The 72,089-nt window shown below is 46.6% G+C and overlaps 1 pseudogene; it reads left to right on the forward strand.

Annotated features, from left to right (window-relative positions):
• Positions 1–21,276: 21,276 nt before the first annotated feature.
• LOC147726650 (ras-related protein Rab-39B pseudogene) lies at positions 21,277–22,439 on the forward strand (annotated as a pseudogene).
• The last annotated feature ends 49,650 nt before the right edge of the window (positions 22,440–72,089 follow it).

Raw genomic sequence — 72,089 nt, forward strand, 5'->3', positions numbered from 1 at the left:
ATTAATGCAACAATTAATTGTATTAAATGTAATAAAGTAATTGTATACATCACTTTTAATGATTAATAATGCAAAATAAATAACATTTTACTTTAATTTAAACTTGCGAAAATAATTTTAGTGTAATTTAATTCATTTGTAATAATGCAATTTTTTTATTCAAAATGTAGTAAATAGCGCTGTAGCATTTTGTTTTTAGTACTACAGTTAAAATAAACATAACGAAATAATTGACATTAATAGTTAACAAAAATGATATTTTAACAAATTTTTACCAAGATGAATAAACGTTTTTAAAATTTCTCTTTGAGTGCAGATCTCCGTTTGGTAAAGCACAGGTAAAAGCATTTTTCTATTTTACCAAAGGATGAGTTCTGCAGTTCGGGTCGTGATTTCTACGCGGTTTCGATGTAAAAAGTAATGTGACATTAAATTTGAAAAAATATAATGTTAATACTTTTGGTCAATTCTACATATCACTTTTAATAAATAATAAAACATGAAAAATTGTTATTTTTTACTTAAGTAGGATTTATTTTTACCTAAACTTTAGAAAAATAATTAAACTTTTCCCTATAGTTTAGCATACGATGATCTCGATCACGACTGTGGAGTTTCCCTATGGTAAAGTATTGAAAAAGGAAAAATGTGTATTTTACTCACTATAAAAATCCTATGTAAATATTTGCTCACAATGAGAATTCCTATACCCACCTTAAGCTTATGAGAACTGACACAGATGTTACCCTTTTGAATAGCAGTGCACATTTTTCCTACCGAACCAAACAAAATGTTATACTAAATTTCTAAAATTCTATGCATTACGCATGGTTGTAAAGGTATAGTCTCTGAAAAAACTCCATTCTCTCCCTCACTATGCCATGTTGTGAATCCAACTGTGTATTTGGCTCTTCTATCTGCTGTCAATGACATAGCTTAAATTTCAAGTTTGTTGTGACACTCCGCAGGGTAATCTGAGGCATATCTCTCAGCGACATCAATGTATTTACCATCCTGCTAATAATTGTCCTGTTCCTATGAATTCTGTCCTACAGAACTGTTTGTGGTCTTTTTTCCCACAAAATCCCCTATCCTTCCCTCACTCTATGCTCAGCTAAACAAACATGTCTGCAGAGTTTTCCAAACAGCATGGTGAGAGTGTTGCAGTCTGGTCTGTAGTGGAAGGCAAGTCTGTGAATGGGCCGCTTGGTAACGAAAGAATGTGATGTCCTTAACTTGAACTTAATCTATGAAATACTGGAAATAAAATTTGAGATACAGACCGTTATGTATGTTTGGGACACAAAGTTAATTAACCAGGTGTAAAATATAGGCCTCAATAAGGAGATTACATTCTTAGAGAATGAAGCCCAAATAGGACCTTACATTTTGTCTCAGAGCTCCATTGAAATAGCCTGAAGTAACCAAAGCTGGAATATTGTCTGTTGGGATAGACAGGTTAATTGCAGGTCGAAATGATAGAGGGGTAATCAATTTCATATTAAGAGTAATTTTATCCTTGAAATATCCTTGACAAACTGCAACAGATTGTGAAACACAATGTGGGAAACACTAGGTAGATTTCTATTTTGAGCTGCTTGTGATAGTCCCATTAGAATTTCAAATAGTTCTTGAAATGACTTGTTTGCAGGTAAGATTATGTTGGAATAGAAAGATTTGTTTGCTGCTCCAATAAAAGTATGATATTTCCTCAGTTGTCTAATTTATAGAATCTAATCCTGGTCCAGGTAATTTTTCCTCCAAAGTGCTTCAAGTGATGTTAACTTATTTTTCTCTGCTGCTACTGCCTGGTTGCACCACCTACCATTCAGCAGTTTATTCTTAAGTATCGGATTCACTAGCTGCTACTATGTCCGTGCAGATTTGAAAATAGTATTCAGTTCAAGGCTCCAAATACTCTTCTACTGGAACGATTTGAGATGCAAAACCTCTTAGCCACTTCAACCAACATTGCACTAAAATATCCACTATGACACCTAGATGTGTATTCCTTTGCCATGCAAGTGCGCTCTTGTGCTTGGAAGAGCAAGCGTGGCTTGGAGAATGTGGTGATATACTGGAATGTGGATGTGTGTGTATCCTGGGGCTAGCCTGGCAGTTCCTTGTTTTTCTCTGTTCGTTGAGGTTGAATCACTGGGATCGCTTTTTGGTGAATTTCATTTTTTGATGTAGCCTTCGTGTGGCGTTTGTAGCGAGAGGCCTTGTATTAATGTTATGTGAGGACCCCTCAAGGTTTGTGGAGGCCATTGTTTTTGGCTGTCCAAGGCAAGATTAGTTTTGAGGCGTTGCTGCTCTTAAAGATGTTTGCTTTTCTCAGCATCATTTTCTGGGTGCCAATTGGCACTGTAATGTTTAGAATCATTGCCCTCTGTCAATGCTTAAATTTTTGGTTGGGAAGCTAGGGGACTTTCAGGTGCTGTGTAACTAGGTTCACGCTCTATAAGTTTCATGCATATATAGATGCATACAAGCATACATACATAAATGCACACAAACATACATAAGTCCATGGTTGGTGTAACTGGTGGGTGCAAAGTAAATGGTGTCTGGATTTGCAACTTGATTAGTCAGCATCTGTCTTACTTCTCAACCAATCATTTTAGGAGCTTTCTGGGGTCTACAGGTATGGCAAAACTCACTGTGCAGCAAAGTGGAAATCATGTTGAGATTGGAGTTGCAGGCAGCTTCCTTTGATTTTGCTCACCACTTTCCTCCGGGTAATCTTTTATCCAGTTAACACGCAGTCTCTACATGGCAATGGAGAGGTCTTCGGCAACCTCGTATTTGTCTCTGAAGGCATTTACGGTGAGCTCAACATTTTTAGGGGACATATTACAGAGGCATTTAGTGGCCCTTTCTGTTAACCTTCAGTTCTTTGAAAGTAGTTGCATGGATGCCATCTTGTAAGGAGAGTACTTGTCTGGGTCTTAGCAGATACAAGAGTATTGTTACCTCTCTGTATTTAGGGGCGGCTCTAGGCTCATGGAGGCCCTGGGCAGGGAGCATAGGTAGGGGGCCCCGGAAGAGAGGGTCCGAGCGGGGTGGAGCCGGAGCCCAGTGAAGAGGGGGCGGGGGGGTCAGGGTGTTTGGAAGTGGAACAGAGCTGGAGGCCGCCAAATCCCTGCCAGGGGCTGCCACGCAAATATGTATCCATCCTCAGAGGATTCTTATAGTAAGGATATATATTGGCGTGGTGGCCCCTGGGGTTTGGTGGCCCTGTGCAGGTGCACAGCTTGCACATGCCTAAGGCCGCCCCTGCTGTTTTGTCATTGTACCAAGGTGAGTGGCGGTACGATTATTTACAAAATGTCCACCTCGATATATGCCTGGCTGTCGGTCCAATAGCGCCCTGACTCCGGGTGAGTGAGTGCGGGTTTATTTAGATTACACGATGTGGTAAATTAAATTACCTATACTTAATTTCTATGCGGTAAAGTTCAATAAGAATAACTCAGTCAAAAATGAGAGGCAGAGTCCGTGGCATTTGAGGTTATATGGGTTTTATTCCTTAAAAAGGAATTGGTTCGAACCAGGTATCATGTTCCATCACCACAAGGGTTCAGGAAGGGAATGGACATGGACATGGACATGTACAATGTTTTATTAACAGCATATCATATATATAGTCAAATGCCTATAGTGGTGATGAATGCAGAAGGCGTAACAGCTGAGAGAAATGAGATAAGAACACATGTGCGTAACAGAAGGCGTGCACGAGGGCGTACACGGAGGTGTGTACTAGACACGTCACAGAAAAACGTAACAGGTGGGTGGATCCATAGAAGAATCCTGCAGAGTCAGCAGAAATATGTGGCAGAGATGCGCGCGCAGCAGCATGACGTGTAATTGACGTTGAACTGGAGGGTGAAGGGGACTTGACATTTGCGCTATACGTGGAGACAGAAGTCTGGCGTGTCAGAACAACCTAAACCCAAATCATATCTAATATCTTGTGTTTGAGGAACTGTATTATCTAGAAGGAAAGGTCTCTCGGGCAGAGGCTATTCTATACTGACTGCTAGTGCGTGCATATGCGACTACGTGTCTACGTGTAAAGAAAGGGGCCATGGGCCTACCATGGTAACGGGAGCTATGAATTACTTGCATGGAGACAGAAAGGCCGGGCCCTTTGCTCTGCAGCTGGGAAGGATGTTTACCTAAACTACTAGACAGGAATGTATTTTCGAGGAGCGGAGCAGATAACTTGAAGGCTGAATGCAGTCTTGGCAGGCAAGCAGGCCGAGCCGGGCACCGCTCGCCGCACAGGGAGTAAGACAAGGGTCAGGGATACAGATGCAGGTCCAGGCTGCAGCTTCCAGAGGCAGAAGGCAGAAAGGGCTCGATGGCAGGAATCAGGGCCTAACTCGCCAGAGCCAGAAAAACGTGAAAGTGCACCATGTAAAGACGGTGGCAAGGCATACTTAGGAACTGAATATTCGACCCATTCATGGTGGATCTGAAAGAGGACATGTTAACGTTGGACGCAAATGTATTTGCGTCTTCATAGCTGGAAGTGGAGGGAACATACATGCACTTGCAGCACGTACATGGAGCCGTTGGGGTCTACGTTAGGGGACACAATTGACCATAAAAATTCATATTACCTCATTCCCTCCTTGTCCCCTACGGACCCTTCATGATATATCAATCCTCATTAATCTATCAATCTGTTCATGTAACATCATTTGCTCTTCTTTCTTTTTCTGACGTGATTTTGAACGTGGACTTGAATGAGGAATACATGATGTGGCGCACAAGCCGCAAATCGCTGGCCCACATTGCAGACATAGACAACAACTGAATACTATGAGAAGGGCTATTCCTAGGAAGGATAGGACTTTCCATCCCCAGGCTGATAACACGCTCCAGAACCAACCGGAACAAGTCCAGGTGCCTGGATTCTGGTGTATCTGACTTGCAATCTTGTGAAGACGGGTTATGGCTCTATATACTGATGGCGCGTTTTCTGGAAACACAGCAGCTCGATCCGATGACTCTACAGGCTCCGCCCCTATCGGCCAGGATGACGTCAAGGACAAGACGATTTTGAAGAACAACAATCCGCATAGCAGACTGCTCCTCTGTTAAGTTGCCTAGGGCGGAAGTAGTTTCATTCACTACTGCTTCAAGGGTTCTGGTTAATTTACGTATCAGTTTACTATTGAAGACAGCACCTAAGTAGGGAAAGAAACCTTTATTGAAATCTGTATACTGCTCCCATGCCGTTTCAGTATAGTCGACAATCGGGAGATCTCTCTGGGGTCTATTGTGTACTAGATGGGAGTCCCTATGATAATCAGGAGGGGCTAGGAAGACAGGTGGCAGAAGGAAGGCAATGTAACAAGTACCATCCCAATCTAGAGGTAAGCGTATATATGCTGTATGACCACAAACGAAATAGGAATGACGGGAAGCCTTGAATGTAGACTTGCCTTTATCACTAAAGTCAATCACAGTAGTACATGTGCTATGACCTAGGTGTACTGAACCATTCTTTCTGACACATAATTCACCTTTGACTGGTAATACTGACATAGCGGGCAAGACTGGTTCGGTTTCGGACTCAACATTCAGAATCATGAGGTTAAGTGTAAAGTTACCTAATCCATATACTTCGTTTTCTAGATCAGTCCCTGTCCTTTGGGGAAGACCCTCCTTGTCAGGGAAACATACTTTATGCAAAACTGTGTTCAAGTTTCCCCATACCCAGTTGCCCTGGTAAACTACGGAATCAGAATCTAGAGAGTTCATTATACTGAACCATGCACCACAGGAACCATTGTGTGTGAACGGGTACGGAAAGAGGGGCAGAACTCCCTTGTATTTCTGATAGGGAGGGAGTCGGCCACATATCCAACAATTAGTAGCATTGCTGGTCTGATGGGAATGGTGTAACATACTAATGAATGTATTGTTGCGCAGCGCAAGTCGGTAGGACAACTCATGCGGGGGCAGTTCACTGAAAGTGTGCTCGACAGTGTCATTTGAAGAAGAATGTGCACGTTTGAAAATAGGAAAATAAGCATGTAACAGTATACTTGCAGCAATAATCATGAGACTCAGAAAAAACATAATCAATAGTGTCACAATACAGTGACTGCGAAGTGATTTACAATATTCACGTTTCTTGAGCTGTTTCTGTCTATCTCTCTCTCTATTGGGGTCTAGGGGATACATGTCAGAAACTTGTCTAACCGATTCACCTAGGGGAGGACTTAAACAATTAAACTGTCTGACTTGCTAGACCTCAACTTTAATTTATACTCCTGAGAAGAAGTTTTCTCTGCCAGGGGGAGTTTTGAGTCAGTCTGTGGAGGAGGGCAGGGCTGGGAGTCTAAGTCTGGAGGCAGTCCATAATGTTTTTTAACATGACTCGAGTGAAGCCAGCCCTTGCGGCCCTCCACCTTGATCGCGGTCCTTGTTGTCAATAACACGAGCTTCGGCGCTTGCCAACGGGGCTCCAGCAGACTCCTCCTGTCGAAGTTCCGGACGTAAACCAGGTCGCCGGGAACAATCTTGTGGGGCTTCACCTCGGTGTTGTCGGGAAAGGCTGCAGCAACCTGTGAACGACATGATTGTAGTGCAGACATCAAGGAAGCAAGGTAATCTGTCAGCATGTTACAGTCAACATCAGTAATTTTTCTCGGCAAAGGCGTCCCCCACATATTCGGTGGCCTGCCAAAGACCACCTCGTACAGGGATAGCCCTGTTCGGGAGTGTGCTACCATTCTCATGTAAAAGAGTGCAACTGGTAAAGCTACTATCCAGTCGACGCCTTTCTCTCTACAGATCTTGGCAAGACGAATTTTCAGAGTTTGATTATGACGTTCCACAAGACCTGCTGCCTCGGGATGTCGGACACAGTGGAATTTCCATTGATAGCCTAGCAGGAGTGATACCTGCTTCATAAGCTCGGACGAGAATGGCTGACCGTTATCTGAGTATACGATACGGGGCAAACCATACCTGGGGAAAAATTCACGTACCAGCTGCTTGGCAGTGGTCGGAGCAGTGTAATCTGGGACTGGATATGCTTCTGTCCAACGGGAGAGTGCACATACAACTACGAGGACATATTTGAATCCTCGACAACGTTCCATCTGGATATAATCCATCTGGAGGACTTCAAAAGGGTGATCGGGAGGATGAAATCCACCTTGCTCTACGGGAATGCCTTTACCTGGGTTGAACTGACAACAGATCATGCAAGTACGCACTTTCTGTTTGGCTGCTGCTCGTAAATGCTTATTGAACCAAAGGTTTTGAATACTATCTAACATGGCTTTTTCTCCTAAATGTGCTGGACTATGTACTGTGTTAATGATAACTTGAACCATAGAGTCAGGGAGAAACCATATGGCTTTCCCCTTCGTCATCCATCCTTGTTCTGTCTGGATCCCTCCTAGTTCAATCCATTTCTTGATTTCATCTGGTGTAGCATGTGTCTGTATGTCAATTACATCTAGGGCGGGATCATTAACTGTCATGCAATGTGTTGGTGTCTGGACTATTGTCTTTGTCAAGTCAGTTGTGTAAGTCTGAGTCTGAGCTGTATGCTTGGCTGTTCGGTCTGCCAGGTCGTTACCCTGGGAAATGATATCTGTAACTTTCGTATGTGCCTTGCACTTCATGATGGATATCGCTGTAGGCAAATGTATTGCGTCTAACAGAGCTTGAATGAGGGGACCGTGTTGGATCTTGGCACCGTGAGAAGTAAAAAAACCTCTCTCTCGCCAGAGTACTCCGAAATCGTGTACAACTCCGAATGCATAACGTGAATCTGTATATATGTTAACTTTCTTGTTCTTTGCTCGAATACAGGCTTGAGTCAGAGCGATGAGCTCTGCTGCTTGAGCTGACAGGGTGTCAATACAATTTGTTTCTATGACTTCAGTTTCTGTCGTGACTGCATATGCGGCCACTAACTCTCCTATACTTGTTCTCATACATGAAACATCCACATAAAGTGTCAGGTCTGGATCTGGTAATGCGGTATCCGTCAAGTCTTGTCTGGGTTTCGTCGTGATGGTAATGACTTCAATACAATCATGTGCCAATGGATCTGTCTCGTTTAATGGCAGAAGTGTAGCAGGATTCAATGTATTACAACGTCTGATTTCTATGTGTGGCTGAAACAATGTCAATTCATAACCTGTTAGTCGTGCTATAGTCAAGTGTTGAGTCTGTGTTTGGTTTAAAAGAACTTCCACGGAGTGTGGAACTTGTACTGTCAATTGATGTCCTAACACTATGGAATCGCTTTGTCTGATTTCTAGAGCTGTCGCTGCTACTGATTTCAAGCACGCAGGCAGCGCCTGGGCTACTGGATCTAATGTACTAGAAAAATAAGCACACGGTTTGTGTGAACCTGCTTGATCCTGAGTGAGTACTGACAATGCAGTACCTTCGCGTTCTGTGACAAAAAGTGTAAAAGGCTTGCTGTAACATGGTGTCGCTAAAACTGGTGCTTGACATAGGGCTTTCTTTAAGTCATCAAAAGCTTGTGTATGTTCCTGAGTCCAAGGGAGGACAGTCGATGTCGCTGCCTCCTGGGTTGTCAACTGTATGAGTGGTTTGGCTAGAAATGCATACTGAGGAATCCATTGTCTACAGTAAGAAGTGAGGCCTATAAAGGCTCGTACCTCCTTTTGTGTCTTGGGTTGTGACATGTTTACAATTAACTGGATACGATCAGGTGTTAGCTGTCTCCCCCCTTTGGACAGCAAGTGCCCAAGGTAAACCACTTGCTGAACACAGAATTGCAGCTTCGAAGGAGACACCTTGTGTCCCTTGTCGGCCAAGAAATGCAAAACCGTCAGTGATGCTTGCTCACATTCAGGTTCACTTCGGGCGGTGATCAACAGATCATCGACATACTGAAGTAGGGCAGTGTTATCAGGCATGTGAATACTGTCAAGTTGTCTTTTCAGTGCTTGGCTATAGATGCTGGGGCTTTCTGTGAATCCTTGAGGTGCGCGTGCAAATTTGAAGCTTCGGCCATTTAAACAGAATCCGAAGAGATATTGGCTTTCCGGATCAATGGGGACACTAAAGAAGGCGTTCTTCAGATCAATTACTGTAAAGAACGTTGCCTCTGAATCAATAGCTGTCAATAATGAAGAGATGTCTGGAACCACAGGGTACTGTGGGACAATGCATTTGTTCAATTCTTGTAAATCAATAACTAATCGATAAACAGGAGGTGCATTTGGATCAGTACGTTTAAGAATCGGAATGATAGGGGAATTACATAAATTCGAGTCGGTTTCTACAACCACTCCTTGTTCAATGAGCTCGTCAATGATTTTCAGTAAAGCCACTACAGCATCTGGGGGTAACTTGTATTGTTGGATTCGTGGTAGTACCACTCCTGGCTTGAGTGTGACTCGATATGGTGTAATGTGCATACAACCTACATCAGTGGGGCCTTGTGCCCATAAATGTGCAGGAACATTCTGTAATCTGGGATCAATATCTCTCAACACATAGTGACCCTTAAAGTCACGCAAAAACAGTCTTACTCCTTCCGGAGAACAGCAAATCACAGCTCCTAGAGCTTTCAGTGTCTTGATACCTAACAAGTTTTCTGGACATGATTTTGTGAGTAATAGATCAGTAGTGCGAGACAATGGACCAACTAAAAGCGGTACTGGTTTCGATACTTCATTTACAATAGGCTTGCCTGAAAACCCAAGGGAAACATTCTGGGAGCCTGAGAGGGGTGCCCCTGGAACCTCGTCGTGGCTTATTGTTGTTCTGCTTGCCCCTGTGTCAATCAAAAATTTTCTATCTTTACCTAATACTTGACTATGTACGTAAGGACCCTCTTGATCTACAGGAACCTCAATAAGAGGCAAGCCAACTTCCCTCTCTAGGCTGTTTCATGTGTATCGCTGATAATCGGGATAATCAGTTTGGGCATACTGGTACATCTGCTGCGTTGCATGTTGTGTTGCGGCAATCGGTTGGGGCTGTGGTACCGCTACGGTCTGTACTGTCTGTTGTGGAGCATGCATAGGCTGGATACTCTGTGGTACTTGTTGTTGGACCTGGTCCTGTCTAGGTTGACGCGGTCTTTCTTTAGTTTTACCTGTAGCTATATTGTGTTTCAAAACTGCACAATCGTTTATATAGTGACCTGGCTGTTTACAATAGTTACATGTCCCTTTAACAGGAGCTGCTGAATTATTAGACTGTGGCATACCCTTTTTCTGACCGTCAGCTGGAACTGACTGAGCAACTAGCATTTTCATTTTCGTGTCTTTCATACGTCTTTGTTCGTGATCATGTTCTTCTCTAATTCTGTTCTGGTGGTATTGTAACATTTGTAACATTTGTGAAGGCGTGTTTGCTTGCCAGGTGCTCTCGACTTTCAGTACACGATTCTTAACTTGGGGCAGGGAATTTTCGACTAACTTGGATACAAAAAGGTGTGGATATGACTCGCTACTTGCTTTCAGTCCACTGTTAATAATAAAACATTTCTCAAATCGGGAATAAAAATCACTAGTGTCTTCATCGGGTTTCTGTTTGCAGGCTGAGATTGCATCCCAGTCCTCCTTTTTCGTTGCTAATAAACGTGGCAAGACTTGTACTAACAATCCTGGTAATGCTTTAGTTTTATCCCCAAGCCCTAGGCCTGGGGTTCGAGTATTTTCTTCGTTCTCTAATGCAGCCCAATCAATCTTTGCGTCTCCCACCTCCCATTCTTTTTCTTTGAGTTTCTCGTAAATACCGGCAGGCAGTAATACTTTCAATATTTTCATAATGTCGGGATAAGTATAATCACCCATGAGTAACATGTCTTTTATTTCACGGTGGAAACCTGCAGGGTCTTTATCGTGACTGGGCACTAGTTTCTTCATTTCCAATAATTCCATTTTAGTTATGGGCGTGTACACAAACACACGTCTAAAGGTATTATCAGTATTCCTGACTGGATGCACTTCTCGCAAGGGATTTTGTCTATCTATGTAAAACATTTTTCTTTCTGGGGGTGGAGCTGAAACAAACTGTGGATTCAGGAAGGCACTATATCTGTGTCGATGTTCTAGAATTACCTTAATTAAGTCGGTACCCAGGCCCCTCCATTTATTCATGAGTAACTCTATTAGTACATCAGGTAAAGGACCTGGATCAGAATGTTGGCTCTTATACAATATAAGGAGATGTTGTATCATGTACATACTAGCTAGTCGCTGTTCATCTGGGGAAAGATTCAAAAAGGTCTGCGCTAATGCGTCATCACTATATTTATCAGAATTGTCAGCCCATTGGACTGCTGACCTGGCTAATTCTTGTTCATCCATGGAATCGAGTACATGGTACCCCATTCGTTCTTGAAGTATTTTATCGGTAGCCTGAAATAAATGTTCAGGAGTCTTCGGGTTTGACATAGCAGAGTGAAAAAGTCTCTTGCTTTCTGGGCGTATCGGCTTATTAAAGGATCTACCCTTTCCTACATATGCTATCGTACCTGTGTCTACTTCTACTTCTAGCTCCTCCTCCTCTGAGGAGTCATTCTTGTTATTATCTGCTTCACTTTCAGCTTTCTCTTTTGCATGAAATAGTACTATTTCTTTTCGGATCTTTCTGTACATGGCTTCTATACATTTCTGTTTATCATGTTTTCCGTCTGCAATATTCTGACCCCATGTAGTTAGTACCTCCATCTCATCTTTATCTACACCAGGCCTGTCTCGTTCTCTTATAAAACAGTTTATGAGGAATTTTAAAATCATACTTTGGATGTCTACTTTCTGGTGTGCCATGGCCTCGTGAATGCATTCCTGACCCTCCCCTGTCTGAACAAAATGATATATCCTGTCTAGACAATCTTGCATTCCTGGAAATAAAACCAAAAAGTTTGCAGCACGTCTTATACGTATTGAGGCTAATATCATGGAATCGTCTTTGCCTGGTACTGGGTCATATCTACAGTCTGTAAGGTACTCTTTAAGTTTTTCCATTGGGACAGCTCTCGGGGTACGTTGCTTTGCTAGTTCTCTAATAGTTAATCGCTGTACTGGTGGCGGGGTGTGGTAACCTCCTGAGGCGCCTCCTGAGGCTGAGGCTTGAGCATGATCTGTTTGTAGGGTCGTGTCAGACCCGAAAAGATTATGCGGATTAATAGGGTTAATGGGGGGTGCAGGAAGTGGTGGAGGAGTGGTCTGTCGATGGGGAAGGTTATTAGGGGGTGGTATAGGTGCAGGTGGAACATTGGTGTATGCGGGTGCTACATCGTCTAAATAAGAAGAAAGGAAAATCTCTGCTGCGGTCTTGTGACGTACTTTAGTCGGAACCAATGGAGGGGGCTGATCTTTCGGTACTTCCGGGGTCGCCTTGGGCAGGCCCTCGGCCAGGACTGGATACAATCCTGTCATAATAGCGTTACTACGTCTATCGTGTTGTTCCATTCTAACTCGTTCTCCTTCTTCTAGTAGTTCTTTTTCCTTGGCTTTTTCGGAATCCTCTCTACTTCTCTCTGCTTTTCTGAGTGCTTTCTCTGTCCGTCTGTGTGATTCTTTACGCCATAATTCAATGGCATCCTTCTGTGACTGTCTGGCTTTCTTTTTCCATAATGCTTCTTCTACTCTCATGATGCACTCGGCATCCCATGTCCCTGTAACGGGCCATCTCTGATTCTCTGCTAGATCTTTGGTGTAGTCCACCCACAAGTCGAGATATAATACAGCATCTAAGCCGTGCTTGTGGTACATAAAATACCCTGGAGTGTCCCTGGGTGGGATGGGAACAGCTTCCTCGAGTATCCCTTTTCTAGTTCCTATCTGTTTCAATTTCGAAAACAGCGGCATTTCTCAGCCGTGATACTTGATACGTGATACTTACTCGGACTTGGACACAACTAATACAATAAACACAGTAAATGAAAATCAAACAATCACTCATACCACGACATTTAAAACACATTGAAACATTTCGGAAAACATTTTCGGAAAACGAACAATAACTTGATAGCGGAATACTGGATATACTGCTAAACAGTACAGATACACTGCTAAACAGTGCAGACCGGGTCTGTGTACCCAAACTCGTCTTGACCGGACACAAATTAATGCACCCGTCTAGATGCATCCCCAGCAACGGTACTCACCGGGAAGCACGGAACGGAAGGCCTCGGAAACTCGACACTGGACTGGACCGGACTGGACTCGACTCGACCTCGATTCTGGACTTAGGTACTTCGGAACTTAGGAACTGGTGGGCCTCTGAACACCTCGGACCTTGCTCTCTCGGCTGGGCTCTGGTCGGGATCCTCCGCACTCCTCACCGCCTCGTCTGGGTGTCGATCGCAGCCTCAGTCACTTCCGTTGGCCTGAGGGAGATACAGGAAATCCTGCGGGTACGCGTAGTTGTCCTTCACGGCTGTGGCAGGGGACCAGGCCTGCAACGCACCGCCGGCGCGTAAGGTGGGGGAGGGGTCCCTGTTCGGGCGCCAATTATGTGGTAAATTAAATTAGCTATACTTAATTTCTATGCGGTAAAGTTCAATAAGAATAACTCAGTCAAAAATGAGAGGCAGAGTCCGTGGCATTTGAGGTTATATGGGTTTTATTCCTTAAAAAGGAATTGGTTCGAACCAGGTATCATGTTCCATCACCACAAGGGTTCAGGAAGGGAATGGACATGGACATGGACATGTACAATGTTTTATTAACAGCATATCATATATATAGTCAAATGCCTATAGTGGTGATGAATGCAGAAGGCGTAACAGCTGAGAGAAATGAGATAAGAACACATGTGCGTAACAGAAGGCATGCACGAGGGCGTACACGGAGGTGTGTACTAGACACGTCACAGAAAAACGTAACAGGTGGGTGGATCCATAGAAGAATCCTGCAGAGTCAGCAGAAATATGTGGCAGAGATGCGCGCGCAGCAGCATGACGTGTAATTGACGTGGAACTGGAGGGTGAAGGGGACTTGACATTTGCGCTATACGTGGAGACAGAAGTCTGGCGTGTCAGAACAACCTAAACCCAAATCATATCTAATATCTTGTGTTTGAGGAACTGTATTATCTAGAAGGAAAGGTCTCTCGGGCAGAGGCTATTCTATACTGACTGCTAGTGCGTGCATATGCGACTACGTGTCTACGTGTAAAGAAAGGGGCCATGGGCCTACCATGGTAACGGGAGCTATGAATTACTTGCATGGAGACAGAAAGGCCGGGCCCTTTGCTCTGCAGCTGGGAAGGATGTTTACCTAAACTACTAGACAGGAATGTATTTTCGAGGAGCGGAGCAGATAACTTGAAGGCTGAATGCAGTCTTGGCAGGCAAGCAGGCCGAGCCGGGCACCGCTCGCCGCACAGGGAGTAAGACAAGGGTCAGGGATACAGATGCAGGTCCAGGCTGCAGCTTCCAGAGGCAGAAGGCAGAAAGGGCTCGATGGCAGGAATCAGGGCCTAACTCGCCAGAGCCAGAAAAACGTGAAAGTGCACCATGTAAAGACGGTGGCAAGGCATACTTAGGAACTGAATATTCGACCCATTCATGGTGGACCTGAAAGAGGACATGTTAACGTTGGACGCAAATGTATTTGCGTCTTCATAGCTGGAAGTGGAGGGAACATACATGTACTTGCAGCACGTACATGGAGCCGTTGGGGTCTACGTTAGGGGACACAATTGACCATAAAAATTCATATTACCTCAACTGGGCGATGCTCCTAATGTTCCTGTATGTAATCATGGTAGCGAAGCTATTTACATACGATAAACTGGGCACAAAATAGAAAATTAAAGTCATCAAACAACCAAACGTTATTATTGTTTGTATTAGCATTTGCGACCGTTAGGATATAAGAACAACAATATTCACTCGAGTGTACTCCTGCGTTTGCAAGGGCAAAATGTTGTAAGCTTCTCCCTCCAAATGTGTAAATTGTCATGCAGTTAAGGCTTACTCCAGGATGTGGTAAAGGGACTGGAACGTAAACACAGTACGACACAGTAATCACGTGCAAAAACCTTCCTACCTAGCCACATATCATCTTCTAAATTGGATATTTTAGAGGAGAGGGTTAAGAAATGAGGATTCAATCTTAATAAAACTGCTTTGCCTCTGATAGTTCAACTGCTTCCCAGCGAACATCTGATGATGGGTCGGTGTTTTTCAAGTGTATCCCTTGAGCACTCACATTTTGCGGTTGCATACATAAGTAGAATCATCTTTTTAGGTGTTTGAGCACTGTGGAGTATGTGTTCCTTCTGATCCCATTATAAAATGTGGACTATAGATCCCAGCCTCCAAGGCAAACTCTGGAATGGACACTCTACTCAGGCCTGGCCCTGAGACCCTTGATAGCTGTGCCCCAGACATGCAAAGTTGCCTGCGAGATGACACACAGTAAGAGAGGCACATATATAGAGACGTCTAGACACAAAACGATGAATAAAAGGATTTATAACCATACTGAGAATGATTTGCCTCTGACATCTTGACTTCTCTATGGCCTATGGACTAACCTAAGAATTGTGTCTAGACGTCTCCATATATGTGCCTCTCTTACTGTGTGTGTATTTGTTGTATTAAGGACCACCAACGGTGGCTGGTCTTGAGAGGTGGGCACGTATTACGAGACCGGTTAGGAAACATTAACTGAGTTTCCATTATTTTGTGTAGAACACAGGTATAGGTGCGGCATTGCATATCCTGCCACCGTAAACCAGTGTGTCAGAATGGCCTGCGAGATGATAAAGAACCGTCAATCACCCTAATCCCCCACAGATAATACCGCCCAAAAGTCAAATAGCTCAGGATTGTGAAAGGGCAGTTCAGTTCAAGACAGCCGGGACAGGTATGCAGTTGAAGCCCAGCATAAGACTGAGGACAATCCAGAGCAGACGAGGGGCAGAGCCTTGGCCTGCTGCAGACAGGCTTTATGACAACCACGCACTGTGGTTTGGTGGTGGTGCGGCGCAGCAGTACCTCAAGCAGTCATGTACTGGACTGATGTTGGTCCCAGGAGGCCGGTCTGAATAATTGAACAGAAAGTGCATTGTATTGACATTTATGGAGTTCCTTTTATCCCTGATGATGGGCTGGTGTGCTTTGTGGACAGGTAGAATGGCACTCCATGGCAGACATACATTAGAAACATGTGCAATGCATTTCAAGTTACAATTTGGAATGCCGTCTAACACTCAGTGGTCTCATGGTCAGTTGGTGACTGTGGCACAGAAATCAGGGCTTCATCCTGCGGAATGGATTTTTCTCACACACCTTGAAGTCAGGAGGAAGACGTTGAGTCTCTCAAGATGCGGCAATGGCATGCAAACATCTCCACGGGGCAGTGAATATTAGCACGTCCAGCCCCAAACCAGCCCTCGGCACCCATGAAAATTGTGAGTAGCCTGCAGAGACAAAATGGGCCTTAAAAATAAATACCAGGCAACAAGAATATTGTTATCAGTCAATCAATCAATTAGGGTTTTGTTAAGTGCACCACTCACCCGTTAGGGTCTCAAGGCACAAGGGGGAGGGGAGGAGCAGTTCCGTTGGGGTCATTTGAATAGCCAAGTATTGAGGTCCTTCCTGAACTGCAGCAGTTTGGGGCTTGGCAGAGGTGGAGGGGGCGGTCGTTCCAGGTCTTGCCTGCAAGGTTGAAGGACCTTCCACTTGTTCTGTTCCTATAGAAGCGTGGGATGGTAGCCAGAGCGTTGTTGGTGAACAGAGGTTTCTATTGGGGGCAAGGAAGGAGAGACGGTTGTTAAAGTATTGTGGTTCGATGTTGTGAAGGGCCTTGTACGCGTGCATGAGTAGCTTGAAAGTTACCCCTCTTTCGACATGGAGCCAGTGCAGCTAACATCGGTGTTGTGTGATGTGGTTGTGCCTGAGTATGTCAAGGATTAGTCTGGCTGCGGCCTTCTGAATGGTCTGGAGCTTGCAGAAGAGTTTTTCGCTGATTCTGGCACAGAGTGCGTTGCTGTAGTCTAGTCTGCTGGTGTGTGACCATTTTTCTGGATTCGGAGGGAATCCATATGAATGTTTTATTGTGTATGAAAGCGATGTTGAAACAGGTCGAGGAGACGGCATTGATCTGGTGGTTCATCGTGAGCCATGAGTCCAGTATGACGCCGAGGTTACGTGCATGGTCTGTCGGGGTGTGTGGGTTTCTGAGGGGCAGCACCAGGTCCCGTCCCAAGCTGAGGGGGTAGAGCGAGGATGAGAACTTCTGTTTTCTCTGTGTTGAGTTTCAGGCAGCTGCTTTTCATCCAGGTTGCGACAGCTGTCATCCCTTCTTGGAAGTTGTGCCTGGTGATAGGTGAAGGAGAGGATGAGCTGGATGTCATCGGCATAGGAGATGATGTTGTATCCATGGTTTCTGATGATGGTAGAAAGGGGGGCCATGTAGATGTAGAAAAGTGTGGGGCTGAGGGAGGATCCTTAGGGTACTCCGACTCTGGTCTGTGTCGGTTCTGAGAGGTAGGACAGGGGTCTGACCCTCTGTGTTCTGCCTGTAAACAGTAAGAGCGAAACAAAGACCGGCCTATCAATGGCCAGCGCTCTTAGCTACCAGAGCTGAACTTGACATGGGGCAAACTTACCACCTCTATCCGGGCGTGCTCTTGTGTCTCTACTGGGTTTCATGGAGAATAGTGGGTTCCCTGACAAACTGGTTTCCAATGTCAAGTCCTGGCTCTATGTAACATAACATAGCATAACATATAACATAACATAACATAACATAACATTACATTGCATAAAAAATGTGGCCTCTGGGTTTGAGGTGACCTCCATTACCTCAACAGTAGGTGGCGTCTTGCTCTCTGACATGTCTAATATTGTGGTGCCCCAGAACAGGCCAAATATGTTCAGAATTCCGAGTTCCAGGCTTGTGACTCCTCCATCGTTGACACCTGAAATCAGGTACTCATTCAATAACATAAACATCAGAAGCAGAACCTCGTGTCTGGTCTTCATAGTGGGTAATCATCAGCATGGCCATCAAAGCCTACAGGGCAAGGAGAAATATGCAGATAGTGAGCGGCTGATCACACTGTTAAGCCTCTTTGCAGGCACTGGGCTGCATGTGCCACCCAATGAGCCCTGCACTGCAGCAAACAGGCACCAAACCTAAATGGCACACGCATACCTCTACACAGTTAAACACATATACAGGGTTGTGCAGGGTACCTGTGTGTTCAAGCAATTCAGCACAATAGTACTGGGTGACACATTTCTTGGGGTGAAGTGGATCACTCACTGTCCATAAGACTGCTGAGTGAAGAGTGATACACAATGTGCATGCATAGCCAGGTGGGGAGAAAAGAATACGCTCTCCTTAGCTGCTTCGAACCCTCGATTAGCTGCACCGAAACAAGCAAGTGACAGGAGGCATCACGGGGCAGAGAGCTCACAAATACAGGGATAACCTCTCCTTTGTACAACAGCGTGACAGACAGGCAGACACTCCCCATCCATGGCTGTCTGCAGGTCACGGGAATGCTGGCCAGTCTGCCTCGGTCTTCCATCCTTCTAAGGTGGGTAAATCAATTACTATTAAAGTGGATAATAGTGTCATAAAACTTGTTATGCACCGCGCTTCGGAGAAGCAGCAGTGCAGCATTAAGGGATACATAGAAAAAGCTGTGAATATTGATACATTCAGCCAATTAAAAACTTTGAAAGAAGTGTTCAAAACGAAGAGGTCATAAAGTTGGGAACGCATTCCGAAAAGATTTTATAATATGGTGCACATCAAATAAATTGTGTAGTACATTTATGCATGCCTCTTTTCAACAATTTTCTGCATCCGAAATAGAACAATGTTTCTACTGGGCAAAGTACTTTTGGGGGAAACACGCCCCTTGCTTTAATCAGACAAATAAGCATTCTTTAGCCATAAAATATAAACCAGTGTGTTTTTTTAAAGCTTCACTGTTTGTTGGTAGGCACCTATAATAATTATCTCTCACATCTACTTTTTCACTAACAAGCTAGAGAACAAATGCTGTAAAAACACCACCTTTTTTTTTTTTTTACAAATTAGTTTAAGGAAAGCCGTATGCAGCAGTTTCATGAGCCCGGTCTTGAATGAGCTCAAGAGGGTCTCATTAATGGCTTATTGTTTTTGGGTGAAGTTGGCAACTGGAAGAGGAGTTTGCTCTCATGCTAAAGTGTCCTCTGGTGTGAACTGAACGCACTGCCAGTTGGGATGTGTAAACACAGTGACGGGAAGGATGCATACACGCTGCCTGTTCCAACCGAAGGAATACATCGCAGCAGCAGAGTGAACCTACAGTGTTCTAACCCAAACAGCGTCTGAATCCATAATTGCTTTTCTGCGCCCTTGTCTGGAGAAGCACATTGGGTTGCGAGTTCTCTTACCCCCCCCTCCTCCCCCCACCAACAGCATTAATGTTTATGTTTATGTTTTTGAGATTTTTATTGCGCACAACTACCCGAAGGTGTCTCGGCACATATCAGACTGCCTAGGGCGGAGAGCTACCAAATAGATCATTGATTAAATAACCAGGAATTCAGGAGTTTACGGAAAATGATAAGAGTGGGACTGGTTTTGATAAAAAAAGGAAGAGAGTTCCACAGTCTGGGGGTTGCCACTAAGAAGCGTCTGTCTCCCCAACTGGTGGTTCTGGTACGTGGGACGGGGAGGAGGTGAGTATTTGCCGAACGAAGGGATCTTTGAGGCGCGTAGATCCGAAAGGCCTCTTTGAGAAACCTAGGTCCTGAGTCGTGAATGGCTTTATAGGCAATGCATAGTGCCTTGAACTTTATCCGGCTCCTGACTCTGAGCCAATGTAGGTGACGTATGGCCAGAGAGGTCGGGCGGCGGCTGGGAATGTCTAACAAAATTCTGGCCGCTGGATTTTGCACCGTTTGTAGTTTGGTTAGGGTCTGTTCTTGCGTGCCTAGGAAGAGGGCATTACCGTAATCCAATTTAGAGAATACGAGGATGGTGTTTCTTTCAGGCACATAAGTGTTATCAACACCTTCCCTGCTTAGACATGTATGGCCTGTGACTTCCACCTACATTGGACATACGTCCCCTTTAAAGGTCAGGCCTGACGGTGCAGTTGTCTCTAAGACATAATGCCACCAACTCTAGTATATACAGAGAGTGGTGGACCCGACGCAGCACGGAGGAGTATTACTTTCTCACTTCTACTAATGACTACTAGGCGTGTCAATCCACCTTTCAGGTATTGTTTCTGTTTTAAGACATGAGGGAGTAATTTACACCTATTCTCAATTATCATTCTGTGGCATTCAATTCTAAGTCGTTTCGTGTCTATATATGTATATTTAAGTTAATTACAATTATTTGAAACAAAAAAGGTTCACCACAAGATAAATGTGCACATCTCATCATGTACATATATGTATATATTGCTACTTCTGTGGGGATTTATATGGAGGGGTTTACTCTAGGTTAAGTGTTAAGTGTTTATATCAATGCATAAGTTAAATTCAGTTTTGTTCTAAAATAAAATACTTACTTCAACCTTGACCAACCTTCCTCTTTCTGACTCACCTCAAAACTTTCTGACTTCTATGAACTCCCAAACATCCTTTTCAAACGTACCCCTCCTTTTTAGGTTTCGCTGGGGGGCGGAGCCGTTAGGCTCCTCCTCCAGAGAAATCTATTGAGTACAGTAAGGCACTCTGGAACACGCCCCCCGTCCCATTGGCTAGCTCCATAAATGGAGCCTAGCCATTGGACGAGGGGCCTGTCCATCAATGCCGGACCAGACACGGGGGCGTTCCCGAGATTCTTTGGCTTTTGCCGACGTCACGCGACGCCGGGAACGCCCCCGAGTCTGTTCCGGCATTGCCGGCACCTCCCTTGCTGCTCGGGTCTCCTTATTTGTTCCTAGCTGCCCCTCTCCCGCCTCCCTCGTCCTCTCCCGCCTCCCTCCCGCCGTTCGTGTACTCTCCCGCCTCCCTCGTCCTCTCCCGCCCCCCTCCCGCCGTTCGTGTACTCTCCCGCCCCCCTCGTTCTCTCCCGCGCTTGTTCCTGGTGCCCGTCTTCTGCTCCGGCCGGCCGTCGTCAGCTCTCTCCTCCCCCTTTCCCGCCCCCTCCCGCTTCTCTCTGATGCCCGCCTTCTGCCCCGGCCGGCCGTCGTCAGCTCTCTCCTCCCCCTTTCCCGCCCCCTCCCGCTTCTTTCCTGGAGGCTGAGCCTGGACACAGCTCCATGGAGGCGGGCGGGACACAGCGGCTCCGTCTGGACCTCTCCCGGGCCGCTCCAGCCCCCCCCAGGCTACAAACACCGCTTGGCTCTGCAGGCATGGACCGCCACCACTGCACCTCCCCTGCCCCCGTCCGTGCCGACTGGCACTACCAGTTCCGAGTCATCCTGCTGGGGGACGCCACGGCGGGGAAGACGTCGCTGGTGCAGCGCTACACCGAGAAGTCCTTCCTGGAGCAGGCGGTGTGCACCCTGGGCGTGGAGTTCCACGTGAAGATGCTGACGCTGGCGCCCGGCGTGCGGGTCAAGCTGCAGATGTGGGGCACTGCGGGGCAGGAGCGCTTCAGGTGCATTACACGGTCTTTCTATCGTAATGCTGTTGGTGCTCTCCTGGTCTTTGATCGGAGTAATCGGTCCACCTTCCTTTCCTTGGACGACTGGTATATGGAGGCCATGAATGTGCTTTCCGAACGGGCTGTCTTTGTGCTGGTGGGACAGAAAAGCGACCGGGATTCTGGCTATCTTGTGCCTAGTGAGGAGGCTGCAGCCTGGGCTGCTCATCTGGGCATGACCTACATCGAAACATCAGCCAAGAGCAACTTAAACGTAGACCACCTATTCCACACCCTTGCAACCAAAATCTATGATGCGGTCACCCATGGGGCTGTAGACCGAGGTATGGTTGTCCCTTCTGAAGGCTGGGATGGAGTGAAGGTGGTTTTTAGGGTTCATAACTTCACTCCCAAGAAAGAAAAGACTGCAAGCCAGTGCCAGTGCTGAGTGGGACAATAATGGGACACTTCTATTGAAGGCTATTAGGAAAGAAGTGCAGTTCATCACATGTTGCTAGCACCGGACGCTTGGTGAAGAAGTGTAGTGCCAAGAGGGAAAGTTGAAGAGTTGGCAATGAACATTGATAGCAATAACTGTAATCAAGGTGGCGAGGACCACCTCCAGCTGTATAAATAAGAGGGGTAAGCCTGTGCAGTCGGGATGATGTTTACACTACAGCATTTTTTATAAACTGTTCTTAATATTTATTTTATAATTTTATGTATCCACAATCCATGTACTTTAGTATAAGTGGGAGGGAGAACCTTCCACCGAAGTGCCGCCTGCTGGGCCATCTCAATTAAAGGGGTTTCCTCTTTGTGCTGCTAGGATGAGAACCAGGAAGGATGGTGGGAGTGAGGCCCCAGTGGGGTGTTTAGCTGAAGACACTGCTAGTGTGATGGTCTGAGTGAATGTCCCAGTAGTGTCATATCTAGTGCTCTTGGGAACAGGACACTGGTGGGTGCTAATGATGCCTCCCCACTGGCATAGAATGGGGTTCTTGGCAGAGTGCTCAGTGCTGGGGTGACTTGCTCAAGAGGTTGTCTGTCTGGGACTCGACTGGGTTGCAATAGCAAGATATTTGGTGCAGGCCCTGAGGGATGGCTTGTGCTGTGATTTGGCAGGTGAGCTTTCATTTAAAGCCTGCACTGCCTATCGTGGGTGTGTGAATAAAAATGTTGCATTGTTTTGAGAAAAAGTAAGAGGGTACAACATATGTATGTGTGTGTGTGGGTTGATGCGCATGCACCAAAGGCCAATTGTCTGTGTAGCATTGGTTTAAAGTAAAGCTTCAAACTAGTGCAACCCAAGGGTTTGTTCAAATTATTTGTAACTCTGTTCCATTAGACTTTACATTTGTGAACTCCAAGCCTTCTTTAGCCTTCCCTGGGACTTGTACCCGACTTTACAGATCTCGGAGGACGCTCAAATCCATTTACTGTGATTTTTCTTTTGTTGTGTGAACTAACTTTCAGCCCTTGGAGAAATCCTATTTGCCAAAACTTTTATATTTAATTACTGTTTTTATGTGTTTTTATGTTGCTCTTTCTCCTCTGTCCTAAAATGTGAAACAGATGTACCACAGGAGTTTGTATATTTTAATGATCTAATTTTGTATGGTGTGGCGGATCCACTATCTTTCCGATCTTCCCGGATTCTTAATCGCTCTCTTTTGTATACTTGGCCTTATTGGTATATCGGCTTTGCCTCCCCGCGGGACGTTCCAAACTCGGTCTCTCCACCCGAGGATACATGCCACAGATCACAAGGTGAGAGAGAGAGGCTGGTGCGCGGGAGTCCTTGGCCGGCAAGGGTCTGCTCGCTCTAATTCCGGGTGCGGCACTTACCCCTCCCGAGCCTCCCTCCTTCTTGCCCTGCTGACATGTCACTTCTCGGTTAGACCCCATTAGAGGCGCAGTCCGCTGTCGCTCCGCGGGGCCGGGAGTCAGTCCTGCTGGGATATGATCCGGCAGACCCGAGGTTGCGGCAGACATCACCTGCCTGCTGATGGAGGCTACACACGGTGTCTGTCAGCTATGAGGAGGCAGAGCACGCCTCCGTCTGCCCCTCCGCCACACCTGGAGCTGCGCGAGCAAGTGCTCACCTCGGTACTTAAATATAGACTGCTTGTGCCTCTGTGTGCCCCTGCTTGTGCCTCTGTGTGCCCCTGTTGTCTGCTTGTGCCTCTGTGTGCCCCTGTTGTCTGCTTGTGCCTCTGTGTGCCCCTGTTGCCTGCTTGTGCCTCTGTGTGCCCCTGTTGCCTGCTTGTGCCCCTGCTTGTGCCTCTGTGTGCCCCTGTTGCCTGCTTGTGCCCCTGTTGCCTGCTTGTGCCTCTGTGTGCCCCTGTTGCCTGCTTGTGCGTGTGTTGGGGGGGCTCTGTTGGTGTGTGTGGGTCTGTGTGTGTCTGTATGTGTCTGTATGTGTGTCTTTGTGTGGCATTTGCCAGAGATTAAACTATTGGCATTGTAAATGACAATGCCATTTATTTATCTGTTGTGAAGACCAACACATAAATACAAATTTTGTCATTTACAGTGCCAATAGCTCAAACTTTTCAAAAGGCGAAACCATTGCATTGTAAATGCTTGTTTAAGTCTGGCATTTGCCAAGACCTTTTGATTATACTAAAATATGTGCAATATTCTTACAGAAAGGGGCTTTCAGCCACCTCTCTTCATCTATAAGTCTGTTGTTGTGTCTCTTCCACCCACTACAGCATATAGTATGGGGCAGTGGGTTAGCCTACTTAAGCCATTGGCTACCTTGACTTTGAGTGACTCCATTTTGCTCTCTCAAAGAGAGCACAGCCATACACAGGCTAGAGCTTTTGTTTTTACTTTATAATTACTTTAGTGTTGCCTCTATGATGAACATTCCATCTATATCAGATACAATCTTCTGCCAATGCTGTTGTAATTTCCTTTTAGAGTTTTTTACTTTTCTGATTGCTACACTGTCACAGCATACCTGAACAGATTGTGTCCATTTGAAACTATTCTGTATTAAGTTATCCTTAAAAAATATTTTACACATTCTTTCTTTCTTTCTTTCTTTCTTTCTTTCTTTCTTTCTTTCTTTCTTTCTTTCTTTCCTTCTCCTTCTCTCTTTCTCTTTCCTTCATTCTTGCAGTCTTTCTTTCATGTTTCTTCCTCATTTCTTTCTTTGCTTATTTATTTTCCTTTGTTTATTAGTTTTTTCTTTCCTAGTTTCTTTCTGTTTCTATTTTTGTTCTTTCCATTTTCTTTCTTTCTTTCTTTCTTTCTTTCTTTCTTTCTTTCTTTCTTTCTTTCTTTCTTTCTTTCTTTCTTTCTTTCTTTCTTTCTCTATTTCTCCATATTTCATTCTCACCTTTCATTCCTTCGTTCCCTTTCTTTTTCCTTCTCTCTTTCTTTCTCCTCCTTTCTTTCTCTCTCTCTCCTTCCTCCTCTTTCCTTCTCTTTCTTTCTTTCCTTTACTTTCATGGCTCTGCATGTTTGTTCCCCTTTCGATGCATTGGTTCCTTGCAGATATTTTGCTTGTATGATCACAGTTATTATTTTCTTACTAGTTGAAAGACTAGTTAAACTTCTGTGATGCCTGAAATAATTATCTGTAATTTTAGATATCCGAAAAAAAATTACTCCTTTCTGTGTAAATTTGAACAGTAAACAATTAAGCCAACTCAACAAAATCTGAGAGATGACAACTGACAAATACCCTTTGAAACAACACTGTATTTAACGCTTGGCGATATCATGATGGCAAAAATATATTGGCCTTAGTAAACCAGAAGCATAAACGGAATGTGGAAGAATATGTGAAAAACTAGCTTACTATTAACAGTTGTTACCAGTCAGCATCGGACATAGAAATGAGGAACAGCTATCTGAAGAGATCCAAGCACATACCCTAAATCCCCTTATCAAAGTCTACAAATGCAAAGAGAGATGTACATAAGTCCTGCTCTCCCACTACCAACTAGCTCCTCTAAAAATGCAGAGGAGCTGCCAAATTGGAGCCTGTAGATCTCAACATCTAAACTATAATTTAGCATTGGGTGTTTGTGAGCCTCCCCCAAGTAGATGGAAAAAAGTGAAATAAGTGAAAACAAATTCTCGCTGTCCCGAAGTGGCAAAACCAAAACCTTTAAAACATGAAAGGTTTCCAGTCATCATCTCGTTGGCAAGCCACCAGATCTAAATATATGTTTATTACATGGGAGACCGCAGTCCCTGTAAAAACGCCACTCTATTATTTTCTTAGTGACAAACCTGGTCGCCAGTTGTAAGAAAATATGTAGCCCTTTAGCTGTAATAAATTAATACAATTGATTTCTGATGTCAAAATACCTGCTGCTATTGGCCATGGAGCCACAGGCTTGCAAAGCCCAGACGGGGAACTTTTATCAAGGCCTGGAGGGTTTTTGAATGAACATGGCATGTAGCGCTATATGGAGACAACTTATTGATGTTTCTTAGGAACATGGGGGAAGATCTTGCTGGAGCCAGTGAGTTGCTACTAGGGCTGGACTGGCCATAACGGGCACCGGGGAATCCCTGGTGGCCGGTTATGGGCCCCTAGGGGCCGTTTTTGTTACAGGGCCGTTTTTGCAGGATAGCAAAATAGGCCAAAACCGTCCCGGCAAAGAGCTCGGCGGCACCTCCAAACTCCCCCCTCCCCCGAGTGGGGAGGGGTAGCCAGCCGAGCACTTTGCCATGGCCGGTTTTGGTTCCCAGTCCGGCCCTGGTTGCTACTGGCTCTGGCGAGAGTAGTGGGCCTAAAGGTAAACTGGGGGAAATCATGCCTATTCCCGGAGGCGCAGGAACAAGAGAGACTATAGGAGGTGGAAGATGTAACACCGGAAAGCAGATGCCTTCCATACCTAGGGGTGCAAATATACAATCACCAGGCAGGCCTGTTAGAAGGCAATGTAGGCGCAGCCCTTAGAGGGGTGAAAGGCTAGTTTCAATTTCTGGGGGACCCTGCCCCTTTCGGTGACTGTCAGGATATCACTCCTGAAAATGGTGACGCTCCCGCGACTCATACTTTTTTTGGGGTACTACCGGTTTGGGCCCCGGCAGAGACATTTTGACAAATCCGGAAAATGGTAACGGAGTACCTGTGGGGCGCGGGGAGACGCAGAGTAGCCCTGTCAACATTGATGAGGCCAAAGGAAGAGGGGGGATTGGCTGCACCAGACTTTGAGTATTATTACATAGCAGCTCAGCAGCAATGGCTTACGAAATGGATGGCAAGTCAGGTACGGGGGACTGTACAACAGGGGGACGGATGCCCAAATCTGAAACTCCTTTCAAGGATAGTGCTGAGACTACCCACTAAAGACAGAGACATCTCTGCAGAGTTAAAAGTGGCTCGCAAATGTTGGGCCACAAGTTTGCAGAGGTCCAAAACCAAGCGTCCATATTGTGATGCTTGACACGAATGTTGCCTCAGAAGTACCAGGAAGGTGATGCTCTTTCCACTGTCTCCCCTAACCGGTTCACCACCTGCCAGAATAATATCACTGAGCAAGGATAGTGATGCCCGTCAAGGGAAAACAGGGAGACAAAATAAGGAAAGTGGGGGAAAAAATATACAGGTTTCTTCATACACAGGAGGAGTAACTGTTAATCCTGGGGAGCCACCAAATCTCTGAATACTGGAGTCCTATGTGAATACAAAGAACAATGGTTAGTGTAGTAATTGATGAGTGTAGTAGGAAAGGTAAGGATTGTGAGAAAGTTGCATACAGGGTTGAGATGAGAGAGCTGGCAACATGTACATAGGGTTGGAATGTCTGGTAGTCAGGAATAGGAGTTTCTGTATATCCTGTAATATATGGTACAGTGAGTGTCCTTACTATCTGTGCTACACAGGTAAATGAGGAGAATACAACTGTCAGCCTACCTGTGTATAGGCTTAAAGAAAACTTCAAAGACTGGAACTAGAATCAACACTCCTCTAGTTCCAGGTAAATTATAAGTAAACGCCGGGACTAGTATCAATGCTCCACTAGTCCCGGTAAGTATCAGGGGAAGAACACCTTCTTCCAAAATCACCATAAGACCCACACACACCGCGTGGGAAAAACAATATCACTCCAACTTCACTGCAATAACGAACTATAGCCAATCTCATAGAAGATCGGGGAAGTGCTGCCGAAGCTTAATAGCCAACGTGAAATACTCGTGAGAAACACTGCACAAACGCGCCTCACTCTATAGGGAAAGGTGCGTACCACATCTATATAACTTCGCTAGATAGTACCTGCCAGGAGACGACCCGACGACCGCCGCAGTCCCGACGGAACCCGCTTCTCGCCACCACCATGACCCGGAAACAAACCGCAAATGACCTCCGAACCGGAACGGAACGCGAAGCGTTCAACGTAGGGAAGGGGGTGGTTAAATGCCGGGAATGATGCATCTGCGCATGCTCGGCTCTCCGCGCATGCTCCTTGATTTCGCCAACCAACTGGAGGTGAGGATTGCCAACCACGTCCTTGCACGCAAGCACGACACATATGCACTGGATATTCCACTAGTTGTTTGCCTGGCATTACCACACAGTGCGGACTGTGGGAGGCTGGAGGCGTGGATGACAACTGGGGTAACTACAGTGGGGATGTTATATGAGGACAGAATCTTGCTGCCCTTTGAGTCTTTCAGTGAGCGATACAAAGTACAGAGGGGGGACTTTCTATTACATACTGCCTTAGTAGCAGCAATATGGAAACATTGAGGGATTGGACTATCAGAACTGCCTCTGTCAGAAGGGTGCCAATATGTGGTTTCTGCAGCAGGAACATTTAAAGCACAAACCTGTCTATACAGGTGGCTCAGTCGAGGGCGCGCACGGCCCTGGATGATCTATAGCTGAGGTAGGAGGAAGATTTGGGCGAACCCATAGAAGAGAAAGTATGGGGGGAATTGCTAAAACGTACCAGTAAGGCCACTAGAAACACTAGATTCCAGTTAGTGAACTTCTAGGGGCTTCATAGATCATACCTTACCCATGACGCGTCAACAAATATTATAATACAAGGGCAGCGTTATGCGCCTGATGCGGAGGGGGGGCAGAGTTTCTCCACATGTTTTGGATCTGCCCGGCAATAGGAAGCTTCTGGAGGGAAGTGACATCAATTTTGTCAGAGGTTACAGAAAAGGAAGTGGCCACAGAACCAGGATACTGCCTCCTACACAAATTCCCCCATACCCCTAAGAATAAAATAACAAGTACATTTCAGGATATGGGGCTAGGTTTGGCAAAAAGGGACATCACCAGCCACTGGAAGGCACATGAAGGTCCCCACATAGGTAGGTGGTGGATGGAGTTCATGAGATTGGCAAAATATGAGGGGGAGGTGAGGCTAAGGGAGGCCAGGCGCACCCACCGGCAATAAGAAAACTCTAGATGCAGCCAGGACGTGGGAAGCATTGGTGGCCCTCCTCAGGCAACCAAAGGCAGTGTTAGAAGAAGGGAGGCAGGAGATAGAATAGAGACTCAGATCCTGCAGTAGTCAGAATTATTTATTCAGGGGTGATGGAATAGAGACAGTAGATCTGAGAATACCCGCCAGATAATGGAAACCCAGAGGGAGAGCACAGCACAGGGCCTCTCGCTGGGGCTCTAGGAACTGAAGAAGTCTGAGAAGGGCCCCAAGGAGCACATCACTAGACAAGTTTGGCGGGTGGGGGCAGGAGTTATTATTATTCTGATTTTGCAGCATTAAGACAGTCAATAAGATAGAAGGGCTTACCTCCTAGAAGAGCATAGTGGGGTAGGAATCTAGTACGGAGATTCAACAGACCATCCAGCTGAGGTAAATTGAAATCTGTTTAATAGGAGTTGAGAAGGGGAGGGTAGCAGGATATGCAGAACTTGGGGCAACGTCTTGCATTCCATGACTGTTTTATACGATTTCTGTATGCTGCTAATTTTGGATTAGTAAAATGTGTTTTTTTTTAAATGTCTGCTGCTAGAGGCATCAGCCAAGGGGAAACGTAGGACGTGGAACATAATTAAAGCTGCACTTTAAAAATGAAAAAGAAATATGTATTTTCCTCCTTCTGCTCTTTTTCTAGATGAACTGTTAGCAAATAATAAATATTTATGGCACCATGTTTATTTTTCCATGCTTTAGGTAATTATAGCAAAGATGGAATCTCAATACATGCTTCTACACCTTCTGAGCTACAACCTTTTATGTTTAAATTTGACCTGTATTAAACAGAATCTGATTTCTTTTTTGCAATGAAATATCTTTCTGATTTATGGAGTGTTTAATTTTGCACTAGATATTCTACTTTTATACTTTATATTGATTAACATTTGAGCACCACACCAACGATTTAAGGGGTATATTTACAAGCATGTTGCACTGAGTTAGTGTACCAAAAGTGACACTAACCAGCACAAATTGTTTTTTTCCTAAATTTACTTTTCTTTGCAAAACGTGTGTGCTGGAAAGTGCACTTAAAGAAATGCAAATCAGTGTGAAGCACTGATTTGTATTACTTGGTGCCAAGAGGGCATTACATGGATGGTACATGGGTGTTCTCATGCAACCACTCGTGCCTTTTGACGCAAAACCCTATCTACAAGCAATAGTACACATGGTTTAGCTCCAAAAGTTAATGCCATTTGAAAAGCGGTGTTAAGCACACATACAAAGTAGAAACAGTTTTAAACTTAGTCTAAGCATAGTAATTTGTACTGGATAGATAGCCTTCCAATACAAAACCTATGGTAGATTCAGGTACAAACCCTAACACTATGGCGCTAAGGTGTGTGCCTGGTGCACAGCAGCCAAAATCCGAGCCGAGACTAGGTAGAGGGGAGCTTGCAGAATGCAATCCCAACCCAATCGTCACTAACCCCAGTCCTGCATGTGAATATTTGCAAGGATCGGGTTGTACTATACGATATGGTGTGGAAGAGGTGTTGTGCGGCGGCCAGGGTGCCTGACTCTGGTCTACAGGGTTTGCAGTTCGATCCCCGACACCGAATGCAGGTTATCCCAGCACCATGTGACTCTGGGCAACAGCTTGCTTAATGTTCCTGAGGGCCCCCAGCACCGGGACACCATTTCGGGGATAGCTGTGCGCTTTACAAATACTGGAATTTTATTTCATATGGCTGTGGGCCATTATCATGGAGTACCATTTTGGGTCCAGTCAGTATCATTTGCGAGCAGTAAGGATTGGCAAAGCAACTTAGTGTAAAGCATTTTACAGCCCTAAACAACGGAATAAGAAAGTAAAATATCTGTAAATGGCACTTTATAAACATAGAACACATTTCTTTGGATGTTTAGAGACTTTGATCATTAAAATCCACCGGATGGTTCCAGAGATACAGTTTTTAGAAGCGTTTATTGCTTTTAAAAGTCTAGGGGGCCAGAGAGGATACTTTGGAAAATTACCTGGCCACCAGAGTGTTTTTAAAGCAAGTTCCAAACTTTGCAGGATGACCGCCACAGAAATAAATGGAGTGGTTCTGATGCTGAGGATACAGGCAAAGGATGCTCAAAGAATACTCAGGTTGTTGTATGGTCAATGGGGGTGTCTCTGTGGTGGTCCATTGATGCAAAGGTGATGAGGATTGACTTTGGCCACGGAGATCAAAGTCCCTCGAACTCCTCTATGTTGCAGTAGTTCGCCAGCTGATGCTGTACTACAGGCCTCGTTGCACTGTGGTTCAGGCGAAATCCTTAGTCGAGGCTAGTGTTACTAGAGTACAATGAATGTGGACTGTGATAGCACTTCCGAGTCTAACCGACACGGGTGCAACCTTTGGCTAGCTCAGATTTGTCCTTTTATGTGCCCAGCAACTGTTAGCTGCAAAACTTCAGGGGTAGCAACCAGCTTGCTGGTTTGGGCCCTTTCATCTCTTGTGTCCCTGGAGATGGTTCCAGGGGACCAGCCAACTGATCCTTGTAGTCACTTCTGTGGGTGAAGAGATGAGACCAACTTTTCCCTGAGTCAATATCCACAGGCACAGGCAGAATCTCACTAGCCCAAAAGTGCAGCAGGTGTATTCTTCTTGATGGTGCGATCTCTCTTTGTACTTGTTAAGGGCAGCAGGTCATTCCTTCTGCATTCCTGTCTTCAATTACAGCATGATTTGAGGGCCAGGGTGCCAGGGGGGGCACATTTATCCCAAAAAGAGCCCAATGGGACCAAGCGGTCACTAGCCAATGGGCTACTAGTGAAGTTTCCTGTAAAGTGTGGCATCTAGCTATCTCAGAGAACCCCATGTTTTCCCCTTTCAAACTGGCACCGCCCTTCCTTGGTCTTCAGGAGCATGGTAGCCCACCCTAGAGGTGTGGCTGACTACCAGTGGGCTACATGCCCAGGGGAAAACCAGCTTAGGGATGAGATTTCGCTCTCTGATTCTGTATCCTAATTGTCTGCAGGAACAAAAGGCATTCTGCTCAGGGGTGTTCTTGCAGTCTGCTCCTCAAAGGGGGCTTTCCCTTTGAATCCTTGGTGAGGAGGTTACACCTCTTTCTGCAGCAACTGCCTTTTTTCCTTGGCAGAGGAGTCATTCACATGTCTCCTCAAGCATGAAGAAAGCTGTCTGAGTGCCTTTGTAAGGTTGCTGTACTAGCTGGAGTGTAGAGTTGGAACTTCCTAAAAGTTGCTTTCTTTGATAGTGACATTAAATTCAACCTGGGCATTAGGTTGGGTTTTAAATGCAATGATTAATTTGATATCTTGCTTGACCCACTTAGGTAGTCCTATTCAAAGGTCAGCCAGGCTGGGATGCCAGCCAGTAACCCGTTGTTAGCCAATTGGACTACTAAACTTTCCACAGCAAAATGACAATTTGCAAGTGTTGCTGTCCTGATATATGAACAATATATGTCCTACTTAATATTATATAGCTCCCTGCCATAGGGTTCCATAGGCCTTTCTTAGGGGAGACTTACATATAAAATTAGGGGCTTTGCCTTTAGTTGTAAAGGCAAAGTCGAACTAGCAGTGTAAGCACTGCCCTTTCAGTCTGCAGTGGCAGACTGTGATCGAATGTGTCCTTGTCACATGCAGGGTGGCACAAACAGTGCTGCAGCCCTGTGTGAACACTCTGACGTACATGCCCTGGATAACCAGGCTGCCATATACTAGGAACTTATAAGTAAGTCAGTACTTGCCAATTGGGTGTATGCAAATCAACAAATCTTTTGTGTAGGGTAAAACACTGGCAATGAAGTCTGGTTGGCAGGCCTTAGTACACTCTCAGTCCCAAAACACCAGCAGCACCAGTCCAAACATGTGGGGATGAAAATGAAAAAAGAGGCATTTCCTTACAATATTCATATTGATAAACAATAGGCCTAAACAAAACATTGTGCCCTATATGACTATATGAACAGAAAGCTTACCATTACCATATGAGAAACACGAGCAATACCTTACATATATAGTCAGTTGCATAATATAATGGAAAGCAATTAGTAATAGCAATAAGCATACGGGGCCAGAGGCCAAAGACGAATGGTGGGCAGGTGAATGGTGGGCACCAATTAAAAATATGTGTAAAAACACGGCACATTGGAATGCTCATATGCAGTGTTAGTGAATATATGAATATGTATATAAACAGTTATATATAAGATTGCACATGGAAAAAATGAATTACATTAAATTGATAATCTTGAAAGATCAAAAACCCTAAGCTTAATTTCACTGAGCAGCAGGTTGGAAATCAGGCACAGAAACTGGATACAAACCATAGCACCGTGGTCAAAACAGCACTTGTAAAGTGTAATTGATGCAGTAAAGAGGCTTGAAAGACCCAAGTTGTAGAATCAAAGGCAGGCTCTATAGTGGGTGGTGAAAGTGCGAAACACCCCAGGGAGGCATGGGATGGTGCTGGGGGGAGAACACAAAGGTTAGGGGTTAATGAGCCAACTGCTTGCTGGAGAGCATTTATAGTGGGCTTGAAGGCAAGAAGGGCAAAGTTGTCAGTGTAGGTGACTGGTCCATTGGCGGTCCCAAAATGTAACACAGCGAGGTCATAGAATAGGGTGCTAGTGGAGCGGCAAGTAGGGTGGGGGCATTTAAGGCATTGACAATGGTGTTCCTTACACAGCAGCAGTAATGTTTGGCCATTATATTTCCCACAATAATGTCAGTGAAGGGCTAGTGACAGGATGAACTATCGACAATCCAGAGGGAGCAGTGGCTGGTTTTCCAGCAGAATACTAAGCACAAGTGTGAGATAGCAGTTTTGGCACTGGAAAAGGGTTCTAGCCGATTGTGCCAGAAGCTAGTCAGAGGAGAGAGTCCAATGTGCATGCAGGCTTGATAGCAAATGTAGCTGCAGGCAGAAAGCTACATAATATTGGCAATGCTGTTCAGATTGATATGGGGAAGTCATCTTCTAAGAAAGAAGACAAGATGGATGACACTTCAGTTCATGTACACTGTGAACTCCACGCTTTCACAGCTACAGCAGGGGTGAAGTTGTTATGGGACAATTCAATCTGTAATTTGGCAGGTGAAAGCACACTAATAATGCTAGAAGGAAGAAAGAACAATGGGCTGATATAGAAGGGAAAGAAGGATATGCGAGATGATGGATGAGTGGGTGAATGAAGAGCTGGATGAGTGGGTGCAAGGATGGTGAATGAAAGAATGATGGATAAGTGTATGAAATGATTGCTGGGGGAAATGATGGATGAGTGTGTGGGTAGAATGATGGATGAGTGTGTGAAAGGATGGGTGGGTAAAAGGAAGGATGGGTGGGTAAAAGGATGGATGGGTGTGTGAAAGGATGGATGTATCGGTGGATAGGTATATTAATGGATGCATGCAAAGATGATGGATGTGTGAATGGATCAATAGATGGAATGGCCAATGAGTGCATGGAATGGTGAAAGACTGATTGATGGATGAGAGAATGAATGGAAGATAAACTGTAAAGTTGAACAGTAGACATCAGTGGGTAGGTGGAAGGGTAAATGGATGAGTGGATAGGTGCTTGATGGAAGAGGCAAGGACGCTCTTCTGGGAATTAAGTAGTAAGTAATATTTATTTGCACAATTAATTAAAATCATTGCAATATACACACTCATAATTGGCCGTTAAAAAAAGACAATTTTCAGATCTGTTAAAAAGTCAGTGAACTTGTGTGATAAAAAAAAGAGAAAAGAAAAAAAAAAAGAAGTGTCACTTAGGGGGACTAAAACTCAGTCTTGGTCAGATGGTAAGATCAATGAGTTCATTTCTGTGATAAACTTTACAAAACGCGTCGCCATCTGAGGTGAATCGCCCCTCATGCATACATTGATTGCTTCATGGCATGTCCTGATGTTAAGAAAAACCCAAATTGGGCGAAGCCAAAAAATTCTTTGGGCTTGTAAACGTTGACAAATGCACAGAATGTGAATGAGATTTTCCTCTTCCTGAATATAGAAGCGGCATTGGGAGGAGGCTTCTTTCTTATATCCTTGGCCGAACTTATATGCCTTCAGCGGAATTAAGCCAAAATGGAATCTCATTAATTGGAGTTTTACATGAGATTTCATGGGGGATGTAAGATAGGGCGGTAAAATTTTCGGGGCATACAGTTTGGAGGCCCAGGAGCCATGAAAGGTTTGGGTTCACTTGCTTCGCTTTCTTGATGCCATGAGAGCAAAGATTCAAAGAAAGACTAATATTCTGGCTAGTCCCTTGCCTCCAAAGATTAAGGTAGGAGCCACTCATATGAATAAACCATCCTATCATGTTTTTGCTAGCGTAAAAAAAGTATATGCAGTAAGAAGTGCAAAACCTCTATTCTTGAAGAAGTCTGCACCATCTGTAGTGTGTGCAAGGCACTGAACACATCACTGAGAAGATCAGCAAAGTGAGTTGGATATTAAGCGCCTACAAATAGGCTATCTGAGCCACAAACTGTACTGTCCGAGGTTGCTGAACTTACAGACACTTTTACACATTAGAATCAATGCTACTTTTGTCACTTTATCAAGGTGCAATAGAGTTAGGGTAATGTTCTACCAAACGCGAAATTCTGATCCCCTAATGGAAGATTGTAATAATGTTACACAACCACATTTTACAGTCATATCAACAGCTAGAGGCTTGACAAAAACCACAACATGAGACATTTGTTCTGGATATCTAGCGTCCGTTTTTTCAAAGGGTGCATGTAATTGTGTAATGAAAGAAGTGAGAGCAGCTAATAATTGGCAAGCCAAGAAAGGCTTGACAATGTCACAAGGACCATGTCCAGTGATCAAGTCACACAACACGGACTGTCCTAAAGCGTTCATGCATGAAGTTGTGCTAACAGGGCCAGGGGCCACACTGAGGAAGCAATCGAATTGTGATAAAGTCTCTCAGGTGTAGGAGATTTATGTGAATTGGTTCGTACGATCCCATGGGTGGTGTGGTGCAGTTTTTTGGTCACTTTACTCTAACCCCTCCTGAGTGTGCTTTGATGCTGATCCCCTTCTCAATATGATAAATAGTGAAAGAACAGTATTTATGGTCATATGAATGGTAGTCTTTCCAATTTATTCAGCTGGACATTAGTGATAACACAATGCGCTCGCAAACATTACATTTGCAGAAGTGAGTGGGAAACACCCATAATATTGAATGGTAATAAAGGGCAGGGAGATTGTCTATTGAATGAACAATATTATGTCCTGGCTTTCAGCTGGAACAGAACGCCTCTTATATTTGATGGAACATGAGTAAATCATAAATTGAGGGCCTAATTACGATCTTGTTGGATGGGATACGGCGTCAAAAACGTGACAGATGTCCCATCCACCCAGTAGCGGCTCCTCGAGGGAGTGCTGTGTGGCGGGACGACGGGGGGGAGGGACAGGGTGGGGGTAGTAAACTCCGGCATATGGCCGAAGCGAGTTAGGTAACTAAATAAATAAATAAAACAGATTACATGGCGCACGTGCTGCAACGCCAATGGCGTTTCAGCGCGCACAATGTAATTTGTTCGGCCGTATGCCGGAGTTTACTACCCCCAACCCTGCCCCTGTCGCACTGCCGGCAGCACTCCCTCGAAGAACCGCTACTGTGTTCTTCTTATTGCAACTTCCAAAAAATAGAATGGAGTTGTAATTTGGTAGATAGCATAACCCTGTCCACCAAGATAGTAAACAGGCATTGAGTCTTATTGGGTCATATAATTGCTTTCTGTTCAGCTAGTGTCTGACTAATGTCTGGCAGGAGGTGCCCTAAATGAAAATCAGTTAAACTCACATCACATATCATTTTCATGCGTAGTTTATCGAAATAAAGGTAATTGTTAAACACCACATTTGGCGTAATGTGTACACACTGCGGGGCATATTCTGAAGACTTATCGCCATGTTAGCAGCACTTTTCTGCTGCTAATTCAGTAATATTATTATTGCCGTATTACCAAGCTGTCGCTAACAGCCATATGTGACAACTTTTTGGCCAAAAATTGATTTAAAAGATTGTGACTTCTGTTAGCGATATTTATCGCTAATGACAAGCAAGGGAGGTGTTCCCATGCAAAATCTGCTGCTAACCCAACATCTCCATATTCACAAGGGGATTCCTTAAGTCCAGAGGACCACAAAAATGGCTCTAACAGCAACTAGAGACAGTGTTTTAAGACCAGAAAATATCTGGTCTTAAAATGGAGATAACCATTGCGGCCTCATTTCAGCAGGTTTTGTTGCTGGACCGCGCTGCAAGCAATGTTGCTGCGCTGCCATGCTACAAAATTACAGGGCAGGATTGTGCACCATCAATGAGAGCCCATTCCTGGGCCTCACTCATGTAAAGTGTGTCAGCACTGCAACAAGACAGTGTTGCAACACTTTTCAGTACCTCCTTCTTGCGACACCACAGATGTGCTGTATGCACTGGACAGCACTCCATGATGCAAGTAATGACAGATACGTCTGGAATCCTGACGTGTCTGTCTGCGCTAAAGTCACGCATTGCTGCAGTCATGTCACAACCATGACGCAACTCCAGCAATGCATGGTGCAGACCTATCCCTGTGGCACTGCGTCACTCTTATGCCTGTCATCTGGCAGGCATAATGTACTGATGCAGTGCCCTCCATGAGGGGTGCCTGGGTGTCGGCACATTTGGATAGCCATCATTTGCCTTTGAGCGCTCGGTGTCATCGCCTGTAAGCATAGAAGTAGTGGTGGTGCTGAGGGAGTTGCCGAGACGTACTTTGGTGGCCTTGAGCCATCTGCGATGTGTGTGATGATGGTGGTGTTGTACGGTGGGCACGGTGAAGACGTGTTGTATACAATGATGGTTGGTCCAGGAGAGTCCTGTGGTGTGGCTGTAGTTGAATATCCAGCTGGCGGAGGAGACATGCTCGACCGTGTGTCCTGCTATGTTGCTTGCTGGGGTGACTAGCTGCTTGACTTTAATGTTAGTGAGCTTCCCCAGGAGGGGGTGTTGTTCTGGTCACTGGGGTTGTCCAGGTGGGACTTGAGTCTGCAGAGTAGGATGTGGTCAGTGGATGGGTGAGTCTGGTGTGCAATGAGGTCTACAATGGTATCAGAGACTAGGGATCCATGGCCCCTGGGGTCTGCGGATGAGTGTGCCACCGAGGACGGTTTTGGGGTTGGCCCGGATCCGGAATTTGAGGTATTCTATGGTCACTCTTGGGTCATTAGAGTGCGTGGTCAGTCAAAGTGTACTCCGGTAGTTGATGGCAATGCCTCCTGCTTGACGGTCGTTATGCTCCTTGTGGGTGATACTTCATCCGTCAGTGATGGCGATGGCGATGTCCGTTCCGGAGCAGAGGTTGTTCTTGGCAGGTGAGGTGGTGTCTAGGCTTCAATCTCGAGGAGGGTGCCAGCGTTGTAGCAGTGGAGTGTCCGAGAGGAAGGCTCCTTGGTGCTGAGCGTAGTCCAAGGGCAGACAGACGTAAATGGGGTAGCCTATGGGTTGCCTTTGGCATAGGAGACATCCAGTACAATGCAGGCAGTACATCATAAACTTTGCAACTCCGACAACGCAGGTGCCTTTACATCGCATTTGATTACAACGACTTGTGAGGTCAGTAATGGGGTAATTTAAAGTTTTTCGGGTGGGTATTTGTTTTGGGGTAAGATATGGAATTTGGGATGTGTTTTGGGATAAGATATGGAATTTGGGGTGTGTCTTGGGGTAAAAATGGAATTTGAGGTGTGATTTTGGGTAAGATATGGAACTTGGGGTGTGTTTTGGGGTAAGATATATAATTTGGTGTGTGTTTATGGGTAAGATATGGAATTTGGGGTGTGTTTTGGGGTAACATATGGAAGTTGGGATGTGTTTTGGGGTATAATATTGGATTTGGGGGTGCATGAGGGTCACATTTGATTTTTGGGTGTGTTATGGGGGCTCAAAAAGGAATTCCAGGGTTCACAGTTGGGTTTGGGGTGCAAAGGTTAGTTTTGGGTTGCACTCACTCATGTGGGAATAGTGATATTGATGTCTCCACTATGCAACACCTACTCTACTATTGCAATGTGCCTAGTATTAGTATGTATGGGAATGGAATGCGATGTTATGGCATGCGTCACAACCACGTATGTGCCTTTGGCACACTGGTGGTATGCCCGCTGTGCATAGGCCACAGCTGCCACCGTTGCGAACTGTTGGGAGGCTGGACAGCTGTGAGGTGGTAAACGCTGGAAAGAACACTGGATGGGGCGGGGATGTGTGTGTGAGCGGGTGTTGTAAAATTTAAAAAAAGGGAAGTTTTACTTCGAAGCCGGGTCCTGTGTCTTTGTTGCTCCTGCGTCTGCTTCCAGGAACAGGAAGTAGGCCGCCAGGCTCCCTCCCCTGAGCCAATCACAATGTTGCGATGCGGCGGTGGAATTGGTATTTGGCAATTGAACAAGGCATGCAGCCAGGGGCTGGAGGGGTGGGAATGTTCTCCATGCAGGCTGTAATGCAGCCTGCATTCCGAATAGGGAAGTGCGCATAACTGATTTGGGTGGCCTGAGTGGGCTGATCAAACAGTCGTTGCGCACTTGAGTGGGCATGCAAATACGCCCATGCCTTTTCCCGTGCTTGGAGCAGTCCTACCCACCAGCAAGGGAAACATAGCACGGTTACATCAGTAAGTTATCATCATGTGATGATTGTTCCTCCTCTGCACTGCTTGGAAGCAGTGGGGCGACGCTCTTCCACCATAGCGGATGAGCCGACACAGGGTGCCTAAATGCCTATACATACAGGGTGTGTGTCATCTACGTGTGCTAGGCCTGGGGGACTCGATCCCAGGCGTCCTGCGCTACACGTCCCACCTGCTCCTTACCTGGACATTGACACTGTGGCGCAATCCGCGGCACTCTCTCCAAATCTGCGGCTCAGCCAGCAGGAGCATCAGCCCGTAGGGATTTCACAAGCCTGAGAACAGCAGTCACCACCAAGTCCGCTGTTGAACCTCCCGATGCAGTTGATGCCACAGGGCCCCCTTAGGCATGAAGTTGCAGCGCTCATGCCACACAAGTTCGACGCAGCCAGGGGCCTCACCTTCCACAGCGTCCAGCCAGCCCAACATCATGAGGCCTTTGATGCAGAGAGGCAATACCCACTGTTGGTAATCCCCTCCGTGCACCACGGTATAGAGGTGGATCATAGTAGGCGAGGCAGACGTTCCGCACGTTGGGGCACAGAAGCGCCTCTACTATTGACAGCTCCAAGGTGCGCAAGGCGGTCTTCTCACACAGGTCAGCAACATATCTCCATGCCACCAGACTTCACCACCAGGTACGGGCGATCTTCGTGCATCAATGTCTACCGCCAGCGCTCATCGACTCCACAGCTCCTCCGCATCCCACTCTAGGCTCTAGACGCAGGTCCAGCGAGGCATCCAGGCTCCTGACGCAGGTCCAGCGAGGCATCCAGGCTCCAGGCGCAGGTCCAGCGAGGCATCCTGGTCATGCTGGATGTTGGGTGGCTTGAGGGGGTTGTTGATGTGTGCTGCACTTGTCCCTGGCTGTTTATTGGTTTTTATGCCTATTTTACATTGGAGGTTGACTGATTTTTTCATTAGAGACAAAACAAAAACTCACTTTAGGCTGACTAACGTGAGTTTTTTTGCCGCTAATGGGCCTATCAGTAGTTTTCCCCCGCTAATTCTGGATTCCCTATCGCCTTCACGCTGATGTTAGCGGCACTTTCACCGCCCTTCCTTGATACTATCGCCATGTAGCAATGGCTTAGTAATATATCCCTAACATGGTAATCGTGTTCAGGGTTAGGCGGCGATAAGAATACTGCCACTAGGGGGGCGCTAGAGGGCGCGCTTGCGGAATGGCTGCCTAGACCTGCAGCTCCCGCTCCTTGGACACTGATCCTGCATTGATCCTATGCCACGGGGTGCTGTGTTACCTCCAGAAGTCCGGATCCTGCATCCGAAAGGTGCTCCCTACACTCGTCCGAAGTTTGGGGCGGCTGCGAGCCTCAGAGCCGGAGATACGGGCTCCCGAAAACTGCCCGACACCTGCCCTGGAGCTAACTAAGGAAGGCGCCCGGCTGCTCCAGCTACGCGACCCCGGGGCCTGCCACGAGGCGCCCAGGCCGCACAGAGACCTTGCCTGCCTCACCCCTCTGAGCCGGTGTGCGGTGGAAGCTGAGCGGGTGAGCGGATACTGTATTCCTGCGTTTGGTCTTCTCCCGGGCGAAGCCTCAACGGTAAAGCGTGAAAACTGCTCCTGCCGAGACGCCTGCTGCCACGGCCTTGCCAGATCGCCGTGCCTATCCCTCGTGACGCCGCGGGCCCGGAATTGCGCGGCGCTGCCCGCCTGCTTCATCGGCCAGGGGACGGGGCGGCCACATCTGCGCAGGATCCCCTTGTCGATTACAGCACTGCTTGCCTGCAAGGCGCTGCGAGGCCTTCGAGCGCTGGAAGCGCCGACGACTGCAATCGGGGTGCCTGACTGCCATATCTCAAAGGTACTACCCGGTGAGTTGCATTGCGCCTGATAGCGTCTGGTGGGGCGCGCTTCCCTGGATTTGACCCTGGGACTTGACACGGGAGCCGGTGCCTCGACTCTCACGTTACCTGGCAGGTACCTGGGACTGCTGCTAGAGGCCCAAGTCAAAACGGGCGGCTGCTACCATTATACGTTTGTTGGACATGTGGCGCTACTGGTGGCACTGTACATGCTGCGTGACACTGCAGAGCTCCGACCCTGAGGCCCTCCTGACGTGCAGCTAAGCGTGGGCGGAAAATCCGTTCCGCTCGCGGATTTTGCGGATTTTCGGGAAATCCGCAATCCGCGAGATTTGCGGATTTCCCGCAAAATCCGCAAATTCGCACGCAGCGGATTTTTTTGGCGGCGCGCGGCGTTGGTGATACAATTTTTGCGGCGCGCGGCGTTTATCATCGTTTGCCGAGTTGTTTTTTTCGATAGTTTGCGAGTGCTGCGCCATTTTGGATCTTGCTGTGTGATCCCGCGGGAATTGGCGAGCGCGATTACGTCATCGCGGCTTGCCAGCGATAGTTTGTCAACGCGAGTACGGCGAGATCACGTCTCGCGGTACTTCGCAATTGCGAGATTTGAGATGCGGCGAGCGAAAATATAAATTTGCAATTCTGCACAAGAAATCCACCAGCAAGCAGCATAAACCTTCTAGAAATGATGATTTTTATGTGAATAACTCCTTAGTTTGACATTTGCCTGCACTTTTTTAGCGAGGAGTCCATTTTGGGGAGGGGGGCAGGGGGGTGGGAGGAAGGAAGTGCCCCATAGTCTTCAACTTCCTGTTCCTGTTCAGCAGGCTCCTCCCAGTGCTTTGTCCATCTCCTGGTCACTTTTCATTCGGATGTGGACCTGGAAGGATTACTTTTTGTGGATGCTGCTGGATCTTTGGATTTGAGGCCTTTTTGACTTTCTTTGGATCACTGTTGGATTAGAAATTTTACAAGTAAGTTTGTTTGGGGCATTACAGTTGCTGCAACTAAAATTTTGGGATTTTCGATTTTTGGGCTGTTTTGGGGCCTTTTCCCCAGGGGTACTCAGTGGTGGGTGGACTGTGGTTGTCTTGAACTTAAACATCATGGAGGCCATAGATGAATTGGGATTGTGCTGATTTTTCTGTGTTTTTCGATTTTTTTTTTTTTGTAAAATTTTGTGTTTTTCGATTTTTGACCTGTTGTTGGGGCCTTGACCAGGGGTAGTGAGTGGTGCATGGGCCTAGTCTTTCTGTGGGCTGTCTTGAATTTAAGCATCATGGAGGCCATGGATGGAATAGGATTGTGCTGATTTTGCAGTGTTTTTCGATTTTTGGGCCTGTACTTGTGGCCTTTTCACCAGGGGTATTTGAGTCTAGCATGGGCCTAGTCTTTCTGTGGGCTGTCTTGAATTTAAACATCATGGAGGCCATGGATGGAATGGGATTGTGCTGATTTTGCAGTGTTTTTCGATTTTTGGGGGTGTTCATGGGGAGGGACATGCCATGTGGCTGGTGGCCATTTTGAGTGCAGCTACAGGCACTGGCCATGTGCTGGCAGGCAAGTGGCCATTTTGAATGCAGGCTTTGTTGTTAGGCCTCCAACCATTTTGCCTACTTTTCAACCTTTATTTATGCCCAGGGGTAGTGAGTCTTGCATGGGCCTAGTATTTCTGTGGGTTGTCTTGAATTTAAACATCATGGAGGCCATGGATTGAATGGGATTGTGCTGATTTTGCAGTGTTTTTCGATTTTTGGGCCTGTACTTGTGGCCTTTTCACCAGGGGTATTTCAGTCTAGCATGGGCCTAGTCTTTCTGTGGGCTGTCTTGAATTTAAACATCATGGAGGCCATGGATGGAATAGGATTGTGCTGATTTTGCAGTGTTTTTCGATTTTTGGGCCTGTACTTGTGGCCTTTTCACCAGGGGTATTTGAGTCTAGCATGGGCCTAGTCTTTCTGTGGGCTGTCTTGAATTTAAACATCATGGAGGCCATGGATGGAATAGGATTGTGCTGATTTTGCAGTGTTTTTCGATTTTTGGGCCTGTACTTGTGGCCTTTTCACCAGGGGTATTTGAGTCTAGCATGGGCCTAGTCTTTCTGTGGGCTGTCTTGAATTTAAACATCATGGAGGCCATGGATGGAATGGGATTGTGCTGATTTTGCAGTGTTTTTCGATTTTTGGGGGTGTTCATGGGGAGGGACATGCCATGTGGCTGGTGGCCATTTTGAGTGCAGCTACAGGCACTGGCCATGTGCTGGCAGGCAAGTGGCCATTTTGAATGCAGGCTTTGTTGTTAGGCCTCCAACCATTTTGCCTACTTTTCAACCTTTATTTATGCCCAGGGGTAGTGAGTCTTGCATGGGCCTAGTATTTCTGTGGGTTGTCTTGAATTTAAACATCATGGAGGCCATGGATTGAATGGGATTGTGCTGATTTTGCAGTGTTTTTCGATTTTTGGGCCTGTACTTGTGGCCTTTTCACCAGGGGTATTTCAGTCTAGCATGGGCCTAGTCTTTCTGTGGGCTGTCTTGAATTTAAACATCATGGAGGCCATGGATGGAATAGGATTGTGCTGATTTTGCAGTGTTTTTCGATTTTTGGGCCTGTACTTGTGGCCTTTTCACCAGGGGTATTTGAGTCTAGCATGGGCCTAGTCTTTCTGTGGGCTGTCTTGAATTTAAACATCATGGAGGCCATGGATGGAATAGGATTGTGCTGATTTTGCAGTGTTTTTCGATTTTTGGGCCTGTACTTGTGGCCTTTTCACCAGGGGTATTTGAGTCTAGCATGGGCCTAGTCTTTCTGTGGGCTGTCTTGAATTTAAACATCATGGAGGCCATGGATGGAATGGGATTGTGCTGATTTTGCAGTGTTTTTCGATTTTTGGGGGTGTTCATGGGGAGGGACATGCCATGTGGCTGGTGGCCATTTTGAGTGCAGCTACAGGCACTGGCCATGTGCTGGCAGGCAAGTGGCCATTTTGAATGCAGGCTTTGTTGTTAGGCCTCCAACCATTTTGCCTACTTTTCAACCTTTATTTATGCCCAGGGGTAGTGAGTCTTGCATGGGCCTAGTATTTCTGTGGGTTGTCTTGAATTTAAACATCATGGAGGCCATGGATTGAATGGGATTGTGCTGATTTTGCAGTGTTTTTCGATTTTTGGGCCTGTACTTGTGGCCTTTTCACCAGGGGTATTTCAGTCTAGCATGGGCCTAGTCTTTCTGTGGGCTGTCTTGAATTTAAACATCATGGAGGCCATGGATGGAATAGGATTGTGCTGATTTTGCAGTGTTTTTCGATTTTTGGGCCTGTACTTGTGGCCTTTTCACCAGGGGTATTTGAGTCTAGCATGGGCCTAGTCTTTCTGTGGGCTGTCTTGAATTTAAACATCATGGAGGCCATGGATGGAATAGGATTGTGCTGATTTTGCAGTGTTTTTCGATTTTTGGGCCTGTACTTGTGGCCTTTTCACCAGGGGTATTTGAGTCTAGCATGGGCCTAGTCTTTCTGTGGGCTGTCTTGAATTTAAACATCATGGAGGCCATGGATGGAATGGGATTGTGCTGATTTTGCAGTGTTTTTCGATTTTTGGGGGTGTTCATGGGGAGGGACATGCCATGTGGCTGGTGGCCATTTTGAGTGCAGCTACAGGCACTGGCCATGTGCTGGCAGGCAAGTGGCCATTTTGAATGCAGGCTTTGTTGTTAGGCCTCCAACCATTTTGCCTACTTTTCAACCTTTATTTATGCCCAGGGGTAGTGAGTCTTGCATGGGCCTAGTATTTCTGTGGGTTGTCTTGAATTTAAACATCATGGAGGCCATGGATTGAATGGGATTGTGCTGATTTTGCAGTGTTTTTCGATTTTTGGGCCTGTACTTGTGGCCTTTTCACCAGGGGTATTTCAGTCTAGCATGGGCCTAGTCTTTCTGTGGGTTGTCTTGAATTTAAACATCATGGAGGCCATGGATTGAATGGGATTGTGCTGATTTTGCAGTGTTTTTCGATTTTTGGGGGTGTTCATGGGGAGGGACATGCCATGTGGCTGGTGGCCATTTTGAGTGCAGCTACAGGCACTGGCCATGTGCTGGCAGGCAAGTGGCCATTTTGAATGCAGGCTTTGTTAGGCCTCCAACCATTTTGCCTACTTTTCAACCTTTATTTATGCCCAGGGGTAGTGAGTCTTGCATGGGCCTAGTATTTCTGTGGGTTGTCTTGAATTTAAACATCATGGAGGCCATGGATTGAATGGGATTGTGCTGATTTTGCAGTGTTTTTCGATTTTTGGGCCTGTACTTGTGGCCTTTTCACCAGGGGTATTTCAGTCTAGCATGGGCCTAGTCTTTCTGTGGGCTGTCTTGAATTTAAACATCATGGAGGCCATGGATGGAATAGGATTGTGCTGATTTTGCAGTGTTTTTCGATTTTTGGGCCTGTACTTGTGGCCTTTTCACCAGGGGTATTTGAGTCTAGCATGGGCCTAGTCTTTCTGTGGGCTGTCTTGAATTTAAACATCATGGAGGCCATGGATGGAATGGGATTGTGCTGATTTTGCAGTGTTTTTCGATTTTTGGGGGTGTTCATGGGGAGGGACATGCCATGTGGCTGGTGGCCATTTTGAGTGCAGCTACAGGCACTGGCCATGTGCTGGCAGGCAAGTGGCCATTTTGAATGCAGGCTTTGTTGTTAGGCCTCCAACCATTTTGCCTACTTTTCAACCTTTATTTATGCCCAGGGGTAGTGAGTCTTGCATGGGCCTAGTCTTTCTGTGGGTTGTCTTGAATTTAAACATTATGGAGGGCATGGATGGATTGGGATTGTGCTGATTTTGCAGTGTTTTTCGATTTTTTTGTGCTCTATAACTGAACTGATGTTCCGCTGTCTTCCATTTTTTTTAGGTGCACAAGACTCAAGAGAACCACCAGTGCCAGGAAGAAGTCCTGCAGCGGTGTGTGTGTGCAGCATAACGTCACGCGACGTCACGTCTGGCCTCAGACAACTCTACAATTCGTGCAACTGCGGCCTGCTGTCTGACCTGCTCTGAAGAAGATGGCCCCAAAGAAAGTTCTCCGTAGCTCCTCTAGCAAGAAAGTTGCTAGTAAGGAGCAGAAGAAGCAAGTTACCAAGGAGGCTGGGGTGCCACCCGCCACTTTTTTTGGGAGCAAAAAAAAAAGTACGCCTGCAGCAGCAGGATCTGCTGGGGACCAACCTGAGAGCAGCACCCCTGCTCCATTGGGTTCAGTGCCTCCACCACCACGCCAACTTAAGTCAAAGCCCTTGAGTGCTTCAGAGGCAGTCAGTGTACTTCTCCAATCACCATCGACCAGTGATGTTGGCTCATCGCAAGAAAGTAGCAGCAATGTCCCTGAATCAACACAGGTTGTTGTAACTCATCTGACAAGTGTTGAACAACCACAGCCGCAACAACAACACCATGTGCAAGTACACGCCCAAGTACATGTGGAAGGAGAGGCAGCAAAAGGAGATGCGCAAGCAAAGGTGCATGGACGTTCACAAGTGCCCACAATAGTTGTTCCTCCCGAAGTAGGGGCACATTTGGAAATCGACAATGAAGCTGAGGTATCATTGGAAGCCACTCCTCCTGATGATCATTCATTGTCTTCCACATCCCTAGCAAGGAAAAGATCAAGGGGGGTGTCTACATCTTCTTCAAGCCCACCTCGTTCTGGTGCAAGTGATCTGTCTTGGGAACCACAACTGCGGTCTGACAGTGAGGCAGAGGCACACCATGATCTGACACCGTTACCTAAGCGTAAAAGGAAGGTCGTCCAAAAACTCAAACCTATGGAGTGTGATGAGGCTCAACAAGAAGTGACAGATACTGCTGGTGATGAAGCCTCTCACGATGACGACGAGCCAGTCATCACAAAGGTCACTGCAGCCCCACCGGGCATGCAGCAAAGAGACATTTTGACCCTATCCCGAGAAGCTGCTGAGCGTGATGATGATGTCGGCGAGGAGGCAATGGAAATGGAATCATTAGATTTGGAGTTAAGTAGTACACCAAAACCTACCGCTTCCATATTTCTTCGCAAGAAGGTACCCACCTCGTCCTCGACCTCAATTCGTGGTGGTGAAAGTGCAAAACGTACTGAAGTTCGGCAATCCACATCCTCCACTTCATCTGTCATTAGCAGCAGGACCACCACCACCAGTATCGCCGCCTCCTCCGGCCCCCGAAGACATTTCAAGTCTCCAGTTTGGGACTTCTTTAGTGTTTGCCCAAAAAAGGAAAACGTAGCCATTTGTAGCCTTTGTAAGCTTCGATTTAGTCGTGGTAAGCTTGGTTCTAACTATGGTACCGGAGGCCAGAGAGGTCATCTTGAGAGAAGGCACGCTGTCGAATGGTTTCCGCACCTAGAGGCGGTCAAGAAAGCCGGAATTGCACGTAATGAAAACGTTGATTTGTCATCTGCTGATGACGAGGAGGTAGAAGAAGACGATTCAAACACTTCACTTACACCCAGTTCCCATGTCAGCAGCACACCCCATGGGAGCCACACTAAGAGTGTGGGAGAGAGTGAGACATCAATGCGGAAAAGTTCATCAGCGAGCGTAACTGGGTCGAAGAGATCATCATCATCCCGTAAATCATTGGTCCAGGGCAACATTAAAAAGATGTTGTTTACAGAAGCGCAATATGAACGCAACCACCCAATGACCCGTCTGTATAACACTAAGCTGGCTAAAATGCTAGCTCTGGACCTTCTCCCTTTTTCTTTTGTAGAAGGGGTTGGTTTTCTAGAATTAGTGACAGCGCTCTGCCCTAAATGGAAGGTTCCTAGCCGGTTCTATTTTGCCCGAGTTGCGGTTCCAGCACTACATGAAGATGTTCTGAAGGTGATTGGGGCAGCTTTGCAGAAGAGTGCTGTTCACACTATACATCTGACAACAGACATGTGGACCAGTGGCGCAGGCGCTGATTACATGTGCATCACTGCACACTGGGTCTCTTTTTCAGGGGCTAAAGCAAAGCTAAACTCAGGTGTTGACACTAACATTGTTTTTAAAGGTGCTCGGAAACATGCAACACTAGCCATGTTTGGTTTGGAGAAACGTCACACAGCAGAAAACATTTTGGATGTCTTTAACACAAAGGTCCTTAACTGTCTGTCCCCACTAAAACGCAAGGTTGGTTATGTTTCCACGGACAATGGGTCCAATATAGTTAAGGCCATGAGGGACGGTTACTATTTCAGAGTGCCGTGTTTGGCGCACTGTATAAACCTGGTTGTCCAAAAATTCTTGGGTAATAAACGCAGTGCAGCGTACAGTGTATTGGAGAACTGCCGAAAAATTTGCAAGCATTTCAGGCATTCTTTTAAGGCCCGCAAGCAGCTGAGGAGCATGCTATATCAATGTCAAATGCCAGTGAAAGCACTCATCCAGGAGGTGGTAACACGTTGGAACTCAACCTTCTACATGCTTGAGCATCTGTATGAGCAGTATACGCAACTCGATCAATATTTCTTGAAAGAGGGTATAGAGGAGCTGAGGATGGGTGGGCCGCAATGGAACATAGTTGAAAGCCTAACACGCATGCTTCGTCCTTTTGAGGTCTTCACACGTGCAGTCAGCAAGGAGGACTCTAATTTGGGAAAAGCTATCCCATTGTTGTACATGCTGGAGGACCAACTGAAGGAGGTGTGTTCTGTGTTTCGAAAAGATGACAAAAAGAAAGACTCTTTGCTTCTGGCTGAGAAATTATTAGAGCTCCTACAAGGTGATGAACGTCTTCAAAAGATCCACTCAGAACAGCATTACATTTGTGCTACTATTCTGGATCCACGCTACAAAAAGGCGCTGGCAGGCAGAGCATTCTTTCCTTTTGCTGATGAAGATGTTACAAAGTACAAACGTTGGCTAGCCTTGTCAGCCAAGAAGTTTGAAACAGAACGGCTGGAAATTGAAGGAAATGGCAGTACATCAGCAGGCCATCCCCAATCAAAACAATCCACTTCTGCACCTGTGGCTGTGGCACAAGTGACCTCTCAGCCGTTAAAGACACCGGCAACCGGATCATCTGCACGAAAGACAACAGAAACATTGGAGGCTGAAGAGGATTGGCTAGCTCTGCGTGGGTTTGGTTCTCAAAAGGTCAGAGGCACAGCAAGAGCTACGCAAAGTGGAGGAACCTTGGAGGAGGACCTTGAGTCGATGGTGAAGGACTATCTGAATGACTCCACAGAGGTCTATGTTAATTCTGACCCATTGGCGTATTGGCATGGGAAAAAAGAATTGTGGCCACAGCTCACCAACCTGGCTTTAAACTACTTGTCTTGCCCACTCGCAAGTGTGTCTTCTGAACGGGTTTTCAGTGCGGCTGGTGGGATTGTAACTCCCAAACGGAGCCGCCTCTCGCCCAAAAATGTGGAGAGGTTAACAATGATCAAGATGAATCAGCACCTCATACCACCAGATATAAGAGTACGAGAGAGCGTGCCGGATGAAGAGGAGGTGGCCAGCACCATAGATGAGGGAATTTCTACTCTGTCAGGTGGCACTGACCTCACCCGGGCTGAATTAGCAGAGTATGATGACGAAGCCTTATTCTTATTCCTGGACCGTGATACCGACTTCGAGCCCTGAAAATGAGACAACGAATCAATAACTTTCTTTTTCATCCTTATTCACTTTTATTCCTGTGTGTCTGTCTTTCTTTGTTGTGCACAGTTAATATAATTCAAACTTTAATCAGATAATCACAAAAACAAGCCCATCAGCAGAACTGTCTTCACTTGTTTGCTAATTTATTTGAAGGTGCCGCAGTCTGCATTCCTCAGGTTCACAAGTTCAGAAGAACATGCTCCTCTATCCTCCTCCTCCAGACTCCTATTTCCATCAAAGCAGAGGGCTGGTTTACGCCCAATGAAGAAAGACTCAGCACTTGTGGGGGTGTTGTTCTACCTCTTTGCAGGTGAGTTGACGGGTCTGGGGCCATTGCTGGGAAGCACTAAAAGTGGTTTGTGCCAAATCCGAGGCGGAAAATTTTTTGTGTTTTTGATGACTTGCTTGCCTTTGAGGTGCTCTTAGGGGGGGGTTCCGTCTGTTTGTGGGTGAGTTTCGTGGTCTGAGAGCATTGCTGGGACACTCTAATCTTGATTGCATTTGCTTTTCAGGAAATCCGTCGTGCCAACCCCGACTTATGGCCTAGCTACGCAGCGCGTTTGGACCGAAGGCCCAGAAATATTGCAAGTATGAGATTTTGCTTTTGGCCTGTTTGGGGGTGTTATGCTTCTTGGCGGGTGGGTTGCCGGGTCTTGGGGCATTCCTGGGAAGGTCTAATACCGGGTAGAAGTGGTTGGGACAAAATCCAGGCCGATTTTTTTTTGGGCTATTTCTGACATTTTGCTCTATGTAGCGTTTTCGGGGGCCTGTTTGGGGGGCTTCCTGGTGTTTGCGGGTGAGTTTCGTGGTCTGGGAGCACTGCTGGGACACTCTAATCTTGATTGCATTTGCTTTTCAGGAAATCCGTCGTGCCAACCCCGACTTATGGCCTAGCTACGCAGCGCGTTTGGACCGAAGGCCCAGAAATATTGCAAGTATGAGATTTTGCTTTTGGCCTGTTTGGGGGTGTTATGCTTCTTGGCGGGTGGGTTGCCGGGTCTTGGGGCATTCCTGGGAAGGTCTAATACCGGGTAGAAGTGGTTGGGACAAAATCCAGGCCGATTTTTTTTTGGGCTATTTCTGACATTTTGCTCTATGTAGCGTTTTCGGGGGCCTGTTTGGGGGGCTTCCTGGTGTTTGTGGGTGAGTTTCGTGGTCTGGGAGCACTGCTGGGACACTCTAATCTTGATTGCATTTGCTTTTCAGGAAATCCGTCGTGCCAACCCCGACTTATGGCCTAGCTACGCAGCGCGTTTGGACCGAAGGCCCAGAAATATTGCAAGTATGAGATTTTGCTTTTGGCCTGTTTGGGGGTGTTATGCTTCTTGGCGGGTGGGTTGCCGGGTCTTGGGGCATTCCTGGGAAGGTCTAATACCGGGTAGAAGTGGTTGGGACAAAATCCAGGCCGATTTTTTTTGGGGCTATTTCTGACATTTTGCTCTATGTAGCGTTTTCGGGGGCCTGTTTGGGGGGCTTCCTGGTGTTTGCGGGTGAGTTTCGTGGTCTGGGAGCACTGCTGGGACACTCTAATCTTGATTGCATTTGCTTTTCAGGAAATCCGTCGTGCCAACCCCGACTTATGGCCTAGCTACGCAGCGCGTTTGGACCGAAGGCCCAGAAATATTGCAAGTATGAGATTTTGCTTTTGGCCTGTTTGGGGGTGTTATGCTTCTTGGCGGGTGGGTTGCCGGGTCTTGGGGCATTCCTGGGAAGGTCTAATACCGGGTAGAAGTGGTTGGGACAAAATCCAGGCCGATTTTTTTTTGGGCTATTTCTGACATTTTGCTCTATGTAGCGTTTTCGGGGGCCTGTTTGGGGGGCTTCCTGGTGTTTGCGGGTGAGTTTCGTGGTCTGGGAGCACTGCTGGGACACTCTAATCTTGATTGCATTTGCTTTTCAGGAAATCCGTCGTGCCAACCCCGACTTATGGCCTAGCTACGCAGCGCGTTTGGACCGAAGGCCCAGAAATATTGCAAGTATGAGATTTTGCTTTTGGCCTGTTTGGGGGTGTTATGCTTCTTGGCGGGTGGGTTGCCGGGTCTTGGGGCATTCCTGGGAAGGTCTAATACCGGGTAGAAGTGGTTGGGACAAAATCCAGGCCGATTTTTTTTTGGGCTATTTCTGACATTTTGCTCTATGTAGCGTTTTCGGGGGCCTGTTTGGGGGGCTTCCTGGTGTTTGCGGGTGAGTTTCGTGGTCTGGGAGCACTGCTGGGACACTCTAATCTTGATTGCATTTGCTTTTCAGGAAATCCGTCGTGCCAACCCCGACTTATGGCCTAGCTACGCAGCGCGTTTGGACCGAAGGCCCAGAAATATTGCAAGTATGAGATTTTGCTTTTGGCCTGTTTGGGGGTGTTATGCTTCTTGGCGGGTGGGTTGCCGGGTCTTGGGGCATTCCTGGGAAGGTCTAATACCGGGTAGAAGTGGTTGGGACAAAATCCAGGCCGATTTTTTTTGGGGCTATTTCAGACATTTTGCTCTATGTAGCGTTTTCGGGGGCCTGTTTGGGGGGCTTCCTGGTGTTTGTGGGTGAGTTTCGTGGTGTGGGAGCACTGCTGGCTATATATACTTTACTTTGCAAGAGGTTTGAAGCAAATCCATGGTGGCTGAGGGGACTTAGGGCCTAGCTGCAGAGCGCGCGCGGAGTGATTTGGGAAATTTGTGAAAAAGTGACTAAGTCCCCATTTTTGTACTTTTGCTCTTTGGCTGTTTGGGGGTCTTCTACTCGTTTTCTCCTGGGTTGACGGCTCTGGGGCCATTGCTGGGAAGCTCTAATACCGGATAAAAGTGTTTTGGACCAAATCCCAGGCGGAATTTTTTTTGTGTTTTTGATGACTTGCTTGCCTTTGAGGTGCTCTTAGGGGGGGTTCCGTCTGTTTGCGGGTGAGTTTCGTGGTCTGGGAGCACTGCTGGGACACTCTAATCTTGATTGCATTTGCTTTTCAGGAAATCCGTCGTGCCAACCCCGACTTATGGCCTAGCTACGCAGCGCGTTTGGACCGAAGGCCCAGAAATATTGCAAGTATGAGATTTTGCTTTTGGCCTGTTTGGGGGTGTTACGCTTCTTGGCGGGTGGGTTGCCGGGTCTTGGGGCATTCCTGGGAAGGTCTAATACCGGGTAGAAGTGGTTGGGACAAAATCCGCGCGGAAAAGCCTTTAGTTTTGGCACTTTTTGTAACTTAGGGTTCGTTAGGGTTAGCCCTAGCAGCAGGATTGCATGTGTTTCGGGGTGTTCTAGATTTTTCAAACTGAGTTCTGGGGTCTTAGAGCACTCGTGAGAATGTGTAATTTTGGTTGCAAGTCATTTGAAGAAAATCCATGGTGGGAAAGGGGGGATTTGGCATAGTTAAAGAAAGCCTTTGCCACTATTCTTAACTTAGGGTTCGTTAGGGTTAGCAGTATTTCTATTGCATGTGTTTGAGTGGGGGGGATTTCGAGTCTTGGAGCGATGCTGGCTATGGCTACTTTTGCTTGGTTGCTTGCAAGTGGTTTGAATGCAATCCACGGTGGGTAATGGGTAATTAGGGTACTTCGGCCTACTTTTACTTTCAAAGTAAGTTTTGTCACCAGTTTTCTGCTAGGCCTCGTTTTTTGAGATTTGATTGGGGGTCTTCTACATTTTTGCGACTGGCTTTAGTAAGGGTCTGGGTGGGAGCACTGCTAGGAAGATCTAATTTTGTTCTAAAACACAGTTTACAGTACACCTAGCTTGAGGGGCAAGATCCGATACATTAATTTGCCCATACTTATTTATCCTTCAAAAGGTGACTCAGAGTACGCACTTTCAAAAACATTGTACTGTCTACTAGGAAAAACAAATTGTGACTTTTTGCACTCCACAGCCTACATACCTTATATTTATTTATCAGTGGTGGTGTAATATTATATCACTTCCTGTTTTTCGTTGAATAATTACAGGCCGGGTTTCAGTCTCTGCAATGGGGAAAAAAGGATGGAGTCAGGCTTCACAGTAGCGAGCCACAATTCAGCATCAGGCAGGCAGTGGACAGGGTGTCTTCTGGTGACCAACATCGATGGACGAAGCGTCGGCTGCAATGGAGGAGTGCCGCTAATAGGAGGATTTTTTTTCTGCGGGCAACTTACTTACCACTTCCAACAGGACCACTACAACCACATAGATACAGTATCCCTTGCCTTTTTCTCTGACTGTGACTGCATTTCTTGGCTCTCTCTCTGCTTCTACATTGATCCCTTAACACATCACTTAGTCCACTCCACTATCACATCTGCACCACACATAGTCATTTGTAAGTGCTCCTACGTAATTCGCAAGTCGCAGCACGCCCCAGGCCGTAGAGGACTGGGATGGCCCCAATGATGAAGCATGTCACCAAGGGGCAACCCTGGTGAGTGAGGGGACACCTAGAAAAAAAGCAATTTCTCCTTTTCTATCTACTATACCTTCTGTCAGGTTACGCAGCCCCTAAGCGCCTACCGTACTATGAAACTACATTTCCCATGAGTAGGCGGGAGACTTGCAGACTATTTAGTGAGACTATATGAGAGTACCCTTGTATGTTAGGACAGCACTTCACTGATGCCTGTCTTGTCTTCTGTTACAGGTATCCTTTCCCTGCTGACCCTACCTTTACCCATCCCACATTTTTTATTTTAGTTTGTTATTTTTCTCCCCCGCCTAATGCCTCGAACACCCTGTGTTTACACTTCTGGGTGTTGGTGACATTTGGAGGTGGAACCATATTTGCATCGACTGGATCACGGGGAGTAAACCTGACACCTTCCAGACCAACCCCATTGAGTGTTGTTGTGAATGGATTTATAGTGACCAGCAAGGCTCTCAGGTATCTGGCTACAGAGACCTTATGTTGAATATAGTTATCAATATTTCCACCCACGCCCTGTACTGTCGCATTCTTTCTTCCACAGTTGTCGAAAGTACTAATTACTTTTAACTGACATGCATGCAGTTACAGTAGTGTATGCACTTTCAAAGATTGATGGATAGGTTTGTACCCAAAGATTTGTTTATGTTCACAATTGTTCGTCCATGCTGTGCTACTTTTTCTTGTCTCCCAAAACCTTTCCCAAAAACCCCCGTACCCATCCATTTTTCAAACCCTAACCCTCTTCCCCCGGGCTGTGTGGTTTTGATTGATGTGTGACTAAATTACAGCAATAAATCCACACACTTGCTGGGGAGGATAAGGTGATAGCAACAGGCTGGTGAAGAAATCCGAGGATATATTCTTACTCTGCTTGACAAAGACCCATGGCTAATGTCAAAGAACTTCAACCGAATTAGTTATACTTTAACATTTGTTAGGCTACAACGTGGCACTGTTCTAGTGTACTTCTGTCACCTGCTATATTCTGTATTGTACCTTTGTATTGCTCAGGAGGACAAACCAGATTTCATTTTCTTTTTTTCATAGGCAAGCAACTGCCACTGTGTCACACCACTAGTACCACCGCTATGAGGAAATTTTATCCGCCCAGGATTGCCAACCTTATTTGCTGTTTCCCGTGGAGCCAGCCCTGGGCCTAGCCCTACTTGCAAACAGAAATTACAGGTAAGATAGGCGTTTGGTTGGAGGTAGTATAATGGAGTATTAGGAGAGACGAGAGATTTGATTGACGGTAGTACTACTAAAGTCCTAGGACTATTCAGGAAAACAAACTTACTGTTATGTTAAACCCCCACCCACCAGACTCAAAAGCAGTAAAAAACAGGTATGGTCAGATAAAGTTTCAAAAAGTATATTTTTATAGCCCTAACAAAAGAATCTCCCGCAAGACCCTCCCTAACCCCAACGATTGTCCTTCAAAAGTCCCCAAAAATCACAACTCCCAATTCCCACCCCCCAAAAGTCTCTAAAAAAGGGGCAAGGGACACTATGGCAGGGTGCTGTTGGAATTAGCAGCCAGGGCATCATGCTCCTTGCGGAGGGTGGCAAGTTCGAAGCGGAGGCCCTCCACCACGTTCTTATAATTATGGACCTCCTGCTCCAGGTAGGACAGTCTGAGGGATAAGCGGCGCCGGTGTGCCTTGCAAATCCTGTGAGGGGCAGCTGCTTTCTTTGCTGCTGGGCGGTGGCGTTTGGCTTTGGTAGCCCGGCTCCGTACCGCTGGAGCACTGCGCTGGCTGGCAGCCCGCACGGAGGAGGAGGCAGCTGTCCCAGTGGACGTTGTTGTTGTTCCAGACTGCGTCTCCTCCTCCTCCAGGGCCACCAGCCGCCGATATTCAGCAACAGTGGCATCCAGCCTCCGTTGCCGGGCCATTCGAGCCTGCTCCTTCCTCCTTGATGGTGTCTTGGATTTGGAAGGAGCAACTACATGAAAAAAGAAAGACATAGTCTGTAACCAATGCTCCTTAAGATTAACACAAAATGATTGAGCAGAAAGTTGTCACAGTACAAGTAGCAAATTGAAAGCACAGTGCATAACTATTGAGGACAGTATCTATGTAACCTCCGACTTCTTCATCCTTGCTCTAACATTAGTGGGAGTTTAAGGAACAAATTCTACGAGCACTATGGACTTCTATTACAGTCGACTATGACAGTACACCACTCTTATTCTTCTTCTTCTCTCTTGTTTAGGAAAATTGGTACGTTATCTTATGCAAGCCGGCATAATGCCAGCGCAGTGAACTTGCACCCGAGAAAAACAGACGCACACCATGGTGAGTGAGACAGACTTGCGTTACTGTACCGGTCCAGTACATGCAGGTGGTGAAGCTCTTACTTTTCTATTACGGGTGGCACTGAGAATACTCTGTTAAAAGGGCTACTGCTTAATTAATTTAGCTTTCACCCTACAGTGCAAATGAGTATTAGAAAAGGAAAATGAAGAAGCTAAATTATCTGATTATCTATCACTTCACATGGGATGTATTTGATGACATATGGGATGACTTTAGGTGCTTTGCTTATTATTGAGTGAACAGTGATACCCCCACACATGAATGACGTACTACTACTAAACTAAAGTTATTAAGGGAGGTAGGGAGTGCCCACCGTAATAACTGGATATATGCTGTGCTTGCAGTTGCAATACAAACTACTGCTACTATTCATGGTAGTCTTTGGACAACGTTACAACTTCTTTTCCTTGCCTTTCCTACACTGGAACGGACGTGCGGGTGCGGTGTTACATGCTCTTCAAAGTAACACTTAGTTCATCCAGTGACCGTCTACTCTCTCTAGATTCACATATGCTATCTAAGAGTCAGATAGTACCATGAATGATCCAGGCATCCATCCATTCAAAGTATATTGCACACATACAGTTTCTGTCTCACCCACCCAGGCTGTTCTCCTTCCACCCATCCTTGCTTCATCATTCACCCAGCCATGCACCATACCATTTTCTTACCTTCCCAGCCACCTCGGGGACCAAGCAAACACATATCATTCTTCTTTGCCAGTCATCATTACATTTCTCGTGCTTCCACACTTACTTACACCCTTCTTTCGCTTTTCGTTCATCCCATCCATCAAGTTCACCTCAGATCTGATTGGGATTCTTCTCGCCAAAAACTTCACAGCTAAGTCGAAGTACATTTAGAGGAGGCTACTACCTGCTTTTTTTATAATACACCCGTGCAGAAAGCACACTCTGCAGTCTTCAATCTCAATGACTAAGAAATGTATAGCTTACCTCTGCCCGCCACCACCGTGTGAACCCTCACAGGCATGTCCTTTTCCGGCACTTGCACCGCCTCCTCCCCAGAGTTGTCCTCCTCGTCCAATGCCACCACCTCCGCGCTGGCCCCGTCTCCAGATGTTCCACCTACAAAGTACATTTAATAATGTTAGAATACACCACTCACTACTATATAATATTTGGTCTAGGAGGAAGAAAGAAATGTGAAAAAAAGTGTACAATTTAATAATTTTTGACTGTGTACTCTAGAGTAAAAATGTCCCTTTTTCCAGGGAAGGCTGTTGTCTTGCTGCACTTTTTGGCACAACTGATGAATGTTTGCTTTTTACTTTTTAACACGCACCACTTTTTCTCCTAACAGACAGAACCTTGACTTCTAAGAACACGAGCAGGATCAAGTTCAAACCAGGTGAGAGCTCGGCTCGACCACAAGAAATGTGTCCAATTAATCGTCAGCACTAAGCACTTTTCCATTTTCAGTTACACGTTCACTTTTATGACAAACTTGAATTTAATAAATGTGTTTACTTTTAATAAAGCTTTTAAACTTAAATAGACTCTGTGGTTTTTGGTCCTCCAGACTAGAGTGGATGAGCTAAAGGTTTTCGAATTTTTGCAAGCATGAGTCCGTGCCTCTGCCATCGGTGACTTTGGGAGCTAAATGACTCTGCCACACTATCTAGTCAGTAAGGAGATTGGGGGTTCAACTACAAAGTCTGTTATCACTGAGGTATGTGGAAAGTCTAACAGTTACAGCACCTATTATAATTGATAAGCTAAGCGATGCATTATTTAGTGTCCATAGTTCTGTTTGTGCAGATTTGTCCCTGCAACAGTAGTAGAATGGATTGTCCTATCCAAACCAAAAGTAAAGTAGTATCTTATTATTTCTTGGTGGTGGTCATTCACCTTTTTATTGTTGGCAATGGTCAAAGCATAAACATTTAGAATACTTGAAAAGACATTATGGACAATCCCAGAGGACTACACTCAGTGCATAGAGCTATTGCTGACTAGAATGGGAGTCCAATGGAAATGCCAAATGTGCAATCTTAGTTAGCTACACAGACAGACTAATAAGAATAATCTAGTAATACCACACGGAGTCATAGGGATAAGAATTTAGATCCTGTCTACAAGAAGATCAAAGACGATTTAGAAAAAATCGAATGAGGAACGCTAGGAAAAAATAAGTACTCTATATTAAAATTAAAACTTACTGGGGCCAGCAAAGGAGCCCTCGACTGCCCGGTCCTGGCCTGCATCGACAACAGCACCCTCCTCCTCCTCCTCCTGTGTCCTCCTCTTGCCCCTGGGGGAAGCTGATGTACAACATGAAAGAAAGAAAAACAGAAAACATGGATGATATTTATTTCTCAACCAAATCAAACATTTAAAAAAGAACTAACAAAGTAACAAAATATTTTTGCGAAATAGCAAATAGGGAACGACTCCACGGGATATATTATTGACCAATCTCATGTGGTCGACTACGTCATTACTTTAGTATTGCTTGATTTGCGGACCGTCGAATTGGAAACTACCCTATGTAACTCACTAAACAAAGTACTAAAAAGGTTTGCCTAGGATTGGCAGGCAGCAGTCCGCAGCACGCAAAGTGACAGCCAAAGTCCATCGTGATTGAAGATCAGCGACAACACTAAAGTTTCCTACTACATTCACCAGTCATTAAAATACTCAAACTATTAATCCACCACCACTATTTCTTCTTATCGCCATGTGTACAAAGGAAGGACTGGACTTGAGTCTGTAGGGGCTGATTTATAAGGCCCTTGCGGCTCTTTTGCTCCATTGTTGCGTGACTTTTGTGACGCAGCGACAGCACAAAAGAGGCGCAATGGTGCGGCGTATATTAACAACGTGACGCATCTGGGAGATGCATCACGTTGTAAAGCCCTGCGCCAATAGGGGTGTTCCGGCGCAAGGGAGGGCGTTCCTGCGCAGGAACGCATCCTAAAAGTGGCTGAGGGAAATCTACAAGATTTCAATCGGTCACTTTGAGGACAATGATGCGTGACTCAAACCCTGCGCCTGCTTGAAGCAGACGTACGGCTTGACGCAGCATTGGGGAGATAGGGCACCCCAGAGAATTGATGGAGCTGCACCATCGTTGCGACGCAACTCCAGCAATGCGCCACCTTTACGGCACAGATGCGTAACGCTTTGGTGACGTTTTGGGCCCATGGCGCGCCGCATTGTAATACGGCGCACCATGGGTGATGGTGGCGTGACGCACAATTACTGGCGCATCCCTGCAACTTTGCAGGGATGCGCCGGTAATTAAAAATCTGAACCTTAGTGTGTAGCATTGCGCAGTTCTTTCAACTACACTCATACATAATTTCACAGGCCAATGAAATGAACACAAAATCTAAAACAAATAAGCATAGTAGCAACACTACTGAGAAGGAGAGCAGTGTACCTGAAATGCACAGAAGATTTTGAAATAAAATGTACCTACAATGTAATGAGCAGCATTATTGCTCTTGGTAAAAAACAAAAATTTGCAATATAATAACACAGCAGGAGAAAACATAGTAGTAAAGACATAGCTACTACTACTCACCAAGCCCGGGGATCTCAAGGCCAAGGAGGTCGAGCAGATCTCGCTCACGGGTCAGGACATCCGTCCAGCGGTGGGTGGCCTGGTTGTAGGTGCGCCAGACCCGAGAGTGGTGGTAAATGGCCTGGCACACCTTCTCCCACCGCTTCCGGCGCTCCCGGGCCCCGTACCCGGCACTGATCTTGCCGCCTCCCATGATGGTCCTGGGGAGGCGGCGCTGAACATAAAAAATGAGTTGGGCCACCTCCTCCGGGGTAAAGATCTCCCGTGGCATCACTAGCTCCCCCCTCAAACGCCCGCACGGGAGCCGGACACGGGGTGCGGGACCCTTCCCCTTCTCGGGATGCTTCCCGGCTCCCTTCACCATGGTCTGGGCGGAAAGGAATAAAGAAAATAGAATAGGGAAGAGAAGAAAAGAAAAGAGTTTACAAAAGTAGTTTAAAATTAACCAAAAGTAGCAGTAAACACAAAAATATAGGGCTAGAAAAATAGAGGGATAGATAATAAGTAAAATAGATAAAAAAAACTTCAAACAAGCAAAGGATGGCAGAGATTGACAGAGGATACAAAGACCATGCCCAGAACCATAGCAATGAATGAGAAACAAGATGGCCGCGCCCGTTCACGACCGCGCGGGTAAGTTCGCGCGAGATTTTCCTTGCGAACACGCGCGAGACTGTACTGGCAAACCGCGGACTTTGCGAGATTACACTTCGCGCCCGGAAACGGAAATACGTCAGGCAAACAAGATGGCTGCGCCCTTGAACGACCGCGAGGGTAACTTCGCGTCTTGCGCTACGAGCGGCTCGCAAAAACGCACAAAACCTTGCCAACTAACACGCCGCAAAAAAAACAAATTGCATATTCGCACGAATTTGCGGCTTCCGAATCCGATCTTGCGCGTGTTCGCACCCCGCGAACCCCGCGAAATTGCAGAAAAACGAGTTTTTCAAAAGTGAAAGCACTCGGCAGGGGCAAGAGTTCAAACTCATCATTAGTAACAATTCCCGGTAGTGCTTCCTGACTGGGGCCCCTCCAGAATTCAGTTGCTAGTTGCAACAATTGTATGACCCTGCTCTGACCCTCACAGCAGGCTCATACAATAGCTACAAGTAGGCCACAAAGAAGGTCCTGGGGAAAAAAATGCACTGCAACAGAAAGCAAAATTACAGATAAGGAAGCAGGTGCCAGACTGGAATTTTAAAACAGTGACACATTAATAAACTAACCCCAAATTAATTCATCTGAGTTGAAGCAGGGATGGTGTGCTTGCTTTTCCCCCCCATAATCTACAGTAATGATGAACCAGAGGGTGGCATTGATGTAACAGAGGGTTGCAGTGGTGAAACAGAGGGTGCTGGGAACCTGTGATGATGAACCAGACGTAGAAACAACATAATTCGCGACCGTTGCGCGACGAAATGTAAGTTCGCAATTGCGAACTGGTACGAAACCCTCGCGAACTGGCAGAAATCCTTGCGAACACAAAAAAAAAAAAATCCGCAAATTCGCAAGAATTCGCGGATTTTGCGGATTGCGAGTTCAAAAATCCGCAAATTCGCGAACGCGAGATCCGCAAAATTCGCCCATGCTTACGTGCAGCTGGCTGCTTCTCGCCCGCTTGGCTCCTTCTACCTTCCCTATTCTATCTGGACCCTCACCTGCCTCGGGGCACTGCCATGGGACGACCTGACACTCGCCAGCCTAAACTGAGCTTTGATAACTCTCGCAAGGGCAACACATCGACGCAGATGCGCCCGGGGCCCAGCGAGCCGCCCCCGCAACCTGCCCCACCTGTTGCCCCTGCTGCGGACATTACCAACCTGCTACAGGAAATGCGGCAAGGATTCGCTACCGTGGTGGAGAAGGTGGACGGCGTCACAGCCCGACTGGACGCCTTGGTCCATAAAGTGGACCGCCATGAGGAGCGCCTTACAGCTGCGGAACAAAGAATCTCCGACAACACTGACGCCGCCGCGTCCCACACGACACAGTTGGCGAGAATGGATAACCTCCTCCGCATAACTGCGGCAAAGAATGAGGACTTGGAAGCGCGAAGCCGCCGGAACAACATTCGCATTACTAACGTGCCGCAATCCACGGCCACAGGCAGAATGGAGCTTTATGTGGAGAAATTGCTCAAGGGCTCAATCGGAGAGGAAGCCTTCTCATCCCAGTTCATAGTGGAGAGGGCCCATCGATCGCTGGCGCCTATGCCTCAACCTGGCCTGCCACCGAGGCCTATAATTGCTCGTCTTCTGAATTATCGTGATCGCGACACGGGCCTTCGAGCAGCTCGGACACAAAGATCGCTGAGGTTTGAGGGCATCACATTTTCCATCTATCCTGATTTCACGCCGATGGTTCAGGATGAGCGGCGCAAATTCCTTCCAGTAAAAAAGAAACTGCGGGAAGCCCAAATAGACTATGCACTCTTGTATCCGGCGAAGCTGAGAGTTACTCACCAGGGCAAGCAACGCTTCTTCACCAACCCGCAGAAAGCCGAGGATTACCTTAAGTCAATCCGGAGAGCACGCAGGGATGACCAGGCACCTGAGGACGAACTAGAGAATGAAGAACTGCCTCCTGAACGCCAAGAGGACTAATTGCCTTTATAAACTTCGACCTACGACAACAACGTACTTATCTGCCAGTTGGCGCTGACCACCATTTGGGAGATGGAAAGATACACGAGTGACGAACTTACTGGACATCGCACCCCAGTGGTAACGTATACCAAGGACCGCTCTCTCGGCCCTAGCCTCCACCGAGGGCGGTACAGATTGGAGCTACGGGCCGGATAGTGGCAGCGCGCACCTTCAGATGTTCCCCTGTCGGGTATTCCCCGTTGACCTATTGTTTGTTTGGCTGTTTGCCACTCCGAAGTTGGGGGGGAGGGGAATGAGGGGGGGTCGTTTTTGGGGGTTTCATGGCTGCTGGCATGTTTGGGATGCTGGGGTGGGTGGGGGGGGATTGGCCTTCGTGAGGTTACCATTGCATAAACTGTGTATATATATACTGGTCTGGTGTGGGACTTGGCTCTTCGGGTGCGGGTGGGGATTCATGGTTTGGCCCAATTGGGCTCCTTCTTCTTTACTGTCGCTGTGCCCATGGCTGCTGTGAACCCAACTGCGCGATTGACATGTCTTTCATGGAATGTTCGGGGGTTGAACGATGCTCGGAAATGCAGGAATGTTATTGCCTACTTAAATAGACATCATGTACAAGTAGCTATGCTGCAAGAGACACACATGCCCGTACGCAGAAACACCCCGTTTGGACTGAAATGGGCAGGGACCCGCGCATTTTCCTCCTATTCGTCTTATGCAAGAGGTGTGGCGATTCTTGTCGCCCGTGGTGTACCTTTCCACCGCATTGGGGAGGAAGCGGACAGGGAGGGGAGGTATGTTTTGCTGTGGGGGAGGGTGGGACATGACACCTATCTATTTGTCTCAATGTATGCACCGAACATAGACTCACCTGTCTTTTTTTCCACACTGTGGGGCAAAATTGTTTCAATCGGAGCACGACATGTCATCTGGGGTGGTGATTTTAATCTGGCCCTTGTGCCCTCACTAGATAGGGCAGATGGTGTTAGCTCCTACAAGCCCCGAGCTAGGGAGGTTTTGTAGGGAGTGGTGGAGGAGGGTGGTCTATTTGACGCCTGGTGACAGCTACATCCCCACGGACGGGAGGGCACGCACTTTACACCTCACACCGGGACTTGGGCGCGCTTGGATTACTTTTTGGTGACCCGGGGCGTCACTAAGGAACTGTTGGGAGTTGACCATTTACCCAGAACCTATTCGGATCACAGCCCTGTTAGACTGCAGTTCCGGACTCCTGGGTGGGACAATCCGAGACCGCAGTGGAGGCTGGGCCCAGATACGCTTCTTGATGAGCTTTTTCGCACGGAGTTGGGTGAGGAGATTAGGGATTTCTTCCCTAGAAACAAGGGCTCAGTGGAATCAGTGGAACACATATGGGAAGCTTTCAAGGTCACTATAAGGGGCTTCTGCATTTCTAAAAGCCATGGGGTCCTGCGGGATATTCTACGTACCATTACCACATTAGAAGGAGAGCTGCGAACACTAGAGCTCCAAATGGCGGCAGGGGATGACCCACACCTACAGATAACCTTTAGGGACACACTATCCAAATATGAGGAGGAGGCTGCCAGGGAGGCGAAATACCGGGGCAAACACTGGGTGGCCCGGAAGTACTGTGAAGGGGATAGACCTGGTAAGGTACTGGCCGCACTCACGCGTACACCACGAGAACACAACACCATATTAGAGCTCACTGATGAGACTGGCACTGTCACTAGAGAATCGGATGAGATACTCGCTGCATTCACGACGCACTACTCAACACTATATACTTCCAAGGCAGAGGCGGATGCTCCATATGCTGACTATATGAACGACGTAGCGCTATGCTGGCTCAGTGATGGCGATAGAGAGTTCCTTGCGGCGCCTTTCGAGCTCGAGGAGGTTCGCGAGGCCATTATGTCCCTCCAGAATGGGAAGGCCCCAGGGCTCGATGGCATCCCAGCCGAATTCTACAAAGCTTATATTGATATTATGGCACCCGTGCTTAGCGAAGTCTTCACTGAATCGTTAGCTGATGGGGTGTTACCCCGCTCTATGCGCGAGGTGGTTATCACCTCTCTCCTGAAACCTGGTAAGGACCCTACCTCCTGTGACTCTTACCGTCCACTCTCCCTTCTAAACTGTGATGTGAAGATTCTTGCCAAGGTTCTCGCCACAAGACTCTCTCTGCTCATGACTAGAATTGTCCTGCCCGACCAATCTGGCTTCGTGGCGGGTAGATCCACTTCCCATAATCTCCGCACCCTTTTCCCCCTGCTTCGCTCGGTCCATCCTGATGTCCCGGTGGCGGCTGTTTTCCTGGACGCTACCAAGGCATTCGACTCTGTCGAATGGCCCTACCTCTTCTCGGTCCTGGCCCGCATGGGCTTCCCTAAACTGTTCTTGGCCTGGGTGCGTCTCCTCTACACGGATCCCACGGCGAGAGTACTGATAAATGGGAAGCTATCGTCACCCATCAGCCTCACGAGAGGCACCCGCCAGGGATGCCCGCTCTCACCTCTATTATTTGCTATTGCGGTCGAACCACTAGCATGCCGCTTGCGCCAATTACACCGAGAGGGAGCGATACAATGCTTGCAGCGGCAAATCGATGTGTCCATCTATGCGGATGACATCACACTATATGTCAAGTTCCCGGAGCTACACCTTAACCCCCTACTTCGGGAGTTCGTCCTTTTCGGAGGACTGTCAGGTGTTCACATTAACTGGTCAAAATCACAATTTTTTCCCCTTACGGATGCGGTACGTGACTTCCCACTAGATTACCCGTTGGTGTGGTGCCGAGATGATCTTCGCTACTTGGGGATCCGTGTGGCACGGGATAAGGATGAGACACTCCGCTCCAATTATGGAGTGGCCATAACCAAACTGGCTGCCTCCGTCGACAGATGGATCACGTTGCCACTCTCCATGGCTAAAAAACTACAAGGGGGTGGCTCTAATCAGTATGGCTGAGCCAATATCTATAACAACAAGAAGGGGATGCCAGTACTGATACAAATAACCATTTAGCAATTTAAGACACTCAACCTGAAGTAAAATTCGAGGCTTGGAGCTGATTAGTAACTTTTATTATTTTGCTTAATGTTATCAAAAGACAGTTAGTTCAAAAATAAACGATAGTACATGCTAGGTACAAAAATGTGGGGAGGAAAGGTCTATCATTATATCAGACATATCACAAGCATACAACATCCAATCATTCAGGGACAATGGGAAACATGAAAACTCATGTATTACAGTGAACAATATTTACAGTGAACAGACGAACACAAAGATGATAGAACAGGCCACAGTCTGCAAAGTATTCTGAAGAGTTTGGTATTGAAATTATTTACATTCCTAACGGAGGTTCAAGTAATCACAGTTTTTGATAGAATCTAACAGAAGAATGAACAAGGTAATGTACAACTAAGGGTGATAAGCAGCAAAACAATTCGAATAAACTTGTCACCCAGGCAGACTTGAAGGTGGTGAAGGGCCTACGCGTTTCGAATCCTACAGATGTACGAGGATTCTCATCAGGGCCTTTGATTCTAGAGAAAGGAAAAAAGAAATTGTAAAATCGAAGATTTTACTACATGTGCATTAAGTGGATCAACATCAGAATCCAGACTCAGTCCACACCCTCTCCTACACAGCTTACCAAGACAAGGTGTTAGTACATCCAAATCTAATTTTTCACAGCATCATGGCTGGGGGGGCTTTTTGTACCTGAAATGTCCGAAGCAGACATTAATTACATAACGGACTTGAATACAAGTGGCAGAGAGATGGCAAAACTGGGACAAGAGCCTTTAATGTTACCTGCTGCGGTATACACAGATGATGCTTTACCAGGGACGAGATCGCTTGGAAAGGCAGAAGGAATCCCTGAAGGGTAGTGAACATACAAGACTTTAGGGTGGGTTTGTTACAACTGTTACACAACCAAGTTGTCAAGAGGTTGCAATTCGCCTTACCTAATTTTCTAAAATCTATATTTTAAGTCGCTGTCGCTGTATTTTAAGTCGCTGTCGCCATATTTAAAAAACGCTGTCGCCATAGGGGTGAAAGTGGAGTTCAGTCTGAGACCTACGAGACAGGAGTGGGCAAAGTTTTTTTTGTTACAAGCAATCGCCTCGAAGATTATAGACGACGGCTTTAGTATGGCAGGCAACAGTTTTTCAATTATCTTACCAGAAGCGTTGAATGCCCAGTTCAGCAAATTGAATTAGCTAACACTAGAGTTTCATAAACCTATGAGAAAAAGCCAACAAGGCGCTTATCAGTATGGTTGAAAAATAGAGTCAGCCGTTAGTAGCGTGTAGGTAGAAGAATGCTCAGCGGCTTACCGTGTTTTGATTACGGCGGGCGTGGTTCGCTAAACGCGGCTAGTTGCTTTCAAAAAGTTCCACGATCCTGCAGTGATATAATATGACAAAATGTCAGCAGGCTGTTAGTACCAGATAACAAAGTGCGGTTTTTTGAAAAAACGGTGAGAAGAATTTACCGTCAGCGCTGCAATGCACTCTGCAGGGGAGAGATTAATTACTGCGAAAAAAAGCAGAAGTTTCGGGATTAGTTCTGCGACCTTAAGCTAAAGTTAGCTGCTAACGCAGAGTAAGCAGTATGGAAATACTCACTTTCGAAGGTTTAAGCAGGGGGCCTTGGCGACAGCGAATGCGAGAAAAACAGTTGCACTCAGGCGGGGGCTGGCAGGGCCTCCCTCATAAAAATGGTGATATTGCCCCGCTTCCTGTACTTTTTCCTCAATATCCCCTACTACCCTGGCGCTTTTTTTTTCAAGACACTCCGCGCCGAACTGCGCAGACTCTTTTGGGGTGGCAAATCTCCCCGACTAAAGTGGTCCACATTGACCCTTCCCTATGACCAAGGCGGCTTCGACATCCCTGATTTCGAAGCGTACTACCTGTGCGCACAAGCGCATTTTGCCTACCACTGGATGGCTCCTACCCCCTTCATGCCACACATAGCAGTGGAAGATTGGATAGCACACCCTCTTCCATTGAACGGCCTGCTACACTGTCCCGAGACTTCCATCTCCACTTCGAATACCTCGGTCTCCTGCACGCTAGATGCGTGGCGACGCATCGCCCGGCGGCTGCTCTGCACGCTGCCCTACTCCCCTAAACTTCCTCTTGCCTATCACCCAAAACTTGCCTTGTTATCGGAACTGGGGTTCCGGCAGCTCTGTGACAAACTCCATATCACCTACTGGGGAGATCTGTTTCACAACGGACTTTTCAAAACGGCGGATCTTTTTTTCAAAATGCAAGCACACACGCCCCTTGACCTCTTTTACTATATTCGTCTACGCGCTGGGATGCAAGACATCCTTCCAGATTACCCTGCTGAACCTGCGACCTTACCACCGCTACACCACCTTTTGGAATCACAAGATGGGGCCCATTTGGTCTCTGGGCTCTACCGCCAATATCGCGGAGCTGCTCCTCTACCGGTCTCTGCCGCCCGATTACACTGGTCAGCGGAACTTGACACTGAGGTCTCGGACGACCAATGGAAGTACTGCTGTACATTGACTTCCCGCATTTCTGCCAGCTGCAGGTTGAAAATTATACATTATAAATACCTGCAAAGGATTTACTACACACCGGTCCGGAAATACAGATTCGGACTGGCTGATAGTGACCGCTGTGAACGATGTCGAGCTGAGCATGCTGACTTTCTCCACTTGGCATGGTCCTGCCCCCAGATTGCTGACTACTGGCGACAGGTCATTGAGGCTGTTGCGCTGATGGTGGATGAGGAGATTCCTGCGGACCCTCTGGTAGCCATCCTTGGATATACAAAGCACATATCTAAGGGATGCAGAAAATTCGCCGACATAGCATTCCTCCTAGCCAAGCGACGTGTCGCTTGCCGTTGGAGCAGAGGCAGAGCACCCAAGTTCAAAGATTGGCTAACTGACCTAACATATTGCCAGGATCAACACACCACTTTTTCTGAATTATTGCCTCTCACAAGTAGACCTAGGGACATTTGGGACCCGCTGGTACACTACCTGCTTAAACGTTCAGACGATGATACGCAATCGGGCGATGAGCCCACCATTTCCCACTCACAATAATACTTTTCACTACATTTTGATGATTGGCTATGGAGGACACGTGCTGCTTTCCTCCACTTGAGGGACCTCTGTGCCCCTGCTGTCTCCTCGTAGAGCGTGTGGCCCTAGTCTCCACGGTGCTGCCCCCTCGCCCCTTCCTCTGCCTATATTCCCTCCCAGACACGTAGACGAGGGTCCCCCCCCCCCCTCCGGGGAGTACTGTCCTGCATACCCCTAGAGACTCTGCAATGTCGCCCCACGAACTGCCGCTAACCTAGACATTTGGACCTGGGACATTCACCACCCCGTGCAATGGCACCTGGCGGAGCCACCACACTACACTACACCACTACCATACATTATTGTCGCACAGTAATGCACCACCGCTTAAACGTAACCTCGTTGGGATGTTGTTTTTTTTTCTTTTTTTCTTTTTCTTGGTTCTTGTTTTCCATGTTACAAAAAATAAGAGTGGGATTCTCTTCTCGCTCACAAAAAACCTGTTCGACTGCAGCACATCCTTCCTTGACCTGCTCCACCGGACGATGCTGTGACACTATTTATTTCTGTGATGTGCCGCCGGGCCCCCGGGATGCCGGCTACAAGGCTGTGTAATGTTGCTCCTCTATTGCTGCCGGCCTCCGGGTTGTGGGCGCCTCAAGCTGTGTATCCTACTATACTTTTATCAATAAAGCAGATTTGAACACCAAAAAGAAAAAAAGAAAAAAAAAAAAAAAGAATACTGCCACTAACTGCCGTTTGTGGTAAGTATCGCCGGTCCTTGATAATATCTCCCTGTGGATACTAACACTGACAGATGAATTCCTATGATCAGGTTTGTTGGTGTAAAGGTTGAGGGTCTTAGATAAGTATTAAAGTTCATACTTGTTGCTTTGCGTTGGCCGCAAGGACATGGCATCTGTCACTTAGGACAATGCTCTGAATGAGCCACTTTTAACAAACGCTTTAATTTCATCTGTAGTTAAAGCCCTTCCTCATTTCCAGTCAAGGTGCTGTGTGTAGTTAGTTTGAAGCGCTAGCAAGGCTTTCATATCTTTATGGTAAGCAGTTCTCTGGCACTTTGGTTGAATAATGTCATTAATGAAAAATAATTATTGAGGATGAAGACACATAGAAAACAATGTGTGAAACCACTTAGGAACAGTTCTATCAAGGTTATGTTTCTTTGAGGGAGCAAGAACAACACATAATCTAAGTGAGATTCATCAAGCCTCGCGAGGCCACCTTGCCTGGCCCTGCATGGCTTAATAAATCTAGAGTAACGCAAGGCAGCACAAATCACTGTATTGAGTTACTTTGCCCCAGGGAGGCATTCCACAGGTGCAGCATGGATGTTCCCATACATATATCCATGGATTTTGGTGTATTCCCAAATGTATAATTAGCGGTAGACCTGGGAATGTCTCAACATGCTTTGCATCCCCAGGTGAGGCGTAACAAAGAGAAATATTTTTATTTCTCCTCTGTTATTTAATGGTCTGAAATAGATTGACACAAGAATTAGCCTGTAGCTCTGACTCACCAGGGGACAGGAGAGCTGGGACAAACATGAAGACACCAAACAATATCTCATATGGTGTGCTTTTTTGTAATACACCTCCTGGTAAGCTATTGAGGTTGTTATACCATGATAATCCTGTGTCCAGTACTCTATCAGTCAAGGATTGTCTTAAATCTACAATTTTTTCTGTGATCAGTTGTGGTTGGTTGGGAGAAGAAAGGATTCAAGAATAGCAGGAGGTTTTCCACAGCAGGCATTGCATTAGCAAATGCTTTTGCTGCTATTGATGGACCACTGTCTAAATAGAACAGGCACACTGATCACACACTGCCAAGACTGGGTGCAAACTAAAGCAGGAGGCCAATGCATATGTGAATTGCTGCCAGGTACTGACCAAAATTAAACTGCACTCTTTTTACTGTCTTTACCTATAATGATGCGAAAGTGACCGTACAAAATGAAAATATATATCTTCAGCTACTAGTATGTGTGCCCTTGGTATCAGCTGTTTGACTCGCCCCTTTCTGCTGGGTCATCCCCAAACTATTTATCTTCGCCGTTCTGTTTTCTCAACCCATTTTTGTTTACTTATAGGACTCTGCATACTTTACCACTGCTAACCAGCAGGCGGGAATGTCGAGTTTGGTGTCTTTTGAATTGTAAGTTGAAACCCTCTTTAATAGTAAAGCCGGATTTTAAATCACAGTTCTGAAGAGGCCATTTTAGAACGTTGGCATTTTCTTTCCTCAACCATTTGGTGTCTGCAGCCTGTATTCTGGCCCACATGACTAGGTGTAGCTGGCAGTTGGTTTTTGTGTATTGCTCCCAGACAAAGGCGCAAAGTGCAATAGGTTTTGACAGAATGGGCCATATGAGGGTGAGGAGCTGTAACCTACCACATGTACATCTCAAAGAGTCTGCCTTGGCACACTCACAAAAGGTTTGACACAATTCATTTGTGATCCCAGACAAGCCAGGGCAGGGAGGCAGAAAATTCCAAACACCTCTAGGGATGGAAACCTCCAGAACCTTGTCCTACTTCAAAGCTAGCACAAGGTATAAATATTAGGCCCTCAGACCCAACTTTTCCATACGTTTCTGGACCTGTGGAAGATTCAGAAGGATTGCTGTCCTGCTCTTCTGCAAGAAGGACTATTGCTCTGCTGTCCTGCGACTCTGTTGCCTGAGTGGGAAGGACTTGACATGTATCTTAAACCCAGTACCGCCAGAGTGACTCCATGGCCTAGTTGGCTGGCCTCCTATTCCTCATGCCTGGACTCTTCCTGCGGTGAGAACTGCCCTCAAAATGGCACCACCCCAGTCCTGGACCCTTGGAAGTGGGCCTGAAGGTGCTCTTCCACCCAATCTTGGGCCCCCATCAGAACTGACACAAAGTGGTGTGAATCCCTACAAAGCATTGCTGAACAGCTTCCAGCCTCATTGGATTCGATGTTGAGTGATGCAAAGCTTCACCACACAACAGCAAGCTCCAACGTAACCGACACAAATCACCACCAAGCTTCGCCACACATCTCACAGTAACTGTTGGAAAGTCCTGCAAAGCCAGACCACACAGCTTTATT

This window comes from Lissotriton vulgaris, chromosome 3_1 (genome assembly GCF_964263255.1).
Source record: "Lissotriton vulgaris chromosome 3_1, aLisVul1.2, whole genome shotgun sequence".
NCBI classification, from domain to species: domain Eukaryota; kingdom Metazoa; phylum Chordata; class Amphibia; order Caudata; family Salamandridae; genus Lissotriton; species Lissotriton vulgaris.